Source organism: Malania oleifera, chromosome 11 (assembly GCF_029873635.1).
Source record: "Malania oleifera isolate guangnan ecotype guangnan chromosome 11, ASM2987363v1, whole genome shotgun sequence".
Classification (NCBI taxonomy): domain Eukaryota; kingdom Viridiplantae; phylum Streptophyta; class Magnoliopsida; order Santalales; family Ximeniaceae; genus Malania; species Malania oleifera.
Window position 1 is genome coordinate 20,700,956 of NC_080427.1, and position 72,089 is coordinate 20,773,044.

General features: G+C 34.2%; 1 protein-coding gene across 3 annotated transcripts; it reads left to right on the forward strand.

Moving 5' to 3' along the window:
- The first annotated feature begins 27,189 nt into the window (after positions 1–27,189).
- LOC131167918 (uncharacterized) lies at positions 27,190–58,027 on the forward strand. 3 transcript variants are annotated; one of them, XM_058126993.1, is made up of 8 exons: positions 27,190–27,316; positions 27,475–27,722; positions 29,191–29,287; positions 29,376–29,491; positions 37,225–37,269; positions 47,623–47,648; positions 55,238–55,373; positions 57,703–58,027. In XM_058126993.1, the coding sequence occupies exons 1-8, from the start codon at positions 27,246–27,248 to the stop codon at positions 57,813–57,815; spliced, it is 852 nt and encodes a 283-aa protein (XP_057982976.1). In that variant the 5' UTR covers positions 27,190–27,245; the 3' UTR covers positions 57,816–58,027. The 3 variants fall into 3 exon arrangements, with proteins under 3 accessions (XP_057982976.1, XP_057982977.1, XP_057982975.1); XM_058126994.1 differs by having other exon boundaries at positions 27,203–27,311; XM_058126992.1 differs by having other exon boundaries at positions 27,212–27,722.
- The last annotated feature ends 14,062 nt before the right edge of the window (positions 58,028–72,089 follow it).

Below are 72,089 nucleotides of genomic sequence, written 5' to 3' on the forward strand. Positions count from 1 at the left end.
TATAAATTAATACAAAATTAAAATTAAAGATTTTGCTAAAATATATTTTCCTGTGTTGATAACTGAATATGTGATGTAAAAAAAAAAAAATACATATTCATATCCAACTTATACATGCAAAGAAATTTTGGGTAAATTCAGATTTCATAATAGACCGCTTGTTCATATCTATTTGTACGTGTAGCACTTCTAAATTCAGTAGGGTCTAATGGGTTATTTCTTATATATTTGGTGAAAATAACAACAGTGAAAATAATTAAATCTCAGATATTATTATTATATTTATATATAAAAAAAATTTAAATTATTAATGCATTTGACAATTAATTATAAATCATTAATATGGGTACGTGTTTCTACAAACATAAATAACATATTTAAATTAGTTAACGTGTCTTCAATAATACTACTATTTTTCTTAGAGAATTTATAATTATTACCTGTCCTTGGGAGCCTTCACGTAAATCTCATTTCCTCCAATGCTACTATTTTTAGGATTCATTCTTAAATAATGATAAAATGTTATTTTAAAATCATAAATCTATTATTAACGTATAATAATAAACTAAAATAAATATTCTAAACTACCCAATCCTACCCAAATCATATTTTATACCTATGCTTTGATAAAATTTATATATTAGATTATACAGAACCTATATCCTATGCTTTGTTAAAATTATTTCTTTAAAGTCTACAGAACCTATAACCTATTGCTCTGATACCAAATGTAACACCCCGACCCCGAGAGGCCTGGGATATTAACTTTTTACTACTAATTTACAGCGGAAGCAAAATAAACTCAATTTTTATAAAACCAGAGCGCTAATTATCCATATTACAATCATTTATTTCAAAAGAAGAAAAATTACACAAACATAAATATCTAAAACCATACTAATATTTCTAATCAATCTTTATTTTTCTAATCCCCACCCGCATGCTTGCTAAGCTTGATTTCCGACATGTCCTTCAGAGTTATCTGAAATAAAATACGATTGGAGTGAGACGACGCTCAGTAAGTAAATAAGATTATTATTAGTGTGTGGCCAAAATGAGCTTTTAAAGAATTTCGTAAAATAATATTTAATACTATAACTTCAATACTGCTTTTAGAATAAATATAAATTTAAAAATTTCTGCATAAAACTTTTGTCATCAATTTCAACAGTAAATTTTTTTTAATCATATACTATAACTGCTAAATTAAACTTTTAACTTTAAAACTGTAAAAATGTTTTATGATAAATATACATATACTTTTCCTTAAATCGTCATTTAAGCACCAGAATGATCCTTTTCACGTAAACTTACACTTTTCCTTCAAATCATCAATAACTTTGTACACGTAATTAAATATGTATAAACATATATTATAAAAAAAATCACCCTTAGGCCTGTTTGCCGTAAGTCATGTTTACCCCCATGACTGGGTTGTGCGGTCCGAAGACTGGACTTAGCTGGCTAGCCGACCAAACTAAATCAACGTACGTAAACTTTAAGTGAGATTTTCCTTATTAAGTCCTGGTCCGGAACCAGGTGTGCACTCAGGAGAAATCCACTAACATAAATAACCACTCTGTAAACAGTGTGGGTGCACTCTGATCCGTATAAACTTTAAGTTGCGGTACCGAGCGTCTGTAACTTTGAACTTTCGTTGCCATAAGGGGTTTTAAAATCATCTTATTATAATTTATGCAATTTAAAATAATATCGTAAAAATCTCATCTTTTCTCATATTTACATAAAATTGTAATGTAGAAATAAACTCATGCTACACAATTTTTGTGTTAAAAATATATATAATTTTATTTTTAAATAGAAAGAAATGCTGAAAATTTACCCGAGGGGATTAGAACATTTCTTAACCCAAAAATAGATGCAAGTATATTAAAGATAGAACTGATATAATTAAATACGCATAAAAATAAATTCATGGAAATTTCGTGGAACTAATTAACATAATTGAAATTTACTTATAAAATAAACTCGGATATGAATTTTAAATAAAAAAAACTAACATAATCAAAATTTACTTACCTTATTCTTTTACCGCGTGCTACGAACACAATAACTATCTTTAAGAAATAAGATCGGAAGAGTGGGTGAGTGAGAACTTACTCAAAATTCTCTCTCGACCACAAATTCTTTCACTCGCTAATCATTCTCTTCCTTAGAAAATTATTGTGAAAAATGAAGGTTGAGAGCTCCCTATTTATAAGAAAATTTTGGGGAAGAAATGAAATTTATAAAAGTGTGGGGAGATTGGTGAAATTATAATTTTTAAAAATTAAAGAATGGGCAAGGGATGAGCAAGGTATGGGTTGAGTATGGGATGGGGATGGAGGCCATGTGGGAGTGCTTGCCACCATTCCCATTAAATAAATTTTTAATTAATCACTTACCTAATTAATTAATCAATTAGTTAATTAATCATTTTATTATTTTTATTAATCATTATTATCATTATTATTATCATTGTTATTAATTTTGAACCATTTTTAGTATTTATTTATTTTATTATTTATTTTTAAATAAGAATTAAATTTGAATTTTGAAAACTCATGTGGGCCCCACATGGTCTTGTGGGCCCCACACAACTTCGAGACCCGAATGGATCCTACGTAACTCGAATAACTCTTATACGATTTTATGCATCCTACATAGCTTTGAGACTTGTGTAAACCTCCATACGGCTTCGGGACTCATGTGGGCCCCACACAGTCTTGTGGGCCCCGCATAGGATACCTATATTATTATTATTTTATCATATATTTCTTCAAATTATATCAGTTAAAACATTATTTTATGTACTCATTTACGTATATAAACAGTGTCTTGTGGCTCCGGGACTCATGTGGACCCCACATAGTCTTGTGGGCCCCACATATGATACCTATATTATTATCATCTTATTATGTATTTCTACAAATTATGTCTGTCAAAACATTATTTTATGTATATATACTTATTTACGTGTACAAACAGTGTCTATCCTGTTTATCCTATGAAATTCCATTTTGACCAGGCCGACCTCTAGGGAGCGACTGAGCCGCAATGGTCTCTGAGCACTCGCTAAGACAAGGTCTTTCTTAGGCATCAAACATGAAATCAAGGATTCTACAGAAAAACACTTCTATATTGATATTAACTTAATGACTATTTTTATTATTTTATTATTATTGTACTTTAATCATATATATATATATATATATATATATATTTTTGGGTCATCACATAGCAAACCAATTTCAGGGATTTATAACAAAAGCAAATTCAATTTACCAATGAGTTCTTATTACACAATTAATTGTGTGCAATGTTATTCAAACTATACATGCAATACGAACAATTTAAATGTAGTGCTGAAAGTAAAGAGTAAAGGGAAGAGAGAAGACAAACTCGGTTTTTATGAGGTTCAGCCAACTCGGCCTACGTCCTCGCCTTGAGCAACCACTCAAGGATTTCACTAAAATCTTTGTTCCTTAAATTGGGACGGTGCTTCCCTTATAATCCGCTGCTTACAAGAGGTATAACTCCCTCCTACCCCGTTGCTTACAAGAGATACAGTTCTCTCCTTAACCCCGATTCACACACCGAACCGTGAATACAATAGATTCTGTAAAAATACTCAAAAATGCTTCCAAACAAAAGCTTGTGAGTACAATTCAAATTCCTAATACATTAACATATGATAAAATCTGAAGCTCAAAATGTATGAAACGATATAATTGTTTATGTATGATATGCTTTAACACACAAACCCTTTTTTATCAATTTTCCCAAAAATGTTTGTATAAAAACAATGCTTTGGAGATCTAAGGTTATTTCTTTGAATATGAAGATAACTTTGTAGATTACAAAGATGTTAAACACACTTTGTCAAACAAACAATATTTCTTTAAATATTTCAAACTCAATGTGATCTTGACAATATTGACTTAATGTATATATATATGTATCTCTAAGATGATAATGCCAAAGATCAACAAACTTAATATTTGATTTTCAGAAAATATCCTTCAATATGTATATAGATAGTTATGCACTTGTAAGGATATAAGTATATTCAAATAGTTTAGATGTATTCAAAAATATCAAGTTTAAACTAAGAATACACTTAAATAAAGAAACTTTAATCAATGGTCAAATACAAAACTTTTTCAAGTATTGAGTTTATCAAAAACTATTTTTATATGAATGTGAAAACTTAATATCAAGTTTCTCTAAAAATATCAAAACAGATGGTGATATGAGATTTTCTAACAAAACTAAATGTAATAACCAAACCTCAAACCAAGTTGAAGCACAAGATGTATAATAGAGATCCCTTTAGATTTTCTGAGGTGATTTGCCCAAAGATGATGTGTAGAAACTAGAGCGTAGGCAAACGTACAGCAATCTGCTTATGTATCTCAATTTCCTTTTCAACAAGATGTGGTCTTCGCTTTACGTTGATCTTCTTGTGTTTTTCTTTCATACTAGAGTTTAGATAATCAGTATTTATAGTCTCTTAATCAGAATTTTCTTCAACAACGAATAGTGACAATGTTAAAATAATTCCAGAAGATTAATTTTATAAAGCCTGAAACTTTATTTTAACCAATTAAGCAAGATTAGCTTCAGCTGTAGTATAAAAATCAGTATTCAACTTTGAACTTGTCAAACCAATCAATGATAACCAATATGTTCCTTCATTTCAAGTATGAAACAAAATCAATATTTCAGCAACTTCCAATTTGCAGCAAGTTCTAAACAAACATACATTCAAATAATAAACTTGCAATAAAGTAAAGATATTAAGGAAGAAGAGCTGAAGACTAGATTTTTTACGAGGTTCGGCTGAAAGCCTACGTCCTTACCCTAAGCAACACGCTGTGAGGATTTTCCTTTCCAACTTCATTACCAGGTGAAGTTACAATCTCTCTCCCTCAAAGGTGGAGTTCGCCTCTCTAACTAGTGTCTCCTCTCGTTAGGCAATGATCCAACAATCCTGAATCGTCAAGAAAACAAGAAACACGAACAAACTTAAAATAATATTTGTACAATTGAACTTGTAATAATATACTTCAACAATAATATACTTCAGAAGAGTGAAGCTTAGTAGAATATCACCAGGGTTTTGATTAGATTTGAAAATTTCAGTAGAAAAGATAAAAAACCGTGGGTTGTTTCAGCAAAAACACAGCAATACTTCAGAAAATATTTTAGCAAGAGAACTTTGAACTTGTAATTCATGTATGCTTGATTGCTTGTATGTAATTTGTGAAAATAATAAGTATTTATAGAGTAGTAAAGTTACTTTACATTTTCCCTAAGTTACTCGCAGTATTTCCCAAGTTTTCTCCAAATTTGAGAGTCAAGAAATCAAATTTGGAATCTTTTCAAATGTTGTTTAAAAATTAAAACACGAACTTCAGTCGACTATGCCCGAGGTCAATCGCCTGAGCCTTTTAAGTTCAACGTATTTTGAAAATATAGTGTTGGGCAGTCAACTATGACCTAAAGGTTAGTTGCCTATCTCGGTTTTGTTTGCTTAACTTCGTCAGCATAATAATGTTAGTCGCCTGATGCAATTCCATTAGTCGTATGTTACAACTTATATGATTTTCAAAACTTTGATTCCAAAACTTTAAAATTTTAATCTTCGAAAACTTAAATGAGACTTTTAAAATTATTATCCATGGTTTTCAAAAATAGGTCTCTAAGTCAATGATAATTCCTAAGAGCGTCAAACATCTATATTGAAATTGTATAAGGTACTTACATGAGACTTTTTATAAACTATAACTTTCTAAGCACTAAGTCTTCATGCATTTGCTTCCTTTCTTTGTCTATCTTGAGCTTCTTTATTCAATAATTTTTAGCTTCATCAGATCTTCTAGCTTTAAGTACACGCTTTTAATAAAACTCTTCAAGCACTTGATTTTGATCTTTATGAAAGCATTTAGGCCCTGAAACTTCACTAATTTAACATGTTAAGCACCCTTGATTTGTTATCATCAAAATAAGATTTTAAACCTTATTAGGCCAACAATTTGATTTAACTTGGTCGGCTAGCCAGTTAAATTCAGTCTTCAAACTGCACAACCTTGTCATAGGGTAAATATGACTTACAATTTATAGGCCTAAGGGAGCTTTATATGGTATAAGTAATATATATATAAATTAAATATCATAGTTACAATTTATAAGTTCAGTTTAAAGGTTATAGTATATGGTTATAAAATTTTACTGCTATAGTTGATGGTAAAAATTTTGTAGCAATTTTTAAATTTACTTTTATTTTAAATGCAGGCTTGAAGTTACAGTATTAAATGTTATTTTACGAAATTATAATATCATGAAAGCTCATCATAGCCACACACAAATAATAATCTTTCTCACTTATTGAGCGTTGTCTCACCCCAAATATTTTTTTACATTACGGTTGATTTTGGAGTATGTACCAAAAATCAAGCATTGCAAGTATGTGAGCAAGAATGGAAAAAGAAAATTTGATTAAAAATTAGTATAATACTAGTTGGTTATGTTTATATATTTTTATATTTTTAAGAATGATAATTTTAATATTCGAAATACGTTTGTAATGCAAATAATTAGAACTCTGGTAATAAAAATATTTGAAGTTTATTTACTTCCACTATAAATTATTTGTAGAAAATAACACTTCGGACCCTATCAGGTTCCAAGAGTTACATTAATCTTTATTCAACTACCCTGCCCTATAATTTCATTGTATGACTCATAAGTTTAATTCCACTATAGTTATTATAGTTTTGAATATCTCATTTATTTGTATACATAGGTATTAAATAGTTTTCTTCCATTTGTATAACAATTCAATTATCATCTAGACATTTACAAACTTTAGTTAGGATATTATTTGTTCCTATTGCTTTTCCATTTTACATTTTTTTAACTCAAACTTAACTTCGTTAACTCTAATTTTATGAATAAATCTCATATTTTTAACCTTTTCCTTTTTTGTCAATTATAAATTTAAGCATCTTGCCTTTTTTACTTGGGTTTCATTAAATAGCTCATTAAAGAAACTTTAACATTTTTCATTTATGTTTTCTTCTTCAACCAAGATAATATCAACTTCACTTTTTATATGTTTTGTATTATCAAAGTTATTGCTCTTTTTTTCTTTAGCTTTAACTAATTTAAATATATCTTTTTCTCCATCTTTTGCATCTAATCCAGCCATCAATTGTTATACGATCTATGTTTGACTTTACTAACAATCTTTTGTTGCATCTTTTGTTACCTCTTTACATTCTTCAAAGTTATCCATAATTCCATATTTTTGTCAAGTTTTATACTAAAACTTTTTTGTTTTTGCAACTTTTTGGACATTTTCATTTCATTGCCAACTTTCTTTACTATTTGAGAATATTTCTCTTGATTTACCCAAAATCTCTCTTGTTATAGTTTTAATAGAGATACCTATCTTACTCCAAAAAGTGTTTATGTCTACACCATCATCTATTGTCCAATCACCATCTGTGATCATTTTATCTTTAAATTTTATTATATTTTTTCTCTTTAGGGTTTCATCACTTAGTTCTTTTGCACTTATTGATATTATCCTTTTCCTTCTATTTTTCAATACATATATCTAACATTAAAACTTTGCTGTATAGTTAAGATTTCACTTGGACAACTTTACAATTGTGATACCACGTGAAAAAAAGGCTTGAAAAAGATTTGATGTTATTACCTATATCAACAAGGTATACCTTTTTTTTCGGGAACCTTCCCTTAAGAACTCCACGGTTAAGTGTGTTTGGTTTAGAGTAATCTTGGAATGGGTGACCTTCTGGAAAGTTATCTCAGGAAGTGTGTGAGTAAGGACAAAACACACTGAAAATGACACGTGTTGATATGTGGGGCTAGTCATTAATCCAATAGGGCTCGCCCCCCTATTGTCTGGTCTAGGTGGAAGAGGAGAGACGCAGTGCTCCCTGACAGACCCAGGTTGGAGCGTTACAACAATTCTTATATGATAACTTATTTATCCTCCTAATTAAGAAAAATTTCTATTTAACTTTTTTTTTTTTTTTTGTCTATTCTTGAAGGTTATTAAATATTCTTCTTTCTTCTTAAAATAAATATTCATTATAATAAAATCAGATAACGTGACGAAGTCTAAGATCATATCCCAAGACTTATTTTTATTTCCATATCCATGTCCTTTATGACCATTCTAGTAAGCTCTTATGAATATTTTCTCAGTTCCTAATATATTTTTATAATACTAGTTATATCTTCCTAAAATTGTCTCTTTAAGGTTTTCTATTAAACTTATTTTAGGTGTATAATAACTAATGACATTTATAATCACTTGGCTGAAAATTATCTTAATTTTTATGATTCTATACCTTACTATTTTGTTATCCGCAACTGTAACGACCCAAAAAAAATAAAAATAAAAAATTATTAATTCAAAAAATTATTATTATTAATTAATTAATCATTATTAAGAAAATTAATTAAATTAAGAAATTTAAGAATTTTAGATATATATATATATATATATATATATAAGTATATATAAGTAAGTATATATAAGTATATATTAAAGAATGGATAAAGGAGAAAGTTGGACAAAGGAAAGAAAAAAAAAGAAAAAGAAAAAGAAAAAGAAAAAGAAAACTTAATGTTAAGTTTTGTGCTGGAAGAAAACAGAAGGAAAGAAAGAGAAAAAAATTCACGCGCACAGAACAGAACAAGAAGGAAAGAAAGAAAGAGAAAGAAAAAATTAAATATATTCTCTCACTCTCCACTCCTCTTCTTTTTACGATTTCGCGGTCGATTCTCGTCCAATTGAAAATCCGAAAATACCACCGAACTCCATTCTTCGCCACTGACATATCTACCAAAGTGGATTTGTCGTAAGAGTAACGTGAGCATATCTCGTGGGGTAAGCCAAATTCTCATTCTTATCTCAATTTTTCCTAAATTTTAAGCCAAATAGGCGATCAGACACCACCATGAGAATCTAGGGATGATTCTCTACAAGTCTAGCGGAGTGAAATTCTCGTGGGGTTATTGTAGAAATAGTCCAAAATTAGGATAAATGTGTTATTTAGAAATTAATTATTATTTAATTATTATAAATTAGGAAATGTTAAAATAATATTTTATTCAGGTTGATTTGATTGAATCAGGGTTCGGGTGAGCGTCGCGGGTATTAGTTTGGGAGCCCTGCAAGTGTAATTCAGGGAATCAGGTAAGGGGGAATAAAATTATATCAGTATTTTATTAAAGTGAACCAATTATTTACTAGCATACGAAATTTATTATTTATTTATATGATTTTCAGAATAGTCTGATTACTGGAAAAAAAATGATTATTTGGTTTAAGGTTATATTTGGGATAATTGTTTATAATATAAAATTCGTGTGACATGGGAATAATTTTTTTCTAATAAATTGAATATGAATTACTGTAGTATTTGGGTTTGCATGTGGAGGTATTTGAAATGATTATGACATGATGAATGAGTTGTTATGTTTGACTCCTGTATGGAAATGTATTGATCTATGGGGATACTGTGTGGAAATGTATTGATCTGTTGAATTACTGTGTGAGAATGTATTAATCTGTTGGATTCCTATGTGGAAATGATTTAATGCGTCTGTGTGAACTAACTGGTGTGGTTATTCGTATGCATCTCAATATAACGTTGGCATGAGGAGGTTGTTATATTGCCTATATATAAATGATGATGTGACGTTGGCAGGTCGAGGAGCTCGTCATATTATTATTTATATGGGGTAGGACATTGGCAGGTCGAGGAGCTTGTTCTACTGATGTATGACGGGTAGGTCATGGAGATTGGATACTGGTGAATAATGGCACCTGTATGGGCCATGTTATATACCCTGTGTGGGTAGTGGTGCCTATGTGGGCCACGTTATATCCTGTGTGGATAATGGGGTCTGTGTGAGCCATATTATATACCCTGTGTGGGTAGTGGTGCCTGTGTGGGCCACGTTATATCCTGTGTGGATAATGGCGCCTGTGTGGGCCATGTTATGTACCCTGTGTGGTAAGTGGTACCTTTGTGGGCCACGTATTGACATGTACGCAGTTGCTCTGTGTGGGCCACATACTGAGTACATTGGAAGATGAAGTATGAGATGCATGATTCCTGTGTGGATGTGTTGTGTGCATGTGAATTTAATTATAGCATAAAAATAATGGTATAGCATATTGTGAATGCATGTGTGTGCATGCGGCTAGGTAAACATACCACTGAGGGCTTGCTGAGAAAGGCGAGTGCTTTGTTAGGTAGTTTCTTGGTATCGGTGCAAAGGAATGCTACTTGTATGGGCGGGTTGACATCCCGATCCTCGGAAACCTTCGCCTTTAAAATAATAATTATCTGTGGACTGGCGGCGAGGTAATACTTCACCTAAGGGCTTACTGAGTAAGGTGAGTGCTCTGGTAGGTAGTTTTTAGTACCAGAGCAGAGGGAAGCTACTTGTATGGGCGAGTAATCTTCCCTATCCTTGGGGACTTTCGCTTGCATAAAAATTATGTACTTGTGCATATTGAATGTGTGTGTGATATTGGATGTCGGGAATGTTATTAATGGTACATTTTCTCAGTTGTTATTGATGTTATATGAGAAGCAGTTTATTTTGAGATATAAATATTAAAACTCATTTGTCACATACTATTATAATTTATTCCACCCTTACTGAGAAGTGTCTCACCCTAGTGGATTAACAATTTTTCAGGTTCTTCTGGAGACCGGGTTTGAAGGCCTAGGCTGGGACTGTTTGTGATAGTTTCTTTTTGGGGTATTGTGAGATACTGATATATGTATAGATATATTTGTACGGAATTACGTTTTAAATGCTGGTTGTGGATACAGATATTTGGATGTTGTAGTGTTGGTTTTTGGTTGTTATATAGAACTCTGGTATTTATTTGAGGTTATTTATTCATGTGCCGCTGCGTGTATATTAATTATGGTATCAGATACAGGTGACTGGAACACGTGGCACTCGGGCCCTACTTGGCGGGTCAGGGCGTCACAGCAATACTATCTTTTAAGTGTTTGTTTACAATGATTTAAAGTTTGAATTCTTATTTTTCAATTTCTTTCATTTTTTCCCTTATCCACTTAGTTTTTTGAAGGCAAATCACATTAACTTTTCTTCTAGTTATTGTGCCCACTATCTCCATACTTTTACCTTTAAGTGTTTCTATATTTCAAGTTGCCAATTTAATCTCAATTTCTTGAATTAACTATTTTACTTGCCTACGTCAAAAATGATGCAGGAATCCTTATATATTTGACAGTGTACTTGGCGTTGATAGAGGATGTTGCGTCATGATATTTTGTAGAAAGTAAAGTTTTTTTTTTCTTCAAGTAAACTTAAAGTTGGGTAATGATTGACTAATAAATTTTTTATCAAAAAATTAAATTTCAATCATTTTGTGATTTTAGGTGTATTCCCAAGAGGGGGGTAAATTGGGTATTTAAAAAATTCTTCCTAGGTTACATATGTCCTATTTTTAAACTTCACAATTAGAAATTCACAACCTAGGGCCCTTTCTAATTAATTACAAATTTCATAGATATTCAAATATATGAATATTTAAAATCATGCACACCGGATCAAAGATAAACATAATTGCGAAAATGTATAGAGAGAGAGAGAGAGAGAGAGAGAGAGAGAGAGAGAGAGAGAGAGCGCAAACACCGAATTTTTAACGAGGTTCAGCAAAACCGCCTACATCCTTGTCTTGGCCAAAACACCCAAGGATTCAACTATTCCGCTCCTTAAAATCGGGCGGGACTTCCTGTTACAATCGCTCCTTATAAGACACACAACTTCCTCCTAATCCATTGCTTACAAAAGGTACAACTTCTTCCTAATCTGCTGCTCACGAGGCATAGCTACCTCACCCGAGTCACAACTCAAACCGTAAATTACAAAAGATATGGAATTTAATGTGTACAAGAAAATGCTTCTTAACCAAGTTGATTTGTACAAGTAAAAAACCTTAATGCACTCTAAAATGATTTTCAATTGAAGTTCGGTAGAGTACGATAAAACTTTTCAAAAAAATTTTGCAATTAATTGAGTGAGAGAATGGAAAAATGATTTTCACAATATGATTTACCTTATCAATTATGAGAAGCCTTCCAAGCAAGAAAATATGAGTGAAAAATATTGCTCAAGGCTCTCTTCAAAAATCCAAAGAATTTTTTTCCAAAAATATATTTTCTAATGAAAGGAGTAGGATAAATGATTTCTTTCAAGATTGACCTTTTAAGAAAAATAGCAAGAAGGCTTTTCAAGCAATATATATATATATATATATATATATATATATATATATATATATATGTAAGTGTAGAGACTCTAATAATTATAATAATTAAATAATAAGAGAAGGAGAGAGAAGGAAATTGAACTTGGGATATAAACAGGGTATCGTTGATGAACACAGCGCGTTCGTCGACGAAGTGGCTTATTGGAATTGTCGATGGAGACACGTGTCTTGTCGGCGAGAAGATACCAAGAGACTATTTTCAGCTCTGAATTTCATCAATGAGAAATTAGCGTTCGTCAACAAACTTCCTTTGTGGCCTCGTCGACGAAGTGACATGGCTCGTCGATGAGTGCACGTGTATGTATAGCCTAAACTTGAATTTTTCTACAGAATTACGGGCAGAAACCCTCCTCTTTCTCTCCTGTTCGCCCCTTCCCCCTTCTCTCTATGATTTCGGGCCGGATTCTCGTCAGTTCGACTATCCGAGGCCACCACGATACTCCTAGGAAAGTTCTTTTCAAGTCTGCTGAAGTGGATCGTTGGTGGGGTTAGCTTGGATTTTATCCCAAATTCAAGGTAAGACTTTTCATTCAATATTTTTCTTTCCCACAGTTGTAAGAAATGTAGTACTTGAAGAAATACTGAAGCTTTGTTCAAGGAGATATTATTTTTAGGGTGTTGAATGGGAAACCCAGCAGATGCAAGACTGGTTATTTTATGGGCTTTTCAGTAGTCAGGTAAGAAAGTAAACTAAAGTAGTAATTTTTCATGAAAATTATTATTATTATTTATTAGCAGATTTATGTTCAAAAAGCATGTATTATATATGAGTATTATTGAGAAATGGTATATTTGGGGAAATACTGCAGTTATACAGGAATGTATATTTTTAGTATGAAATGTCAGAAAATATGATTTCAGAATAGAATTTATGATTTTATTTAGTATTGTGTGGCATGAATATTATTTTACGCATTTTGTATTATGTAAAGACAATTTTATAGAAAAAGCATGTTTCAGTTATTTTCAGGAATAATATGATAAACAGGAAATTATGATTTCAGAATATATGATATATAATACATTTATTCAGTTCAGTATTTATGATATGTTCGGTGCAAGGCCGTGATTAATAGCAGGCACAAGGTCGTGGATTATGCATGTTTTCGGCACAAGGCCGCAATTATTTCTGTTATCACAGAAATTAGAAAATGATATCAATCTATTTACATTAAACAGTATATTATCATGTATTATATGTTATCAAAACTCGGATTATAGTTTAGATCAGTTTCAGAAGCACGATATCGTAGCTATACAACTCAGTTCAGTTCAAACTTGTGCTAACCGCCCCTGCTAGTAGAGGGGGTGGGAGATGGATAGTCGATGTGGTTTTCAGTGTAAAGTTGTAGACGTTCACCAAGCAGTCCGGATTAGGGTGTGGCGGGCCCATTGTACTTACAGACATTTTTGACTTAGTAGTGGTCGGCCAGCATTGTCAAGTCCCGCCTTCGAGTTGTACAACCTGTCATGGGAGGTAATACATGACATCAATTAGCTATACATCCTGGATAAATTTCAAAATTAATAGTTATATCAAATTATTTTTATGAACAGTTATATACAATATGATTTCGTAAAATTATGAAATTATATGCTTGCGCAGTTATGATATTAACAGTGTTTTCAAGCTTGTGACATGTACTGTATATTTATTATAGCACGTAAATATTCATGTTGCCACACAACTGTATTTAGTTTATTTCCCTTATTGAGAGGTATCTCACCCTAACTTAAACTATTTCAAGGAACCCAGAAAGACCGGCGGACCGAGGCCGCCGTTGAGATGGTTTTTACTACCCTGCTATGAGGGTAAGTTTCGAGTTAGGATCAGTACGTTTTTGATATTAGATCCTAGGTGTATCTTTTAATGATTGTGGGGATTGTATATAAGCACAGTATTATGATGGAAAGTAGGTAACTCAGGTATAATGTACTTTATAGTTTGGTGAATGAAATTTATGTTTACTGCTGCTTAGGTTTCTGCTGTGTAGGACAGGTATATCCCCGTTACCCACGGGTTCAAGTTGATTTTATTATGGTTTAAATTAATGATAATTAATATAGTTGATTATGTAGTAAATTAAGCAGGTCGTTACAATAAGTCTTGCTTGTAAACCCGAAAAATAATTTCCCCAAAAAGATTTTCAAGAAGAAGAGTAGGAGAAATAAGCTTTTGATCATCAAAAATGGAGTATAAAATATGTTTAGGAAAGAGAGAATATGCAAGAATGCTCCCAAGAGTTTTTTTTAACATTTTTCAAGTGGTTTAGGCTTGTATTTATAAGGAAAACCCATTACTATCCGTTTTATGGCCGTTAAGGAATTAAAATATAATATAATGTGAAAACTAGCCATTTTCGGTCGCTGGGGCACTTTCTGCACGAACACCCTTCAATTTTTCAGACATTACTTTTTTATACAACTCCAAATTGGACTTTTTTGGTATCAACAGAAAGTTAAGAGAAAATACCACAACTTTTTTGTTGAATACTTTTTAAGATAAGGAGTTTTCAATTGGAAAAATTGCTCATCAATGAGACATAAGAAACATGAAGGGAATTTTTCTACTGCGGACGCCCTTCAGTTTTTTTTGTATAACTTTTTCTATACAACTCCAAATTAAACATGCTTGGTATTAACAAATATCTAAGATAAAATATCACAACTTTCATATTGAACACCTTTTAAGATAAGGAGTTATTGATAGAGAAAAGTGTTCATCAATGTGACGGAAGAAACATAAAGGAGCTTTTCTTGAAAAAACCTATTTTAGAAAAATGTTTTCATGAAAAATTTTGGCCCCTAAGGTCAATCTAAGGTCTTGGTTGAGTTTCAATTTAGATCATATGATATGCATGCACATATTAAGCCTAAATAATTATTACAACTTAGGAAATAATAAATAAAGTCTTCAATTCTTCTGCTCCTCTGATTGTCCATGGAATATGCCTTAGAATATGATCGTTGATTTGCATTCAAGGCTTCCATTTCCCAATTGTTACCCCTACTTAGAAAAATGAATTTGTTTATACACTTAGCACACAAATGAGATATTATTGTTTGTCATAATCAAAACAAGGACCAGACTCAAAAATTTAACAATCTCCCCCTTTTTTATGATGACAAACACATTAGCAAATTTGGATATGCCTAACAAGGCTCACCCTCACAATATACATAATTCAAAAAATATTTAATATAATTCAATTCAAACATGAAGACTTCATTATGTTCCAAGTTATGCATTTAAGTACAGGTAGGTTCAATGTGCAGTATATGTATTGAAGCTAACTTAAAAGGATATTCAATTAAATCACATATATCATTTTCCATTTGAAAAACAAAAGTAGGAGAAAGTTGTTATTATGAAATTTTTCTTATTAACCTTCTCCCCCTTTTGTCATCAACAAAAGGGCTAAAAGTTACTTCTTAAATAAGAAGATCATTAAAAAACCAAAGTCCTTAGGGTTTTAAGAATAATTTCATGACAAATGAATTTTATAAACTTCGTACTGCATGTCATAAGTATCATTAAGCACACAAGCAAGAAACAAGATATATACTATATTAGTTCAATTCTTGCCAAAAAAAAAAATGTTAAAAAAATGTTGACCTTATAGGTCACACCTAGTTTTAATAATAACAAATACTCTTAGTATTTGATGACTTTCAAGTTTGTGTGCAGGTATATAATTAGACATGAAGACTCAAAGTCTAAAGACCCTGAAGACTTCTTTCATGTTGTAATTCATCTTAATTCAATAAGGGTTTGTAATAGTAATTAGGAGAAACAGTCTGTAATAATCTCTACATGTCATGCATGTAGGTAATTGTAAGCTCAAAATGACCGTAGTTTGACCATAGGGACTGAATGACCTTAGGGCGGTCGACCGACGCCAGATTTTTGGGACTATCTCAAAACGGCCTCAGTAAGACCCTAATATGACTTTAGGTCCCAACACTCATGCACATATATCATACTAAATTGAGGAGTGTTAAAAATGAGCTTAATTGAATATTTCTAAGCATTTTGAGAGAGTTCGGGCGACCGAACCCCTAGAGTTCAAAACTCCTCGGGTGCCCGAACTGTTGAGAAGTCAACAGTTGACTTAGGCTCTCGGGCGACTGAACTATTTTGTGCGTACCTGCCACGGACGCCCGAACCCTTTGAAAGGGACATTCCACCTACTCGGGCGACCAATCCATTCAGTTCAAATTGAGCCCCGGGCGACCGAACAGATGAGTTCGGGCAACCGACCCTATGATCGAGCACCCGAAGTTACGAACAAAGGCTACTGACTTTGTTTCGGGCCACCGAACATCAACACGGGTGACCGAACTTAATTTAAAAGTTTTTATTCCTGTGTTTGTTCGGGTGACCGAACCAAGGCTTAGCCACCCGAACCTTGTCGAGTTAAAATTAATTTAACTGAGGTAAAATCAGGTTAAGTTGGGTTAAATGTGCTGAAACATTTTTGAATTTTTCTAATAATACCCAATAGGACCTAATTCGTTATATTTTTGTCTTGGTCTATAAATATGGGTTCATTTGTGAGGATTAGTTAAGGATTAGCAAAAATCATTATCCAAAAATCCTCTCTATTTCAAATTCTCACTTTACTCAAATACCTTCAAATACTCATTCCTTTGATAAATCTTGGTATTGTAAGAGCTTAGTAAGTGTGCTTGTAATTCCTAGATAATGTTAAATACTCCCACTTGCTTGTGTGATTGAGATATTATTTTTGGGGAGTTTAGCTTAGGTTTATCCCACAGATTTCATTTAATAAATCTTGTGTTGGGAAAAACCTAGTAGCTTAAGGATCTTTGTATTGTCATTGCAAAGATTCCTATAACTTGATTTTGTTGTGCAAATATTTTTCAAACAAGTAAAACATTTTCAAACTAGTATTGTGCGTATTTCATTGAGGAAAATCTTCTTGAAACTAGTTTGATTATCTAATTCATATCTTTGGAATATTGATTTGCTGCTGAACTGGGAATTGCTTAGATTCCAAGATACTGCTTGTTTTGAACACTCTTGAGCATATCACTAATTATACCATATTGAGTGTTGATAGCACACTATTTGCATCACTGAGCTTACATGACCTACATTGTTGATGTGTATGTGATTACTTGTATTGGGTACATATCTACTTTACATGAAAGCATAAACATTGTACCAGTTTAATTAAGAAAATACTGTTGTATTTCCAGGCGTGGCCTAAGAGGGCGGTAATATAGCCTGGTAAGGATTGTGTAAAGGTTGGGGTTAGCCCTATGAATTTGACCTAGAGCCTTCTCCGCCCCGCAAGGAGAATTTGTCAAGGTTGAGGTGAGCCCTGTGCTAATTGACCTGATTGTATTAGGTGTCGCTCCACCCGTTAAGTGAGCTATTAGTGGAATCCTCAAGCTTATGAGTTAGAGGCGGGGACGTAGGCACAGTTGGCCGAACCCTGATAACATATCGTGCGTGTTCTTTATATTTCAGCAAATTTATTTTCTGCACTTTTGTTTTCAGCACATGTATGTTGTATGCTTGATTCATTATATGCAGTACATGTGTTGATTGGGTTTATAATTAAATAGAAAGACCTTAGGTTTGTGTAATGTTGTTGTTGAATTAGTTAAACCTAGGAATAAAGTTTTAATACCTAATTCACCCCTCTCTTGGGAATACACCAAAGCTAACAAAAAATTTCGCTCTTTCAATATTATCAATAAATATTGGGAATTATGCTTGCTAAAAAAGAAACTTTAACAGGAGATTTCAAGCAAGCTATATTTTTCTAATTTAACGCTCAAGCATAGAATATTTTGACAAATAACCAGAAAAATCAACCATATAGATCCTAAAGATATAACAATTTAAATACCAGATCATATGGCAAATTTTGAAAAATTGTGGCTACGCAATATATTTTACTTATGATATTCAAGAAAAGCATCATTCTTAAACACACAAGCCACACAAAACTTCTAATCTAAGCTAGAATATGGGTGAGTACAACAAGATATGAAAATTTAATTTCAAGAGCCCCCCCCCCCCTATAAATTTGAAAAGCGAGCTTAGATGAAGTTAACTGTTTATACTGATACCAAATGTGAAAAATTCGTTAACACAATATGAGTAATGAATATGAGTCTTTAAAAAAAAATTTACTAGATATTAATTAAGACTATTTTTATTCAGCTAGTAAAATCATTCTATAGAATACACATGCATTGGAAGATTAAAATTAAGTCCTATAGTGGTGTTCATATATCCAAGAATAATCCATCTCATAGTATAAATCCATAACAAACAGGACATGATGTTCATGGATTTCATAAAAACTTAGGACTCAAAAACAAAAATAGTGATGCATATGAATCCACAAGAATACTATAATAGAGCTCTATTTTATTTTTAATGATGGGGCATAACTCCCCTGTATATTTACATGCACACATGAATACATTTTAGTTCAAGGATGATGTTCATTTAGGAGCTCATTCATTCATCAAATGTTCATCCTTCAAATAGATTTTAGCATGTAGCAAGTATAGGCATTTAGTACATAAGCATGACATATTGCATTTCAAGTCAACACTCGATAACCAATCAAGACTATTTTTACAAATTATGCAATAGGGGTTCAATATAAAGATGACACAACTCAAAATACACAATGAGTGTGCAAAATGGAAAACTGCCCCTAAGTCATGCAATTTCCCTAGTCTATGGACCATCATCAATACATGTGACGTTTAATTATAAGGATGATGTTTTACCATTTAGGTCCCAGTTAAGTTCCAAATCCAAAGATTGGACCAAATGGTGTCCATGAACTAGATTTTCTTAGGTTTGTAAAATACTAGGAAAATTCAAGGATTATGAAGAAAGTACATGTTTTTTAGTTTAGCACATATCGCTTCAGATTCAACATGTAAGTTCTATTCAAATATTTTGCATGCACTACAAAGATTTTCTTAAAGTTCAACCAACATGCTATAGTCTGAGTGACCACTTAAGAATAAAATGTTGAATTTGAACATGATCACTACATTGGAACTACATAAGACTGGTGAAAGAATCTATTTATTTATTTAAAAAAAACAATAAGTCTTATGGAGTCATGATTTCAACCAACTAGCTAGCATGTATAGTCGTATATGATCATTCAAAACAGCATGCAAGATCCTAGTTAACTATCAGCATGCAATTCACAAGGATTTGTATTAGTCATGCATATGACATTCAAGTCAAGCAAGCAGATCAGTATAATTCAAAATAAATATAAACTATCTGTAAAATATTATAACATTTACCAAGCAATGGATAGTGGCATTTAGTTCTTACAAAATATCCAATATAAATGAAGCTATAAAATATTTCTGAATTATGCACAATGCAATTAAGAGCTTATAGGATGAATTTAACACTATGTTGCTCCCCCTTAATTATGTAGCCTAAGTATTAGGTTTCCATCTTTTATATTTCAACTCTTTAGCCAAACATTCTAAATTTTAAATGAATTTACTTTGGCTTTGAAATGGTATTTCATTCTTAGTTTTAAGCCAATATTTTCTACAAAAGGGGATGAGCTCATGAATTCCTTAAATTTAATTTAATATTTGAAAATGATTAATCATTTAAGCCCAATGATGAGTTTAGGATTACATTTTACATGGCATAAGATAAATTTCTTAAAAGCTCAATATTATGTGATGGACAAATTTTGCTATACTTGAACAATCTATAGCCAATATTTTCACATTTTAACCAATCAGAATGGTATATATGCAATAAGTTCATATTGGAGATATTACTTGAATTTTCATATTGGCTTGCTCCACAACTGATTCTTAGTGTGACAAAATAGTGTATAGTGAATGCATACACTAAGATTTTCAATTTTAAGCACACATCACTTGCCAAGCCTATAGTCATCACTACCCCCTATAACTCTACCTAAGTTCTAAGGAAGAATTAAATAGTCATGTGATTCCAATAGAAGCCCATTCTACCTTTGGTTCTTGGGGGTTTGCTTCCCTAATTACCCATATTATTTTCTTGTCTTTGCTTCGGACACCATTAGATGGATAATTATATCGGGTATGCCCTTTCATTTTATCAAATAAGCAAGTTTTGTATATTTCTGAAAAATTATGCTTATTTCTTCTCTTCTTGCTTGATGAGGCATGACTATAGGAATATTTTTGAGATAGATCAGAACCCTTTTTGAATTATTTCTTTTGACTCCAAGGTTTTTTCACGATTAATATTTTCACTTCTAGAATGATCTCCCATATATTCCTCCAAGCAAATAATTTTCAAAATTTTCTCAATCTTTTTCCTCTTAAGAAGAGAAGCATGATAATCTTTTAATTTTTCTAATTGCTTTTCCAATTTATTATTTTTGTTTTTCAAAAATATTTGCTGCTTAGACATCCTAACTAGACACTTATGCATATTAAATATAGTGCTTTCTAGTTCTTTATGCCGTGGCATACTTCCATCAATAAATTTATCACAAGATTCAATACAAAATTTATCATTAAATTGTCATACAAATCATTGCATGAATTATTAATAGTATTATCACTAAATTCAAGAGATGATTCAACACTAAATTTATCACAAGGTTCAACACAAGAATCATCACATGAATCAATGCACACATCAGTAGATGAGGTAGATTTAGAAATGTGTACCTCCTCCTCGACCAGAGCTATTGAGCCACAATTTTCTACCTTTTCCTTGTTTGAACTTGATGCATTCGGAGTGCCGGTTTCCTTTTCCTTGGTTCCTCCATATTTCTTCTCGAACTCTTCCCATATCTTCTTTGCATTTTGACATGCCATGATATTATGAAAAATATTAGAATCTAACGCACGATATTGCATATCCATGGTATTAGAATTTGCATGCATTAAACTGGTATCATTTTCATTTGTAGACATACAAATTCTTTTAACTATTGTTTGCTAGGCCTTCTAGTCCATTAATTTTATAAAAATACTCATTTTTAGTTTCCAAATCGAAAAATTTTCACTGCAAAATATTGGAGGACTAGAATAAGATCGTCCCTCACCAAATGGGGATACACCAACATGAGTCATCATGATCTTTTTACAAAAATGGTTATGTCAATTTAACGAGGCTTTGATACCAAATGTGATTTTAGGTGTATTCCGAAGGGAGAGTGAATTAGGTATTTAAAAAATTCTTCTTAGGTTATGTATGTCCTATTTTTAAACCTCACAATCAGAAATTCACAACCCAGGGCCCTTTCTAATTGATTACAAATTTCACAGATATTCAAATATATGAATAATTAAAAACATGCATAACGGATCAAATATAAACGTAATTGCAGAAATGTAAAGAGAGAGAGAGAGAGAGAGAGAGAGAGAGAGAGAGAGAGAGAGAGAGCAAACATCGAATTTTTAACGGGGTTCAGTAAAACCACCTACATCCTCGCCTTGGAAAAAACACTCAAGGATTCCACTATTCCGCTCCTTAAAATCAGGCGAAGCTTTTCGTTAGAATCCGTTATTTACAAGAGACACAACTTCCTCTTAATCTGCTACTTACAAGAGGCACAACTTCCTCCTAATCCGCTACTCACGAGGCGTAGCTACCTTACCCAGTTCACAACCTGAACCATAAATTACATAAGATATGGAATTTAATGCATACAATAAAATACTTCTTAACCAAGTTGATTTGTACAAGTAAAAACCTTAATGCACTCTCAAATGATTTTTAATTGAAGCTCGATGGAGTATGATAAAACTTTTCAAAAATATTTTGCAATTAATTGAGTAAGAGAATGGAAAAATGGTTTTCACAATATGATTGACCTTATCAATTATGAGAAGCCTTTCAAGCAAGAAAATATGAGTGAAAAATATTGCTCAAGGTTCTCTTAAAAAATCTAAAGAATTTTTCTCCAAAATATATTTTCTAATTAAAGGAGTAGTAGAAATGATTTCTTTCAAGATTGACCTTTTAAGAAAAATAGCAAGAATATATATATATATATATGCTCAATCTCAAGTCTTGCCTATAAACCCCAAAAATAATTTCCCCAAAAAGATTTTCAAGAAGAAGAGTAGGAGAAATAAGCTTTTGATCTTCAAACATGGAGTATAAAATACGTTAGGGAAAGAGATAATATGCAAGAATGCTCCCAAGAGTTTTTTAAAACATTTTTCAAGTGGTTTAGGCTTGTATTTATAGGAAAAACCCATTACTAGCCGTTTTATGGCCATTGAGGTGTTAAAATATAATTTAATTTAAAAATTAGCCATTTTTCGACCGTTGGGGGGCTTTCTACACAGACACCCTTCGGTTTTTTAGACATAACTTTTCCTATACAACTCCAAATTGGACGTTCTTAGTATTTAAAAAAAACTAAGAGAAACTGCCACAACTTTTATGTTGAACGTTTTTTAAGATAAATAGTTTTCGATTGAGAAAATTACTCATCAATGAGACGAAAGAAACATGAAAGGAATTTTTCTACTACGGGTATTTTTTAGTATTTTGAGCATAACTTTTTCTATATAATTCCACATTTAAACAAGCTTGGTATCAGTAGAAAGCTAAGAGAAAATACCACAACTTTCATGTTGAACACTTTTTATGATAAGGAGTTATTGATGGAGAAAAGTGTTCATTAATGCGACGGAAAAAACATGAAGGGGCTTTTTTTGAAAAAAACTTGTTTTAGAAAAATATTTTCATGAAAAGTTTAGCCCCTAAGGTCATTCTAAGGTCTTGATTGAGCTTCAGTTTAAATCATATGATATGCATGCACACATTAAACCTAAATAATTATTACAACCTAGAAAATAATAAATAAAGTCTTCAATTCTTTTGCTCCTCTGATTGTCCATGGAATACGCCTTGGAATATGATCGTTGATGTGCATTCAAGGCTTCCATTTCTCATTTATTACCTATGTTTAGAAAAATGAATCTGTTCATACACTTAGCATACAAATGAGATACTGCTATTTGTCATAAACAAAATAGGGATCGGACTCAAAAAGTCAACACATTTTTTTTTTGATAAATTTAAGGACTGTTGTTATATTTGGGAGCATAGATTTTGAATTTTTGTTTTGTATTTAGATGAATTTGAATAAATTTCAATATAATTTTATACTATAATTTATTTAAATTCAATACAAAACCAAATTCAAAGAATCTCAAAACATAAGAGTTTGTGTTAGTATCATTATTATTTTATATTTCTTATTTCTGTAAAATAAATTATCAAAACACGTTTGTTTCTATTGTTTTTTTTGGATAGTCTGAAAACTCCAATCACCATCGTGCCACTTTGGACACTATGGTGTGACACCAAACTTGGGGGACTATTGTTAGTTTTTTGTTTCTGTTGCTGGTTTTTGACTATTTGCTAAAAAAATAAAAATCTAATTTTATGGTTTTCAGTTATTTTGGTAACTTCTTGTTAAAAATTTCAATATCCAAAAATAGTTTATTTAGATTAAATTATTCATTTCATACACTTTTAAATTAAAATCAAAATTAAATGATCATATGAATTTAAATATAATTAAAATAAAAATATACATAATTTTTTAAAAAATAATAATAATAGCAATTACAAAATAATTTTACTAATTTTCAATTGTTATGTCCAATAAAATTTTTATTGTTAGTAAATTTTGAAAGTAGAACAATTAAGCAAAATAATTAAAATACATTTTATTATTATTATATTAATTTTTTAATATGCATTATTTTTAATTTTATCATTTTAATAATATTTTGATTGAAAATGAAAATTTATATTTTTAAATTACGTTTTTTAATTTACATTAATTTTATAAATGTTAATGCGAGGGTTTCTGCATCATTCTAAACGTGGGTATTTAAAGACATTCATGAAATTAGGATTAGATTGACAACTTGGAATATAGGGACACTTATGGGTAAGAATATGAAAATTATAGATACAATGATTAGAAGAATAATTAATATAATTTGCTTTCAAGAAATTAAGTGGGTGGGGAAGAAACCTAGAGAAATTGATAAATCAGGATTTAAACTTTGACACATTGGAAAAGAAAAATATAAGAATGAAGTACGCATTATTATAAACAAAAAACTTAAAAATAGCGTTGTCAATGTAATTACAGTAGGAGATAAAATTATAAAAATCAAGATGATATTAGGACAAAAGATAATAAATATCACTAGTACTTATGTTCCTCAAGTCGATTCAACAGAAAATTTTAAGAGACAATTTTGGAAAGACATGGATAATATTATACAAGTCATACTGGGGATTGAGAAAATATTTATAGGAGGAAATCTAAATGGATACTTTGGAAGAGATAATAAAAATTATGAGTGGATACATAAAGGATATGGATATGGAGACAAAAATAAGTCTGAGGAGATGATCTTAGACTTCCCAATGTCATATGATTTTAGTATAATGAATATTTGCTTCAAGAAGAGAGAAAAACACTTAACAACCTTTAAAAGTTAACAAAATAGAAGTCAAATAGATTTTTTTTTTTTAACTAGGAGGGTAGGTCATTAATCATACAAGGATTGTAAAGTTATTCTAGGTGAAAGTCTAACCACACAACATAAAGTCTTAGTGTTAGATATATGTACTAAAAAATGGAACAAAAAAGATAAAATATCAGTGTAAAAAAATTAGATGGTAGAACATAAAAGAAGAAAATATAATAAAATGATCAAAGATGGAGATTGTATCATAGAGGATGGGATGGATACAAATATTATTTTGAATAGATTAGCTAACTCTATTAAAAAGATAGCAAAAGAGATTTTAGGTGAATAAAGGGAAAAATTCTCGAATGGTAAAGAAAGTTGGTGGTAAGATAAATATGTACAAAAAGTCATAAAGACAAAAAAAAATAAATAATATAAAACGTGGCAAAAATGTAGAAACATGGATAACTTTGAAAAGTATAAGGAGGCGAGAAAAGATACAGAAAAGGCTGTTAATGAAGCTAAATACATATCATTTAATAGTTTTTATGATAGATTAGATGCAAAAGAAGAGGAAAAAGATATATTTAAACTTACTAAAGTTAGAGAAAGGAAGAGTAAGGACTTAGAAAATATAAAATGCATTAAAAGTGAGAATGATATTGTCTTGGTTAAGAACGAAGACATTAAAAAGAGATGACAAAATTATTTTAATAAGTTGTTTAATGAAAACCAAATAGAAGACTTAAACTTAGAATTGTTAAATAAGGAAAAAATTAAAAATATGAGATTTATTTGCAAAATTAGAATTAACGAAGTTAAGTTTGCACTAAAAAAGATGAAAAATGAGAAAACTATAGGACTAGATAACATCCCAATTGAAGTTTGGAAATGCTTAAGTGATAACGAAATAATATAGTTAACTAATTTATTTAATACACTTGTAAAAATTAAGAAAATGTCTGATGAATTGAAGAAAAACACTTTAATACCTATATACAAAAATAAATGAGATATTCAAAATTGTAATAACTATCGTAGAATTAAACTTAAGAATCATATGATGAAACTATGAGAAATGGTAGTTGAATTAAAATTAAGGTTAAAAACGAAGGTCTTAAAAAATCAATTTGGTTTTATGTCTGAGACATCTACCACAAAAGTTATTTATCTTTTAAGGAGATTAATGGAAAAGTATAGGAAAAAGAAGAAGGATTTGCATATGATATTTATTGACCTTGAGAAAACATATAATAGGATACCCAGGGAAATTCTATGGTGGGTTTTAGAAAAAAAAGGTATATGTTGTAGGTAAACCGATGTCATTAAGGATATGTACAATAGAATAATGACTAGTGTAATGATTATAGATGGAGAAACTAGAGAATTTCCACACCATAGGTGTACATCAAGGATCTGCTTTAATGTCCTTATCTTTCTTGCTTTAGTGGTGGGCCAATTAACTAATAATATTCAAAATGAGGTTCCATGGTGTATGTTGTTTGTGGATGATATTGTATTAATTAACGAAACTATGGATGAAATAGAGGTAGAGTTAGAATTATGGAAAGAAACTTTGGAATTTTGAGGCTTAAGGATAAATAGAAATAAGACAGAATATACAAAATGTAATTTTAGTAATGATAGGATAAATATTGAAGACAAAGTTAAATTTGATGATGAAGAAATAAATAGCACTTATAGATTTCAATATCTTGGATCTATTATGCAAGCCGAAAGGAGAAATTGAAGATGATGTAATGAATATAGTTAAAGTAGGTTGGGTAAAATGGAGAAGTGCTTTAAGTGTGCTCTGTGATCGTAGAATATCCTTAAAATTGAAAGAAAAATTGTATAGGATAGTTATAAGACCAATTATGTTATATGAATCGGAATGTTGAGTGACAAAGAAATATAACCAAAAAGTAAAAGTTGTCGAGATGAGAATGTTTATATAGATGAGTGATATAACATTGAAAGATAAATTAAAGAATAGACATATTCGTGGTAAGTTAAGTGCAACTTTTATAGAAGATAAGATGAGAGAGAGATGATTGAGATGATATGGACACTTACAACGTAGGCCACATAGTGCACTTGTGAGAAAGAGTGATTTATTTACTGTAGGGAGCAGTAGAAGGGGTAGAGGTAGATTTAAAATAACTTGAGGGGAGATAATAAGTAAATTTAATCTATCATAAGAAATGATCAATGATCGCATAAATTAGTGAAAAAAATTCATATACTCGACCCCACCTAGTAAGAATAAGATTTAGTTTTGTTATTGTTGTTTTTGTTATTTTCTTTATCTAATTTTTGATAGTGTACAAGGACCCTAAAGGGAAAAGTGTCGGCCGGATTTTATTTTATTTCAATCTTTTTATTTGAAATGCTGGCGTGCGGAAATGATTCACGGCGGATTCCTGGTCAGATCCGGCTCCACGCATCAACGACGGTAAGGTGAGAGCAGAGCAGCGCGACAATAGAATGAAGTCGGTGTTTCGAAACGCCTGCTTCACATTCTCTCGTTCCTTAAACCCTAGCTCTGTCGTCCTTTCTGTTCACTTCACCGTCCTCAAAATCTCTCCACATTCCACTTACTTCAGTCCTCTCATCAGGTACCAGGCGTTCCGCACATTCTTCGCAACTCCTCTTGCCTCTTCAATGCCGGGAGAAGGCGAGATCCACTCCCCGTCCGCTTCTTTCCCTTCTTCTGTTGAGAAACAGTTCGAGGACTTCCATCATCAGCTGGAAGAGTCCGGAGGCTTACGCGAACGCATTCGAGCGGTGGCTACTGAGATCGAGTCGGCCACTAGGCTAATGCATGCCAGCCTTCTTCTTGTTCATCAGTCTCGGCCCATCCCTGGTATTTAAACGAATGTTAGTGATTTCATTTTTTGTTTAAGTGTTGTTTGTCCTTTAATTTTTGAGGCCGTGCTTATCATCCTGGCTGTTGGCATAGAAAAACCGGAGAAAAGGAAATGCTTGAATATGGGTTTATTTTTAAGCATATAATTCTATTTTGTTGGGCCAATACGGCTTGTCTTGTTTTGGTTTCTTGAAAAAGACGGATTAACTAATGCTCCTTTTGATTATTGGGAAGAATTGACGACAAGGGAATAAAAACGTTAGGGATGGGTTCTTTTCTCTAGATTTTTTCGGTATTTACTATTCCATTTTTTTTTTTCTCATTTTCTTCAAGAACTATGAAACGGCAAGCCAAATGAATGTCTCCCTTTGGGGTACTTATAATCATGTAATATCTTAGATTCAGAAGCTCGATTCACAATTTAAAAGAAGGTTGGTGGCAGCCGGGTGGAGGATTTTTTTTGGGGGGGGGGGGGGGAAGGAATTATAGTAGTGGGGGAAGGAATTACAGAAGCGTAAAGTATCCAAAAATTGATTAATTGGCCATTTTAAGAATTTGAGGACGATTTGGGGCCCAACTATATATTGTTCTGAATTACAGTGAATTACAAGGTTGGGATTGTATTCTTCACAAAGCTTGAAGGGCCCCCAATTCTTAAAAAGAAAATTCCTAATCTTAATGTACTATAGGGCTTGTGATGGGTTTTCTCAAAGCTTGGGGGTGCTGCGCTCTCTGAGTGTGCTTATTACCCACTTCTTCCTTACCATGACAAGTCTTAGTGAAATAACTCACAATCAATATAGATAGCATTTGGTTGTTTAGTTTCCCAATGAACTGTTCTATCCAAGGTCTTACATTTTGAATTCAAAATTTCAAGGCTTCAGAAGCGCAAATAATTTTGATGTCATTGTCACTTTCAAATTCAATTTTATAAAATGATGGGAATTAACAGCAAAGCGTGAAGCATGGAGTTCTTTTATGGAGCTTTAGAAACTATTAATGGATAAAAGAATGCAAGATTTAGAACTGAATATTATAATTACAATTGGGCAGGACAGAAAAAAACAGAAGATAAATTAAAAGGGAAATTTCATTTTGGGTTTTGAATCTCAAATTTAAATTTCTAGGAAATTCCTTTCTACTTAAAATTTTGGACAATTTTGCTTAAGTTTAGAGATTTTGAGACTTTCAGGTGATTCATGAAAATTTTGACAGAAATTCCATAAAACAGGAATTTACTACGACTTTGGCTTTGAGGGTGATAAAAGTGGAAATTTTAAATGGAAATTTCAAGAATTTCATAGAAACTTAAGACCATAATTCTATCACATTTGCCTTTCTCTTTTGTTCTTTTTAACATGTAGAGATTTTAGAGGAGGCTTTCATAAATGACTTAAGTTTGTTTATAGAGGAACAATTGCTTTGAAGGGTAAATTAATTTTCTTTTTATTTTCTATAAAATTAGAGGTTTTGGAGAATGCCAAGGCTCAAATTGGCGTGTTGAAGGAGCTTTATAGCCGACTTGCTAATATTCATCATGAATGTGCTGGGCAGTATTATAGGTGTGTGAAACGTCTTGAAAGTTAATTATGTAGTTTTTTTTTTTTGCTCTTTATGTTTAGCGATTGTTTTGGTTGTGGTTGTGTACAGGTATCATGGTGACTGGAGGAGCGAGACACAGACTGTTGTCTCACTGCTTGCTTTTATGCACTGGTTAGAAACAGGAAGCCTTCTTATTCATGCTGAAGCCGAGGAAAAACTTGGGTGTATGTTCAACTCTATTTGTTCTTCACTCCCTGTAACTAGTTAGAGTGATGTTAACCATTTTTCTTCCTTCTCTTTGCGTGCAATTCTCGTTGGAAGTATTCACTCCTTTTATTTTTTATTTTTCTTGAGTTGAATATTTTTTCATCATTCAGCCCACAAAATGAGGATTACAGTAATCCAAAGGATGTATCTTATTCAGAGCATGAAATATATATATATATATATATATATGTATATATATATATTTATGTATATGTATATCTATACTATTAACTAAGGGAAGAGTATGCAGTTTTCGACCTGCATCTTTTACCCTCAATGTTCTCAAAATGCCATTTTCTTATTTTAGAATTTAAAAAAATTATCAACTAATGGTTATTTATCCTATGTTTGGGAGTATGGATTTCGAAGCTTGCATTTGGATTTGTATTGATTTGGATAAAACATAGTACAAAAATTGTATTGACTTTTTTTCAAATCTACACAAATCCAAATCCAACTCCTAGAACTAATACTCCCAAACACTACCTTGGTAAATTTATGTTCTTTGAGAAACTAAGTTCCCCATTATCTCTAGCTTTCCCATTATCTCCCTTAAATTTAGGGTTGAGGAGCACAAACATAGTGTGTGCCCACGGCTAGTGTGTGTATGTGCATATATAAAATATTTTTCATATGCTAGTTTGTGCTATTTTGTAGGTTCTTTTAGGGTGTGAGATTTTAATTCTCTTCTATTGTTTATTTAATCAAGTTCATATGAAATTGTAACCTGGTCCATTTTTCGTATTGGAGGAAGATTGGGACAATATGCTTTTGTTTGTAAAAGCGGGTTTCAAACATGGAAATTTCTACGACCTTTTCTGCTATCCCAGCCGGTTAATTTTTATGGAACTTTATTTGTTTGTTTCATACTATTGAACATAGTGTATAGTTTTAGTCCCACATCGGAATGTTAGGATAACCTCACTCTCTTATATAGCTATATATACATCTCGAAGTTGTAAGCTAAGTATACCTAGTGATATTCACTTCCTCTTGTATAGTTCTCTCTCTTTTACTTTCTTCTTGGTATCAGAGCAATTTTGGGTTCCTTGTTTAAGGTCCGGGTTCTCAATTGAGCCGTATGCTCTGCACTTGCCACGTATGTGGAGCTTGTGCATTCGAAAGCTTTATTGGTAGTAGGTTGAGTTGTATGCCCTCTACTTGCCACCTTTAGTGGATCTTGTACATCAAAAAACTCTGTCTACTATTTTCCCAGTACCTTCCGATGGTTTTTCCAGTGACTTCGATAATTTTTCTGGCAACTTTCCGGCGGGTCCGACTACCTTTTCCGGCGACTTTCGACGAATTCCTGGCAACTCCGACGACTTTTCCAATGGCTTTCTAGTGACTTTTCGGCAACTTTTTCGATGCATTTCTCTACCATTCCGGCGACTTCCATGTCCTTTTTCGTCAACTTTCAGTGGCTTTTCTGACGACCCCTGCGTCTTGCAGCGTCCTTTTCTTGGCGGTTTTTTCTAGTGATTTGCTTTGCTTTGCTGCGTTGATACTTTTGCAGCCTATTTCTATTGTTGGGTATAGTTGTAGTAATATATTGTACTAATTACATGTCTAAGGGAAATTCTGTCTAGGAAAGTGGGACTTAAGTGGTCCATTGTGACCCCCACTTCCTTGGGAAATTACCTGGTGTAATTTAGTTTAATCATTCACTTTCTATTTTTTCTGATCACTCTTTCGGCGACTTGCTTTGCTGTGTTGATACTTTTGTAGCCTATTCCTCTTCTTTACAATGGCTACCAAGGACAGTACATCCACCTCTTCTCCTCTGAACCTTCGATGCTCTGACTTATCTTTGGCTCAGATTGCTCTTGTTCAGAAGGTCACCAGCATTCTTCTGAATGGCGGCAACATTTATGCCTGGTCGCAGTTCCTTCGCTTATATCTTGGGGGTCGTGGCAAGTTTAAGTGGTTGTCAGGATTGGAGTCTCGCCCTGCTAATACTAATCCAGCTCACCGACAGTGGTCCATTGACAACTGTGTCATCTTGGGTTGGATATTTGCTTCTATGGAAGACCGCCTTTACAAGATGTTTATGTTTCACGATGCTGTTCATAGTCTTTGGTCTGCCTTAACCAAAATGTTCGCCCACACAAGGTGTGAGGCTCGGATTTTTGAGCTTTATCGGGAGCTCCACCAGGTGACCCAGGCTTCTTTGTGTTTATCCGTGACTAACTTCTTCAGCTATCTCCAGTCTTGGTGGGAGGAGCTCGCCTAGTATGAGCCTCTTTCTGAATTTTCTATCGAGGCAGCAGCTATTGAGGCCAAGTGCCAGGATCATTGGCATACCTATCAGTTCTTGATGGGTTTAAAACTTGGGTTCGAATCACTCCGGACTCAGATTTTAAACTCATCTCCAGTGCCCTCTTTGTACAGGGCATTTGCAATGATTGATGGTGATGATCGGAGATGATGTCTTCTCCCTGGATTTGCTTCTTCTAGTGTGCTCGAGCAGGTTGCCCTTGCAGCCCCTAGGCCCCCTACTGGTGCTAGGTCTGTTGACCGCAAGACTCGATTCTGCCAGCACTACCAGCGGAATAATCACACCATTGAGCGTTGCTTCATTCTCCACTCTGAGTTGCAGGAGCGTTACTCCAAACAGGCCTCTCATGGTCGTGGTCGTGGCAAAGGTCAAGGACCTTCTAACATTGGAGCTGTTGCAAAATCTCTTCTTGCATCTCTGGCTTCTCTTACTCCTGCACCCATTGCTGCTCCAGATTTCTCTCAGTTCCAGGCTCAGCTTACTCAACTTTAGTCTCAGATTAGGCTTCTTGCCTCTGTTGCACCAACCGCATCGTCCTCTATAGTCACCTCTGCTGTAGGTAACCCTACTGCCCTTTTAAGTAAGTCTCGTCCGTTTGGATACTAGACTCAGGGGCGAACAACCATTTGACTGGTGAGGCATCTTCCATTACATCCCCTGTCCCTTCGTTGGTTCGTACTATCTGCATTGCCGATGGTACCTCTCATTCCATTTATACCCAAGGCACTGCTTGTTTATCCTCGATTCTATCTTTATTCCCTTGTTATTACGTTCCTTAATTTTCTTATAACTTGTTATCTGTGAGCCGTATTGCCAAACAATATAACCGTGCTGTGGTTTTCTTACCCAACTCTTGTTGCTTGTAGGACCCAAGTTCGAGGAAGATTTTTGGCAGGGGCTTTGAAAGGGACGGGCTCTACTACTTTGGCAATCCGCTTTCCTCTCCTGGATCCTATTTTGGTTTTCAGGCATCTGTTTTGCCCTTTGACGTTTCCTTTGTTTTTTTTTCTGAAAAACCTTGGATTTGTGGCATGCCCGTTTGGGACATGCAAATTTTAAATATTTGTGTTGGTTGTTTCTAGAATTTAATAAAGCTTGCAAGAATATTAATTTTTTGTGTGCTACTTGCGAATTATCTAAACATGTTCGTTCATCTTATCCGTCTTGTTTGCATTGCTCTCTTGTAGCTTTTGATATTGTTCATAGTGATGTTTGGGGTCCTTCCTTTGTCTCCTCACTCACTCAGCATCGATATTATGTCACCTTTATTGACGATTACTCCCGTTGTACCTGGGTCTACTTCATGAAAAATAGATCCGAAGTTTTACAATTACTCCTGTTGTACCTGGGTCTACTTCATGAAAAATAAATTCGAAGTTTTTACTCATTTTAAGGCTTTCCTGCGAATGGTTAAGACTCAATACAATACCGTGGTTTGTATCTTGAGGTCTGACAATGGCCGTGAGTACCTCAGTAATGAGTTTGGTGCTGAGTTGTGTCAACAGGGCATTCTCCAATAGTTGACTTGTCCCTACACTCTTGAACATAATGGTGTGGCTGAACGCAAAAATCACCACATCATGTCTATTGTCCGTTGTTTTCTTTGGGGAATGCAAGTCCCCAAGTCTTATTGGCCTCACGTCGTTCTCACTACAACCTATCTTTTCAATCGTACCCCAAGTTGCGCATTGCATAATTCTGCTTCACTACATCTTCTGCATCTTGATAGGACCTTTTTCTCCCTTCTTCCTAAAGTGTTTGGATGCACTTGCTTTGTTCATGGCCGGAGTCCTCCTCGGACCAAGCTTGATGATAAGGCCATCCAGTGCATTTTTCTAGGGTATTCCTCTATGTCTAAGGGATATCGCTGTTATGATCCTGTTGGTCGGCACACTTATCACTCTTTCGATGTCACGTTTCATCAGTCTACCCCCTTCTATACTAACTCCTCTCATTCCATATCTTTTTTTTCGGTGCCATCTCCACTTCCTCGACCTGAGCTTATCTTTCTCCCATCTGTACCAGTGTCTTCTTCTCTGGTGTCATCTTCATCCTTTGAGCCTCCGACCTTTGCCCCCTTAGGCAGGACCATATCTCTCTCATTCCACAGGTTTACATTCGCCAACCGCGCCGCCTTTGCCAGCATCTTCACCTAGCTTAGGTATGTCTCCTATAGTACCTAATCCCCTTGCTCCCTCCTCATGGTATGCTTCTTGAACCCATCGAGCTCCTGATAGACTTTCTTTAGCGTGTTCTACTGACCACCCTATCTCCAAATATCTCTCTTATTAGGATATTTCCTCAAGTTATCAAGCCTTTTTGGGATAGGTTGATGCTATTATCATACCTCGCTGAGTTCCTGAGGCCCTCCAGGACCCCAAATGGGTTGCAGCCATGTGTATTGAGATGGAAGCTCTACATCAGCAGCATACTATCTTGTTCCCCTTCCTTTAGGTGCACGCACGGTGGGCTGTAAATGGGTGTTCACAATTAAGCACCTTGCAGATGGTACCGTTGATAGGTATAAAGCCCGCTTTGTGGCCAAGGGTTTTATGCAGATTCCAAGTTAGGATTTTCATGCTACATTTGCTCCTGTGGCGAAGCTTACTACTGTTCGTCTTCTAATCTCTTTGGCAGCTTCTTTCACTTGGCCTTTATATCAGCTTGATGTTAAGAATGCCTTCTTGAATGGTGATCTTACTGATACTATTTACATGGATCCCCTTCTTGGGTTTTCTACTCAGGGGGAGTATTCTGGAAAGGTGTGTAAATTGCGCAAGTTCTTATATGGGCTTAAGCAATCACCTCCTGCATGGTTCAGAAGATTCAGTGATGTGGTTCCTCCATGAGATTTATTCAGTATCGGTCAGACCACACTTGCTTTATTAGGTGTTTCTCCCATGGTCCTTGCACCATTATTTCTGTTTATGTGGATGATATTATTGTTATAGGTAATGACTTGTCTAGAATTGCTTAGATTAGAAAGGACTTGGGGGACACCTTTGACATCAAGGATTTGTGACCCCTCAAGTATTTCTTGGGCATTGAGATAGCACGCTCTCGCAAGGGCATTTCCCTTTCTTAGCGGAAGTATGCCCTAGATCTCCTTATGGACACTAGTATGTTGGGATGTTGGCCTGCTTCTACGCCCTTGGATCCAAATATCTCCCTTTCTGCAGAGTTTGGTGATCTATTGACATACCCTTCGATGTATTAGAGTCGCCTCATCTATTTGACCAACACTCGACGTGATTTGGCATATGCAATGAGCCTAGTAATTCAGTTCATGCATTCTCCCCAGACTTCACATCTTGATGTCGACTATCACATCTTATGGTATGTGAAGACCTCACCTGGATTGGGATTGTTCTATTCATCTGGAATACAACAGGTTTTTCCGTATTTACTGAAGCTGACTATGCTGGGTCCAAGACTGACTGACGATCTACCTCAGGTATTTGTACTTTCAAGGCTGATCATCTTCTTTCTTGGAAGAGTAAAAAGCAGGCAATGGTTTCACGTTCTTCTGCTGAGGTTGAGTATCGTGCTATGGCACATGGTACCTATGAGATCCTGTGGCTACGCTCTCTCCTATTTGAGATTGGCTTTTTTGTGACACTCTTCTTTGTTGTTTTGTGACAACAAGTCTGCTATATCTCTCTCTCTTCTGATTCAGTTCTGCATGAAACGACCAAGCATATTGAGGTGGATATTCACTCATCAGGGAAAAAGTTCATTTTGGGATTATCTCTCCTCACTTTATCTCCTCCAAAGGCCAGGTTGTTGATGTCTTCACCAAGTCTGTTTGCCCAAGTTTATTACAGACTGCTATCTCCAAGCTTCGACTTGTCAACATCTTCGTTTCAGCTTGAGGGGGAGTATTGAACATAGTGTATAGTTTTAGTCCCACATCGGAATGTAAAGGTAACCTCACTCTCTTGTATAGGCTATATATACATCTCAAAGTTGTAAGCTAAGTACACCAAGTGATATTCACTTCCTCTTGTATAGTTCTCTCTTTTACTTTCTTCTCATACATTAGCAAATTATGGAGATCACAAATTGAAAAAAGAGCATACAATCAAGAATACCAGTTCTGCAATACCGAAGAAGAGAAAGAAATAAACCACCCGATTTACAATTTCATCAACGACCAAGACCAGGTTGATCTGCTTTATGTGACTGTGCATTCTTAATGCTTTTGAGGACATTTAGGGCATTCAATAGAAATGTAAGTTGTAAATTTTATCATGACCAAGTTATTAATTTAAAGGGGATTGTTGTTTTTAACATATCTGAGCAACTTTGTGAACAGGACCAAGGGTGTTGTTACCCCAAGTCTCCAACCTTGAAACAGTCTGCAGCTTATTAGCATCACTAGATGGCTCTACACCCTCAAACCGTTTTTCCCAAGACAATATTTCTTGGCTTTCTGAGCATTTTCCCACAAAGATGCATATGAATTCTTGATTCTTTTATTTTTATTTTTTTATTTTATGAGCAACTGTTTTCTTGGTAGCGAATCTTGTAGATGAAAAGAAAATTGTTTAGCAACTTAGAAATACAAATTTGTTGGTGATTTTTAATCTTTGTGAATTACTAAATTCTCACTCTCAATGTGATGAAATGGGGATTCAAAATTCTCAAGTCAGCATGATTGCTTATCATCAATGGTCCGAAGGGCATTGAAGATTGGCTCTGGAGGGGTGCATATGATTCCCATTAAATCCTTTTGTGATTCTCTTTATTGCTGTCAAAAGATTTAAGAGTTTAATATGCCCCCTCCTTAAAACTCCAACTAGATGAAAAGACCTAAGGTTCTATGAATAATATGGGCATAGAGATAGAAGCTGTGAAAAAGTGGCCCTTATCTGTGTTCCTCTCTTTTCATTGAAACTCATTATATGACTTGGAGTTTCTTTACTCAAAGTTTGAGACATGTTGAGTACATTTTATTTTTCCATAAAGATGTTATGGATGAATGGAGTTTAAATTAGCTTTATCGCACACTGCATGTAGGGTATATGTGGACTGTAGACCTGTGGAGGCTTAATTATTCAAGCAGCTTAAGAGACTGTTAACTCTTGATGATCATTTTTTCAACTTACGTGTCTTATTTTCTAGTCTGTTACACACATATGGTGGTTGTTATATGAGTTGATTGGGATGGTATTGTAGCTATATGTTCATTCATTATATGGATAACAAAGATTTGCAATAAGATGCTTATTGTTACATTTTCTATTTCCTTTGCTCCCATTTTGCTCTTTTTTATGTTCAATCTTTAACATAATTCTTGATTTACTTCATATTCTGTATGTAACCAATCTTAATTGATTTATTTAACATTAAGCTGAAGTTACTTGGATAACGTTTTTCATTTTCATTCTTGTTTGGTAATTTATTATGTAGTGAATACATCAGGATTTGGGCTGGACATAGAAGACTATCTTATTGGTGAGTGACCTAAAGGTCAATTCAAGAGATTGCTTGGATTCATTATATGAGGTCCTGTCTTTTCAATACATCGGCTACATAGTAGGTCCATATCCATATTATTTTGTCTCTTATGTACTCTTGTTTGTCTCAAATAGCATGATGATTCTCTTATTTACTAGCATCCATGGGATCAACTATGTTTTACTAACTGAATGCCACAATCACGATAGATATGAACTGTTATAGGCATTTTATTCTTCCGTAGTTAGTTACTAGTTATCCATTTGATATAGTCAACATGACTTTTTTTCAAGATAGTTGGTAGGTTATTCGAGAGGATTTGTTGGAACTCTTCCGTGAGTTTCTTAGAATGGGGTGATGGGGGAAGAGTGCTAACTCCACTTTTATTGTTTGTCCCTAAGAAGGAGCGATCAAACAAGCTGAGAGGGTTCCACTTGATTGGTTACTTACCTTTACGAAATGCTTTCCGAGGTCTCATCAAAGAGGCTCTGGGATGTGCTTGAGAGGACAATTACACTTGAACATCCTTGATGCTGTCTTGGTACCTAGTGAAGTGGCTGAGGATGTGAGGTGGGGTGTGAGGGGAGTCTTGTTCAAATTAGATTTCGAAGAAGCCTATGACACGGTTGGCTGGAACTTTTAGATCAGGTTTTGGATACAAAGGGTTTTGGAGGGGTGTGGAGAAAGTGGATGAAAGGTTGTTTGATCACAGCGACTTTTGGTTTTGGTGAATGGCCAACCTAGGGAGTGGTTTAAAACCTCATGGGAATCAAGGCAAGTGGATTCCCTTGTCCCTTTTGTCTTTTATGCTTATTGTGGAGGTGCTGACTGGGATGATGAACCATGCCTGGGGTTTATTGTTGTCAGGGGCCTTAAGGTAGGTAAGGATGGCGTCGTAGTGTTCCATCTTTAGTTTTCCAATGACACTCTTCTCTGTCTTGAAGATAGTATCAAAAAATTTCAAAAGATTCTTACCTTGTTATAAATCTTTGAGAATAGTCTTTTACACTCATTGTGGAGGTGCTGAGTAGGATGATGAACCATGCCTAGGATTTAATGTCGTATAGGGCCTTCAGGTAGGTAAGGATGATGTTGTAGTGTTCCATCTTTAGTTTGCCAATGACAACTGTTCTCTGTCTTGAAGATAGTATCAAAAAATTTCGAAAGATTCTTACCCTATTAAAAATCTTTGAGAATAGTTTGGACCTCAAGATCAACTTGTCTAAGAGGGATGTTGGGCATTAACCTTGATAAGTATCGAGTCTAAGGGTCTGGCTAACATAGCATGGTGTTCCATTTTGGAATGGCCTTTGGCATACTTGGTCTCCCTCTTGGTGGCAACCCGAATTCTTCCTCTTTCTTGGAGCCAGTGATAGAGAGAGTGGACAACAGGTTGGGGGATTGGAAAAGGGTTTACTCATCTTTGGGAGGACACATCACCCTTATTAGCTCTGCTATTTCCAACATTACAATTTATTATCTATATATTTTTCAAATTCCAAGTGGGTTGGCAGAGGCTTTGGAAAGGATTATGAGAAATGTCTTGTGGTTAGGGGTCAGGGTGGGGAAGAGAGACCACCTACTCAGCTAGGTTAGGTTAGAAGACCTAGATCTGAAGGGGACTTGGGCCTCGGGAATGTGGTGTCTAAAACACTCTTTAGTTGGAAAATGGCTTTGGAGATTCCTCTTGGAGGTTGACCCCCTTTGGCACATGATAATTAGACAAGATATGCACTAGGATGGATGGGATATATTAGAGGAAGCGGCAGTGCTTCTCTCATCACTAGCCCTTGGAAATTCATTTCTCAGGTAGCCCACTTATTCTATCCTCTCCCTCGTTTCTAAGTTGGTAATGGTAACCTCATTCGGTTTTGGGAAGACATTTGGGTGGTAGAGGTCCCATTGGAGTCTTTGGTTCTTCATCTCTTTAGGCTTTCCAGTTTGCAGAATTCTCTGATTAATGCTTTCTACTCTTTGGAGGGTGACTCTCTTTCTTGGTATTTCCATTTTTAAGAAATATCAACGAGAGAAAGAGTCTGATGAACTGAATTCTTTGCAGAGAATGCTGGATTATTTTTCTCCCTGTATGAGAGAGGAGTCAAGGATTTGAATGGGGGATACCTCTGGTTTTTTTTCACAAAATCTCTCCTCTCTCAACTCATGAAATCCTCAAGTCCTTACCCTCTCCTCTGAAATATTTTCATCTAGACAGCAAAGGTTCCTCTTAAAATCAGAGCTTGCATGTGGACTTTGGCCCTTTATGGGCTAAATATCAATAATTATTACAGACGAGGAGATCTTTTGAGGCCATTAGTCCAGATATCTGTTTCATTGGGTTGAACAGAATCATTGACAACTTGTTTCTCCATTATTGGGTAGCTAAGCAGTTTTGGGTTCTTCTTTTTTCAGTTTTGATGAGTCCATGGTGCTTCCTCAGACTATTGATGTGTTCTCGATGAGTCCATGGTGCTCTCTGATTTCAGCTTAAGCTCCACAAGTTTTACAAGTAGAATCTGATACTCTACCCAAAGAGAGCAGTTTTTAAGGGTAGTCAGTCGATTCAAGACTTCAAGCCAAGCAATAAAGGAGTGCTTTGGAATATTAAGCTTGAACCAAAGTACCAAACTGAAGAGTTCCTGGGAACTATATTCTTCTTAGCTCTGATGTGATTCCATGCTGAATTAGAAGAGAAAACACCAGAAGACGTGAGCTGTCAAATTACTTGATTATCAGAATCTCCATCAGGGTGAACAGTGATGCTAGCCTTAAGCTGTCTAACATTTGGAGTAAATTTTCTAGGCCAATTCCAAGAGGAAATATCTGATTGCTGCCATGACTACTTCACAAAGTGGGTGGAAGCAAATGCATTGGTGCATACATCAAACAATGCTTGTAGAAACCTAGTGCGGAGGTCTGTAGTATGCAGATTTGGCATCTTACATGGCATACTCATTGACAATGGGGAATAGTTTTTGATGGTGCCTGATTCTTTTTCTTATGTGTAGGAGAATTATTCTTACGGGTAACAAAATTTTCAAATAATAATGCCATTGGTCAAATGCGCAATTAAAAAAATAATAAGTCATATATCCAACTAAATGAACAGATGCAAAAAAAATAAAAATAAAAAAGGAAAATTGTGTTACTATTACCTTCGTCTAAGTGTTGACAAAAAGGCATGTACCTATAAGTCGAATCTTTAATTTCAAAAATCATATTTAAAAACTTTTGCATCAACCGAAAGCCCCAGCTCAATGGGAAAATGAGAACCAAATGAATCAAGAAAGGAGCCTAAAGGGAGCCAGTTGTCATAGAAAGTAGAAGTTCCTCTCCCATTACCAATTTTTACTTTGAAACAGGGGCAAGCCAAGTGTGACGTGTGTATATTAAGAACTTTCCTCCATGCCCATTCACTGCTCAGGGAGGGCTTCACTACTCAAATGCTTCTACCTTATAGTTTGTAAGCGGGAATCCAAACTATCCATAAGGAGTTTGTGGAGGCACATATATGCTAGAGCATTTCTAAAGCTTTTGCTTCTCATCATTCGGAAACAAGCTTCAAGTCTAGACCCAAGGTCTTAAATTTCGATTTCGACTCAAATTTCGAAGCTCCAAAAGCACAAAAATTTCAACGGAAATATCGATTTTGACGTCAATTTTGATTTTGATTTGAAAAAGTAACGGAAATTAGTAGTAAAGCATGGAATTCTTTGTTAAACTTTAGAAATGGTTAAAAAACATAATAATATAAGTTTTAGGACTAATATATTACAAACTAAATACATCTATGTTTTGTATGAGGTGGAAAAGTTGTAAAATAGTATGTGTATCAAACATATTTGTAAGATAATGTACGTTACACATATTTAGTTAATACAAATGAAATTCATAAATCATTTAAATATTATTTATTATACAAATAATGATAATTTAGACATGAATGGTTAAATAAAATGTTACTGTGAGTTTTTTTTTTTTCATATAATTTCAAAAGCACTTGTAATAATCTTTTGTTTCGATAAAATAAATAAAATAAATTAAGATAGAAATTTCACTTCACTCCTAAATTTCTCATTTGAATTTTGACGAAATTTCATCGTATAGTCAAAATTTCGATAAGTTTCACTAAAATTTTAGGATTTCGATAAATTTTGGATGATTCATTGAGATTTCAAATTATGCAAGATGGAAATCAACTGCCATTTCGATTTTTAGGGTGACGGAAATCGGAAATTTCGACAGACATATTGCAAATTTCGTGGAAATTTAAGACCCTGTCTAGACCCTCCTATTTATTTAATTCTTACAGACATGTAGCCGTTCTACCTGTAGCACAGAGTGATCCAGTCTTTCCTCTCCAAAGGAAAGCTTTGAATTTTTTTTTCTCAAACTCCTTTAGAACAGAATAAGGGAGGAACAAGAGACCAATACCCTTAAAATGCTTAGAAGGATAGAGCTTATCAGGTGCAATCTACCGGCATAAGGCAGGAATTTAGGGATTGCTTTGAACCACTTACAAAAAAGTGCTGAATTTTATGTGCTGATAGTAAGTGCTGAAAGCCATGAGTGTTGTTTGTTGTGTTTGAAAAAAAGTGCTGAATATAAGTGCTGATTAAATAAGTGGTGTTTGAATATTCACTTTTATTAAGTGTTGTATCTTGTATGAATCTTATTATTATCATATGAATAATATTATTGTATTTCAACATAGAATTAGCTTATGATCCATAATAATTTGATTATTAAATTATGTTAATAATATTATTAAATAAATTAACATTTTCTCTGTAATATTCTTAATTAACGTTTTATATATTTTCTAATTAAAATTTAATTGGTATTTATATTAATTAACATCTTTAATATTTATATCAAATAAAATAATTTACGATATATATATTTTTTCTAATTGACAATAATATTATTATTACTTTTTGTTTAACAGTTCCTACTTCCTACCAACATTATCGATCATTTTATTTTATTTTAAAAAATCAGACTCTACTTAAACATCACCCCATCATCATCATCCTCCTTGCAATTCATGTTTTCAACCAAACACACCGTCCAAAATTAAGAATTGGAAAAAGGTCATCAAACAACTTCATCCTTTCTTCTACACTTCCCAATGCCCAATGCCACCAGCAATCACCAATGTTTGGATCGTTGATGAGATGGACCCTCCACCGGACACCAGCAGTGTCTTTCCTATCATCATCAGTGTCTTGTTGACAGACAACAATGGTGTTGTCAACAACAACAATGTCCTGCACCTCCCCAGCTTTAGCGGCTGCATTGGTGCAAATGGAGGCAGATCTCAGCAGAGCCCATGCAGGATGAGCATCAAAAAGCGCGGGAGGTGCACAGGCAAGGGAGGGAGGAGAGGAGAGAGGGCATGAAAATTTTAAAAATTACAGGATGGCCACCACTTCTCCACAGTGGCACTTATAAGTGCCCAAAAAGCTATCCTAAATAGCTTCTCCCCTTGAGAAGTGGCACTTTTTCAGCACCTGAAAAAGGCACTTGTTTGGGAATATGTCAAACACCACTTATTTGCTATGATTGCTTGTACAGCAAGTGCTGCCAAAGGGGGCTTAGGGATTCAAGTCTGAATTCAAGCACAATTATTTTAACCAAAAAACTTTCCTTTCCTGTGCATACAATTTGAACCTTACAAAGATGTGATCCAACTGATAGTCAAATTCACTTTGAAACTCAGTGAAGTATGCTGTGAGCTCTTAACAGCAAGGGGATTTGGATAAAAAGAGAGTAAAAGTTGTGAAATACACCTCCAAGGACTCTGAAAGGAACATTTTATCCCCACAACTGCATCCCACCCATTCCTGGTTGTGGACTTTATAAAAGGAAATTCCATGCTCTGTGTCTCACGAGATATGGGGCATTCTAGTCGAATCCCAAATTTGCTTTTAATAGCTTCGTACTGAAGGGAATATTTCTCTAGAGGAAACCGCCATAACCAACAAGAGAGTGAAGTCTTTAGACACCAGATTGCTGAGACCCAAACCCCTTCTTCCTTAGACCTATGCATGACCTTCCAAGTAACCAAATCGTCCTTCCTCTTTCCAACCTTAGAAGAAAGGAAATCTCTCAAAATTCTCTCAATTTCTCCTAGCAACATCTACTGGGATTCTAAAAGTGGACAAGAAGTATAGAGGATGCTAGAGAGACGAGCTTGAATGAGCATAATATGATCATCTAGAGAAAAAGGGGGCACCCTGACGATTCTAAAAGTGGACAAGAAGCATAGAGGATGTTAGAGAGACAAGCTTGAATGAGCGTAATATGATCATCTAGAGGAAAAAAGGGCACCCTGACCCATCAAGCTGCTTCAACACCTCCACCACTGGAGTCCAAAACTCAACAGACCTAGGATTACCTCCCAAAGGAACCCCCTCTTAATGAGTAAAATACCAGAACCAGTGAAGAGGCAAAATCTGACGATCTAGGATCACTCAAGTTAATACCAGCTATACCACTCTTCAAATTTATTTTCAAGCCAGAAACCATGTGAAAAAATTGTAAGAGTGTTTACACATTTGGATTACACTCCTCTTGATCATCTAAGAAACATTCATGTCATCAGCAAACTGAAGATGAGATACCATCACTCCCTCAGTCCCAGAGAACACATTTTAAAAAGCCTCCCCTTGATCATCTAAGAAAAAATTTGTGTCATCAACAAACTGAAGATGGGATACCACTATTCCTTTAGTCCTCACTTCTAACCCTCTTACAGAAACTCCAGCCAGCACCCTATTTATCAACCTGCTCAAAATATCAACCACCAAACTAAAAGAGACAGCAGATCTCCTTGTCCAACACCCCTAAACATAGAATCTACCATCTTAGTTCTTACAGACTTAGTAACATACCCTTCTTCCTTGCCTCCATGGATTTTGTTATGAGTTTCAGGCTTTTTACCTTCAAGGCTTCAACTCTCCTGAATTTCATCAAGAGTATTTTTCACTCATTTCTTTTTAATTTTACAATCTTTCGCTACATGACCAAAGTTGGAACTATTTGTACACTTGTTCGGTTTCCTAGCATATTCCAACTCAATAGTAATAAGCTCATCTGAGCAAGGCTTAATATTACAAAGTCTAGTAATTGCTTATTTTTGTTAATCTCAATACAGATTCTAGCACTTGTCAAAATTTTCATGTGCCTTGTAAGGGAATCTATATATGAAAAAGCATCCCCAATTGAACTAGCTATGTAAGTCAGTTCCACTGAAGTCAAGTAAACAGATGGTATGTTGTGCAATTTGACCCAAATTGGAAGTTTATCCATTTGAACACTCTTTCAATTGAAGGATCCCATCGAGAGAAATGGACTATTTCCTATGAACCATATGCCATTTTCCAAAATCCAGACCTTATCCTCTTAACAAATTTAAAGATAAAAGCACCTGATGACATGGAGTACATTTCCCCCTCACCTACCTTTTTCCATAATTTCTTAAGTATATATATAACATGTGAAAAGGAGGGTACTTACCAAGAGACTGCCATATCGGAGTATATCCGTGCTTGTCAGAGTCGACTTGAAAATCTCCTTTGGTGGATCCATAGTGTTTAGAATCTTACAATTATAGTACTACGATTTGTATCAATTCCACACCAAATCAATTGAATCTTACTAGAAAATTGATAAACAGCCAAACTGTTGTTGAATCTATCAATTCACCCCCTGAATCTGAAGAATTCAATTTGCACCATTGATTCACATGATTCTGAATCTATCATATATTGTCGGACACAAAAGCCCAAAAAAATTCCTTTATTTTAGTGGTGTAGGAGAAGATACATTTTCCAGCTTCTCTGTGGTGCACAGGTAATGGTAATGTCAAGGGGATATGCTTCTCAGATATTCAGCTGGATTGGCTTTCTCTGTTAACTTCTTAGGCTGTGCTGATTTCCTTGGCTGCTTTTTTACTTTTTGGTTTTCTTATTTTGTTTTCCCTGGGGTTTCCCAGACTTTGTTAAGGAGATGTCTCTTCTCCTGATTATACATTCTTGCTCTATCCAATGAATTTCTTTTGCTATAAAAGAAAAAAAAATTGGCGTTAAATCTTGAAGGTCAATTCCATTGTATTTCTTTATTTTTCTCATAGAAGCACCAAGAGTATACTCCATATACTCCTTGAACTAAATCAAATTTGTTACCACAAAGAAACGGAAACAAGAAAGAAACAATTCTCTATTCAAATCCAGAATCAACTCTGAAATTGCAATCAGGCAAAAAGATTTGATCTTTCTGCACAAGTTAGTTCAAGAACACTAACTTGTGCTGAGAGAAACAACAAACTTTAAAATGGTTCAGATCTTACTGCTAGACTAATATATTTACTGTACCACACTGAAAAGTATTAGTGAACATTTATGTGAAGATATGCTATCTATTACAGTGTTTTAAAAGGCTCAATTGAGGTTCGCCTCAAGGCAAGGCATGCTTAAAATGCCTTGAGGCCCAATCTAAAATACCAAATTCCAAAAAGGCTAACGCATTACATGCTGAGGCTTATGCATTTTTGCAAAAAGCACGCCTTTTGCACCTTTTTAGTTGAGGCTTACGCATTTTGGGTGTGTGATTCTCGAGTTAGAATTGGTTAGAAAATTTTAACTACATGTTTGTACAAAAGGAATATCATAATATGAATTTATTTCTAAAACTCTTGAACCTCATCCTTTCCAAAATAGCTGGACTTGTATATTAAGTCATGAAAATAGTTTGAACTTTGTAATGGTATAGCTATCTTTTGTCATGTAATCAAGTTAACAATTTTTGAATGGCCAACAAGTATTTTGCGAAGTACATCTAGTTTTTCTTTTTTACATTGTATTTGTGATTTTCTTAATTTTTACTTTATTTTAACTATATATAATTTATTTAACAAATTTTTATCTTAAAAAACAAATTCTCAAAAGGCTTATGCGCCAACGCCTTGAGGCTTACGCCTCGCCTTTTGAGGGTTAGAACGCCTCGCCTTACGCCTACGCCTTTTAAAACATTGATCGATTAAAATTAAACGATTTACCCACGTTTGGCTCGTGGAATGTCTATTTTTAGGAATAGATTAGTTATACTAGGTTGGTTACAATTAGCTATGCAAAAAATTACATTGATAGCATGCAAGGAATAACTATTCCCAAATTTCATCATGAGAATGTATATTCCTTTCTTTTACATGTTGAATGAAATAATAAGGAACATGCAAGGAATAACTATTGCCTACATTCCCAAAATGTTGACTATATTTCATCTTATTCTAAGTAATAGCTATTCCGTGAACCAAATGAGCTGTATGATATTAAAATATTATTATATGCATTCTCTGAAGGGGCTCTCAATCTTACACTTTCCTAAGATTTGCGCCTACTCTGCGTCCAGTCCTGCTTAGTAAATCAGTCACCAGCATGTAGATCCTTTTGTTTGGTCACACATGTTTAATGGAAATGTTTTTGGTATTTATTGCTCTACTTAAAGTAAAATATGTCAGGTTACCAGGTGGAAATGTGCAAAGTTGAATATCAAGAGCGGCCATTTAGTATAAATTTTCAAAAGACTAGGATCATACCTATTTTGACCTCCCTCCTTGACAGCACTAAAATTGGGTGGTTTTCTTTGGCTTGTATGATATTTTTTTTGATAATCAAGAATGGGTAAAGAAAACTAGGAAAGACTCCTGAGGGTTTTGCTTGTATTATATTATTCAGATGCTTGCAACTTATTTCACAGAAACAAAATTAATAAAAATATATTCAACTTTCCCCTTTAGGTGCATGTGTACAATGCAATGGGGTTATTGGGCATCCTGCCCCATTGACCCTGCCTAACTGGTAGGTTTGGGATTTGTAATATTTCGGTTGATCAAGTTTTTCTTGCATTCCAAACCCAACCGATATAGAGGCTGTTCTGGTTTAACCTCTTCCTGTTAATTCCTTTTTACAACATTCATTTTCTGTGCATAATTGCATAATACATGTAAGTAAACATGTGTATGGTCAGTTTTGGTTATGTTTGGGTGTTATTGTGTTTGTTGGGTGCTGTGTTGTCTCATACTTGCCTCGATCACATCCCTAATTTCCCCCACCTTTTGGTCCATAACTACCATCTATTACTGGTTCTTAGGTGGGAGCATCAATTCTGAAATTGGAACACATATAATTGGACTAATGTTTTTGTGTGGGATTTTGTTACTTCATTGGAATTTCTTTCTTTGTTTCTACTTTTGAAGAAAAAATGTTGTTATTTTGTCTGATTGTTAGCATTGGTTTTTTTTTTTCTCCATTAACATATACCAATCTGGAATATTTTATTAAAATGCAGGGATCTGTTTCATGTCCAATGAATTGGTAAGCGCTGCCCCCCAAACTTCTAACTGCATAATAATTTTTCCAGACTGCCCGATTCTCAATTCGTTTCAACTTGCTAGCCTCCTGATTCATTGACCATGAGTCATATGATTCTTGGTTCAAGTTACGGTTCACAATTTAAATAGTACAATACATGATTCAGCAAGCAATTAAGTCAGAATTAGATCCAACAAATTCAATAGTTCTTTGATCCCAAACATTTATAAACACATAATTCACCATTTTTGATAAAATGTCTAAAATATTTTTTAACCATTTATAAACACATAATTCACCATTTTTGATAAAATGTCTAAAATATTTTTTGTATGGCCTCTAGGATTACAATAAGTAAAATCCTCTTACCGTTATCTCTTTTGAATAATTTAAAAATTTTAGGGTTCTTAAAATTTTTCCAAAGATTTTGAAAATTCCATGAGGCATTCATTTGTTTGATTCTCCCAATATGGTTTGTTTGGGGGTTAGGAGTGTTTGAATATGAAGAAATTTTATATCTCAATTGCAATTTTTTGGCATTTTAACTGTCTAACTGATAAAGTACTTTTCATGTGTCCATGGATATGCATGCAAGTATGTTAGGACATGTGAAACATTTAATGCTTATCAATTTAATTCCTTTCTTAATGTATTTTGTTGGTTTTATGTCTGTAGCTTAGTGGGTCACTAAGTGGCCCTGCCCTGGGGCAGTTCCTGGGTCATTAAAAAAGAGTCTATAGCTTAGAACTAATTTATAACTGTTGAATCTTACAATTTGATTTGATTCTATTCTCAATTCTCTGTTTGCAATCAATTTCAATTTGCAATTCAAATACCAAATTAACAGCTATAAATACTAGTGCAGCCAGTGTAGAGAAGATTTTAAGAAATCATATCTAATATTTCTGTAAGTGTATTTTTCAGACGGGTCATATCTTTAAGATTCGAGGGTATTATTATTCAGGAAATTAGTATTTAGTTGTCTAAATATACTTCTTTTATCCTCCAAACACTCTAGGTTTATAAATAGCTCCTCTGTATTAGTTTTTCATGATTGAGTTAAGAATTAAAGTTGTTGGACATTGGTCTACGTCAAGTGTATATGAGCAAACTCTAATTGGAAAAGGCCCCTACATATTAGTTTTTCATGATTGAGTCGAGAATTAAAGTTGTCAGACATTGTTCTGTGTCCAAGTTTATCAGAGTGAACTCTGAGCAAACTCTAAGCCGATATGGTTGTTATTGTTCGTGACATGGCTGTCTATGAGTTTCAACTCAAACTAAAAGGGTTCACGATTTTAATCACTGACCACCCAAACTCTTCTCTATGTCTCTCCATTGGACCCTTTTTCATTTACAACAACTTAAATATGAATGTATGTGTGTGTGTAGTTGCTGCCATGTTGCAACCAAAGCATACCCTAATCTAAGTAAGTTCACTCATAGACTCCAATTGAAGTATGAATGTGCTTGACACCACCTTCAAAATTGAAGAAGACAAGCTTCGACTTCTCCATATTTGAACCACACCCCTTGCCGACTTCATTCTTGCTGCCAATGTGAGGTCAAGCATAGAGTGGCATTCAACTTGTTTTGGGGAAGAAGATAAAATTGCAAGTTTTGACATTCGACCCTGCACGAAGGAGCATGGACTGGGGACTAGTGGTCAACTTTTACCATCGCCACCACTGATGATTGCTGATTGTTTGCCAAATCTTGTTATCATTCGTCATTCACCATTGCTTCATCACTGACTGTCTTCTCTACACGAGTTAGATCATGATCTCATTGCATCATTGCCATTCAAAGCCGTTGGAGTTGCTAGGGCACAATACAGTTGCTTTTGCTATTAATGGTTGTTTGTGGCAACATGCTGTTGAAGCTGCAAAGGTTGGGATAGTAAGAAGTACCAAAGAGATCCTAACAACCTTTATTTTGTCAAAAGAGAAATTTCAAAATAGGTTCAACTTAGTCGGTTTGAACTGAACCAATTCAATTTAACCAGATCCAGACTGGGTACCAATCCATAAAGAGAGCAAAAAAAAAAAAAAAGGGAAGATAAAGAAGAAGAAGACAAAGTGCGAGTTTGATCCTACCATGTACAAAGTAGCTTAAATGCATGAATGGAATGAGTGGATGAAAAAATGCAAATCTATAGCTCGTGTCTCAGGCAGATTGTCTAATACTCAGGTTGCTACTTATCACAATCAAAGTCTCTAATTTAAGCATAAGTTTGATCTTCTTGAGCCCAATTTTTCTACTCATGTCCGTTGTTGATCTGGACCCAACACAAAAAGGAGTGTTAACTCAATAGTAGCTTGAATTTTGTTAGTCCCAATCACATGGAACCTACTTTGATACAAGCTTTAGCAAGCAGGATTGTGGAATCAGGGTCGCTTTGCCTCTGCCCACTAGTAAAGGAGATTTGAAGACATTATTTGATCAACAAAAAAACTAAGCCTTAAATTCCACTAGGTGGGGTCAACTACATGAATATTTTTCCTTCAATTTATGCAATCATGGATAATTTCTTTCGACAAATTCAGGGCTACTAAATCTTTACTCACTATCTCATTCCAAGTTATTTTAGGTCTACTCCTACCCCTTTTACTACCCTTCACAATAACTAACTCACTCTTCCTCACTGGCGCACTATATGACCTACATTGCAATTGTCCAAACCATTTGAATCGTCCCTCCCTTATCTTCAATAGGAGCAATGCCAAGATACGAATATGTTCATTTTTTAAATTTATTTTTAAATGTTATACCATTCATCCATCTAAGCATTCTTATCTTGGCAATTTTCACTTTTTGGATATGTTGTTTCTTAGTTCCCCAACATTCTGATCCGTAGCATGGTTGGTCTTATAGCCGTATTATAAATCTTTCCTTTTAATTTTAAGGGTATTCTACGATCACAAAGCACACTTGAAGCACTTCTCCATTTTACCCAACCTACTTTAACTCTGCATTACATCCTGTTCAATTTCTCCTTTAGCTTGCATAGTAGATCAAAGGTATTGAAATCTACAAGTACTATTTATTTCTACATCATCAAGTTTAATTTAGTCTCCAATATTCCTCCATACTATTATTGAAATTACATTTCATATATTCTGTCTTATTTCTACTCATCCTAAAGCTTCTAGATTCTAAAGCTTCTCTCCACAATTTTAACTTAACCTCTACTCCACCCCTAATTTCATCAATCAGTACAATATCATCAGCCAACAACATACACCATGTAATCTCATTTTGAATACTCACAGTCAGTTGATCCATCACTAAAGCAAAAAGATAAGGACTCAAAGCAGATCCTTGATGTACACCTATTGTGATTGGAAATTCTCTAGTCTCTCCACCTATAGTCCTTACACTTGTCATCACTCTATCGTACATATCCTGAATGACATCAATATATCTACTATATGCACATATTTTTTTACTAAAACCCATAGTAGAACTTCCCTATGTATCTTGTCATACGCTTTCTCTAAATCAATAAATACCATATGCAAATCCCTCTTATTTTTCCTAATTTTTTCCATTAATCTTCTTAAAAGATATATAACTTCCATAGTAGATCTCTCGGGCATAAAACCAAATTGATTTTTTGAAACCTCTGTTTCTAGTTTTAACCTTTGTTCAGTTACCTTTTCTCATAGTTCCATCGTATAACTCGTAAATATAATTCCAAAATAGTTATAACAATTTTGAATATCTCCTTTATTTTTGTATATAGGTATTAAAGTGTTTTTTCTCCATTCATCTGACATTTTCTTAGTTTTTATAATTGTGTTAAAAATAATTAATTAACCATATAATTCCATTATCACCTAAGCATTTCCAAACTTCAATTGGAATGTTATCCGGTCCTATAACTTTTCCATTTTTCATTTTTTTATTGCAAACTTAACTTTGTTAACTCTAATCTTATGAATAAATCTCATATTTTTAGTCTTTTCCTCATTTGTCAATTTTAAGTTTAAGCCTTCTATTTGGTTTTCATTAAATAGCTTACTAAAGTAACTTTACCATCTTTCTTTTATGTCTTCTTCTTTTACCAAGATAATATCATCCTCACTTTTTATACATCTTACATTACCCAAGTCCCTACTTTTCCTTTCTCTAGTTCTAGCAAGTTTAAATATATCTTTTTCCCCTTATTTTGTATTTAATCTATCATACAAATTATTAAATGATTTATGTTTAGCTTCACTAATAGCCTTTTTTGCATCTTTTCTCGCCTCTTTATACTTTTCAAAGTTATCCATTTTTCTACATTTTTGCCATGGTTTATATCAAATTCTTTTTGTCTTTGCTGCCTTTTGAACATCTTGATCCCACCATCGACTTTCTTCTTCCTCTTGACCCACCTAAAATCTCTTTTACTATTTTTTTAATAGAGCTAGTTATCCTACTCTAAAGAGTGTTTGTGTTTACACCATCCTCTATAATCCAATCACCATCTTTGATCATTTTATATTTAAATGTTATTATATTTTCACCATTTAGGTTCCACCATCTAGTTCTTTTACACTGATTTATTTTATCATTTCTCTTCTATTTTTTAATACATGTATCTAACACAAACTCTATGTTGTGTGGTTAAGCTTTCACCTAAGATAACTTTACAATTTTTACATGATAAACGATCTACCCTCATAGTTAATAAAAAATCTATTTGACTTTTATTTTGTCCACTTTTGAATGTTATTAAGTGTTCTATCTTCTTAAAGCAACTATTCATTATAATCAAATTGTACTACATAGCAAAGTCTAAAGATCATCTCTCCAGGATCATTTTTTTCTCCATATCCATATCCTCCATGTATCCTCTCATAACCTTTATTATCCCTTCCAATGTGTCTATTCAGGTATGCTCCTATGAATATTTTCTTAGTCCCTGATATAACTTGTATAATAACATCCATATTTTCCTAAAATTGTCTCTTAAGATTTTCTAATAAGCCAAGTATAAACACTAATGATATTTATGATCTCTGGGCCTACGACCATCTTGATTTTTATCATGTCCCCTACTTTATTTACATCTACAACACTATCTTTCAAGGTTTTGCCTACAATAATTCCTACCCCAATTCTTATGTTTTTTTTTTTTTCCAGTGTACCAAAATTTTAATCCTAATTTATCAATTTCACTAGATTTCTCCCTCACCCACTTAGTTTTTTGAAGGAAAATTATATTAATTTTTCTTTTAATCATTGTGTCAACATTTTTCATGTTTTACCCTTAAGTGTCTCTATATTCCAAGTTGCTAATCTAATCCTAATTTCCTGAATTAATTTCTTTACCCGCCCACATCCAGAATGATGCCGGAACCCTTGCATATTTGACAATGTACCCGGACACCGACATGTCGTGTTGCTTTGGGGTGACAACCTAGCCCACCTTCGCCCACTTTTCGCTACACTGAGGTGGTATAAGTGCAATGTGTTGCTTGTAGGGTACGCCGTAGCAAATATTTGGTAAGGATTCATATCATAGTCATCTGAAAACTTTTACATTAGCTGTCAGCTACCTAACGCAACCCTCCTCCTTTACCCAGGCTTGGGACCGGTTGTGTGTAAAAAGATTAGGACATTAAGTGCATCACATGCAGAATTGAAGACATTATTCGATTAGTTCAACCAAATTGTGGTATCTTTTTCCCATTGTGGTGTCCATGAAGATAAGGTTGGCCTCTCTATTATTTTTCTTGAGGGCCCCACATTTACCAGGTGGCATCATCTTGCTCATCAGCGCTGGCTTTAGAGGCAAACCCTCATTATTTAATTGGAATCTTATACAGTGTATGGGGGGAAAATTCATTCCAATCAATTATGAGGAAGAGATGTTCTTTAAAGTTGGAGTTTTGATCCAATGCGATGAAGATTCTGATGCGTATGCTTGAATTTCGCGGAGGAATTGCTCAATGCTCTTTTGATGAAGATGGACAATGATGCATTATCTGGGGGGACTTAGTATTGGGTTATGCATCAAGCTACAATCCTACGGCCTCCTTTATCAAACTGCTGCCTTGACCACTAAGCAAGGACACTCATAGCAATTATGTCATAAAGTCTCCGGTTGCCATACTAGAGACTGCCGAAGATTTGAAAAGTGAGCCTACCTAGCAAGTGCTCCTATGATGATCAGATTGTGAATGCGCTAGAGTATTTTGGGGAGATAGAAGCTACCATCATGGAGAAGATTTTATATTTTAATTCTATTTTTTAATGTTTTGTTTATGCAGGTATATATTATTGGGATCATATCTTCAAGATTCTAGGATATTATAATTTAGGAAATTAATATATTAGTTTATCAAGTTTTCTTAATATAGATCCCTCATCTTCCAAGCATTGTAAGCCTATAAATGGCCCCAATGTGGTAGTTTTATTTAAACTTGAATTGAGAATTTAATTTCCATGGATACCCCATGAATATTGGAAGGCACCATTGTGTTAGACATAGGATTTTTAATTACTAATTTATTATTTTCAATGGTCCATGAATGAAAATGAGAGCTGTGATCAAGATTAGACTTGCATGTTGGCCAGGCCTTGGGCTTAATTTTATTTAAAAATTATTGGGCTTTAGGCGAGCCTTATAAAAATTGAACAATTCTTATGCCCAAACCCAGCCTATGTCCAGGTTTAATCAAGATGGTTGATACAGTACTAATCTTATGATAATGGTTACCACCCATTTTAGCATCCTGATTCATGCTAATTGGTCTATGGAATATAATGATTTGTCAAATCAACATTTAAATCATGAATCCAAATCTTAATTCAGTCAATTGAGAATTGAATCAAATCATAAGATTGAACACAAATTCTAAAAATAAGCTGCAAGGTTTTGTGCATATATAAAACAAAAAATTGCATTAGAAAGTGAAATATTTTGATGAACATTGAATCATCACGTAGCATGGTGTACGTACATACATTTCTTCATACATGCTTACATGGATATATCTATGCATATATCAAAGTATATTATTTGTTGAAGAGTCTTTTAAAAGGCAAAAAGAATCCACCTTTAAAATATGAAAGCTTTAAAAAATCTTCTACTTAACACTTATATCTATTGAATGAACTATTCTTGATGACATTCAGACAAATGATAACTTTAAATAATCTTCAAAAACTATTTAAAAAGGCTGAAGAATTTGACTTTTTTGAACAATTCAAGAGAGAGAGTTGATGGGTTTTGATTATTTTTGTTCTGAGACCCTTGGAAAAGGGGTTTAAGGCCTTCCATTCAAAAATAGTTTGGTTCAACTAGAATCCAATTGATTTGTTGGATATGGGTTGGATCTGACTTCTTGGTGAATTGATTATGTGATTCACAATGAAAATCACTCAATCTTTGTCTATGATTCAGCTACTAGATTCTTATCAGTGGTCTAATGAATTGAGTTGCATGAGTTTTAGAACGGTTATAATATATCCTCTGTGGTGATTTGATTTACAAGGCAAAATTTTTCCTAAAATTTAATTGTGTGCTGAGTCCAATACTGACATTATTTAATATAGACAATTAGCACTTGACATGGTACATATTTTAACTGGTTTTTCAGCCCAGGTACGTTGTTAACCAAGTGACTTCTGGGGATTACGATTGCCCGAGAAAAGTGTTGAAGTTTTTAACAGATCTTCATGCTGCCTTTCGTATGCTGAATCTCCGGAATGATTTTCTGCGTAAGAAGTTTGATGGTAAGTTACATTGTGCATCTAGTTTTTTTTTTTTTTTTTCCCTCGTGCTCAATAGGATTGCCATGTGCAAGAATTTAAAAAGTAAGGTGTACTCCCAAGAGGGGGGTGAGGTGAATTAGGATTTTAAAAATTATTTTTACCCTCTTTAATTAATTCTTTCTTAACTCTTGTTGGTTTAAGCAAAAACACATACAAAGTTGGTTTACAATCACAAGTTCAACGGAAAATTAATTTAGTTATAAACCTTTATGAATGAGGATTCCAATTTGAGTACTTCTTCGGCAATTTAATTTAATCAACCAAGATAATCAAGATAAGATTCACAATAAAGAATAATTCCAGCAATGTTTCCAAGATTCAGCAATTTAGTAAGTCAAAGTAGAGTTTAAGTATGTAGCTGATAAATGCCCTGTATTAATAGACTTGATTTCTCAATATGAAGCACAATAGAAATTTCCAATTACTTTTCCAAAACTCAAAATTTAAACAAACTTTCAATTAATTAATGGGTCTTGGGTATTAATCAATCAACGTACTTCCTTACGGTTTCCGCAATTAGTATTGATCAATCCAAGTATTCCCTTTCGGTTTTCGCAATCCCAAAGTCAAATTAATTTTCAGTTTATTTAATATCCAATCCACGTAGTTTATATGAGCAGAAAATTAAATATCCAACAAGCAATTTATATGAGTAGGAAATTAAATGACAGTAGGGAAGAGAGTGACACCGTGAGTTTTACGAGGTTTGGCTATCCCCACTTACGTACTCGCCTTAGGCAACACATTTAAGGATTCCACTATACTACTCCTTTACCGGTAGGAGCAACTTTTTACAATCCCTCCATCAATAGGCTAGAGTTTTCCTCTCCAAATGATATCCCACGCTTGGTCCAACAATGATTCAAAACTTGAACTGTTTGGTGTACAAAGACACTCTCTACAAGAGCTGATTAGTACAACAATAAAGTACAATTCTATATACTTCAAATCAAAATAACAATAGAAAGGATTTGAAACTTTAGAAGTATATCACCGCGAACTTCTTTCTTGATGGAAAGAATTCAGAATATACTCAGAAATTTGAGAGAGTTTCACAGCAAAATCCAGTAGAGAATTTCATAACATATGTGAGCAAGAGAGCTTTTGAGAGTATTGTAAGCAAGTATGCTTTGATTGCTATGTATTGCTTTTGTGTATTGAATCCTTTATCTCGGGGAGTATTTATAGATATTTAGAAAAGAGTATTTTGTGTTCCCCAAGTGACTTGAAGTGTTTCTCAAGTTTTCATAACGTTTAGAATTCAAAAACTCAATTTTGGAAACTTATCGTTATTTTTAAAATTTGAATTTTCGAAGAGTCAGTCGACTGGGTACGAAGAGTCAGTCGCCTAGGTCCTCTTAGGTTCTCTCAAATTCCTTTTGTTTATTTGTCAGTCGTGTGGGCCATCTTAGTAAAGCGCCTGGAAAGACAAAAAAAAACTGATTTTTCATTTTGTTTTCAAAAATTTTTTGCTCTTTTTTTTTCCCCAAAGTAATTTAAAACTTTTGAAAAATATTTTCTGGAGTTTTGCAAAATGTGGTCTCTAAGTCAATGGTTTTCTAATAAGCTTCAAATCCAATCATATCATCATTTGAATGAAGTACTTGCATAGAGACTCTCTTAAGACTTTAAACATATTCTAAGCTTGGAGTATTCATGCCTATGATTGGCTGAATCCATCTTGTCTTTAAGCTTCAATTCTCTAAGCTTTCATCAAGTCATCTTTGGAATTTATGTTTTCATGTCTTTTAAGCTTTCATTTCCTTTTCACGTAATCTTACAATGAGTTTCATGATTACTTGAACTTGAGTTTAAAAAAACTTGATTCCTGAAGTATCATCACTTTCAACAAAACATGTTAAATTACCTTAGTTTTGTTATCATCAAAATAAGATTAGTAAGTCATGTTAGGCCAACAGAATTGATTCAGAAGTTTATATATATATATATATATATATATATATATATATTTTAAATTTTCTGTTCGATGTGATTACAACTGATCCTGAATTAGGAAAGAAATATATTGGAGAAGAGGTTTTACAAATCCATCTAGGAGTTGGAATAAGAGGGAAAAAAATGAGGATCTTGTGATCTGATCAACAAAAGGCAAACATGTAGTGACTTTTACTGATAACCAGCAGAATTCCAATGCTTAGGTTCCACTTCCACTCCCCTCCTCTCTTGGTAGGGCCTGTGCGTGCTGCCACTATTTATTTTAGTTTGCAAGTATGGTTGTTCTCTTCTTGATTTTATCCATCTTCTTTGAGATTTTTCTTATTTGTGGCAGGAATGAAGTATGACCTGAGAAGAGTGGAAGAAGTCTACTATGATGTTAAGATCCGAGGCTTGGCAGCTAGTGCGGATTCATCAGGACAAAAAATTCAAGGACAGTCAGATTAGAAATGCATGCTTCTCTTCTCTGTCTTTCTTTCTTTCTTATTTTTATTTTATTTTATTTTAATGATGTATGACTTATCATTAGTTTTTAAGGGGGCTCAAATGGCAGAAGAGAAACTGTGTTTCTGATTCAAAACAGATGGAAAAGGCTTGAAGTTTGCTTGCTATTGTGAAAGGAAATTTATTTATTTTTTATTTGAAAAAATATTACTCTCTCTCTCTCTCTCTCTCTCTCTCTCTCTCTCTCTCTCTCATGCAGAAATTCATTGTTAATGCTATTGTCAAGGTATTGGTGTTAGGATATTTCAAGCTAGTTTTGTGACTTGACTGGTGGACTCAGCAATGAACCAGTAGTTGTGTTTGATGGTTGGAATCCTTTTATTAGCATCGTTTGATAGGTAACTAATAGCGGGGTGCAAGCTTTGAATCTTTACCAATAAGGTGAGGAAAAAGAAGGGAAAGTTGAATCCAAACTGTCACTGATTTGTGGCATTTTTTAGGGGAATGTTGAAAGAAATGCAGTATTAAGTAAATTGTATTTTGTTGAAATTCAAACAAATTTAAATTCAATATTTGAATTCTATTCTTTTAAAGGTAGGGTTAATTTATATTTGATTATAAAATTATTGCTTATTTGTTTTGCACTAATAATTAATATGGTTTTACTATTAAATTGTAAAAAATAATAAGTATTCGAAGGAAAGATGATTGACTAAAAAAGATTTGCCTAGTTATATACAGATGATTGACTAAATCAGATTTGCCTAGTTATATATATAGAGAGAGAGAGAGAGAGAGAGAGAGCCGATTTTTGTCTTCCTTTTTTTTTTTTTTTTTAAATTTTTTGCTCAGCATTGAGAGATATATTATGAAAAGTAAGCTCATTACAAAAATGATTCCAATCCATGAAAACTTATCCAGGATTTTATGAGAAATATTTGAGTGCGAACTGGACTCTCTAACCACAGTCCAAGCTCTCTTTCCATGAGAGCATGTCAAAGCATCAGCATCCATCATTGAATTAAACCATATAATTGAGGCCCTGTTTGGTTTATTATTGGAATTAAAATCGACCCAAATGTACTGAAATTGGAAACGGAATGATATTCTAATTTCATATTACTTTCAATATGAAATTGGAGTTAGAATCGGAATCAAATTGTTCCTGTTTGGAATACTTCATGAATCGAAATCAATTTATTTTTTTAAATTTACCCCTATATGAAAAGAAAAAAAAAAAACCCATTATTTTGAGATCAATTTTCACACATTAATATCTATTTAATTTTTAGTAAAATTTTGAAAAAATAAACAATCATAAAGAAATCAAAATAGAGGTCCTCTCTCTTAAATGAATACTTCCATAAAAAAGGTTGCTCACCTGCAATGCAATTAAATTAAGAAATACTAAATATTATAAAACAGTATAACTTTACCATTAAAATAAGAAAATAAAGCATATCATATCAAGGGAGCAAAAGTAACAAGTTTAAAAAATATCATATTCATCAAAAATTGATTATCTAGAAAAGCATCCTATAGTGGTCCCAACAATTTGAAATTTAAGCAAATACAATTAATCTTAAATTTTTTTATTTGTAGGTTAACATGTTTTAACATTTATCTAAGTTATATGATTAAAAATCTTACCACATTACTATCACGGTCCTCTTCAATTGTCAATAGAGTAGATCCATGTTTAGAGTTATTTGTCTATTTAAGAATTGCATCACCACAAGCGACAATAATTAGGCTTAATAACCCCCAAGGTGTGATTCAGGTGGTAGTGCGGGCTGCGGGAGTGTCTCTCATGAGATCAGGTGTTCAAACCCTCTCGGGTTCGTTTTCGCCCCTGAATTCCTGAAATTTACCTCCCTTTGGAGTTGTGGAGTCGGCTTCAAGGAGCGCGGGATTAGTCACATGGACCGTAAAACGGACACGTGAAAACCCAGTGCGTAATCCAAAAAAATAATAATTAGGCTTAATCGATACAAACATGTGATAGAAAAAATATTAAGAAACAAAAATTTCTTTACCTAAATAATAAAATTTAATAATTTCATAACAAAGTGGTTCAACCACAATAAAATAAAAATATTAAATATAAAATAATGTAAACAACATCATTGCCTCCATAAATCCAAACATAAGACACTCGAAAGATCGCAACTACAACGATAATAATAATAATAATAATAATAATAATAATGATGTTGATGATGATGATGATGATGATGATGATGATTATCATAATGATAATGATTAGCCCACCATAAATTACCCTAGTTCATACATCCTAATGATTGCCTTTATTTCTGCCAATTTTATGATCTATCAGTCTAATAATATATTGTCGCTTAGGGTGAGTGGGAAGCTAGAAAACCTTTGAAACTCTACTTCGTTCAAAAGCAAATATACTAGCTGCTGTAATGATTTTTTCTATGGTTAATCCTTCTAATTTCAACAATTCTTTTACCACCTTGTTGCTTCTATTAGACATTTCATTTTTATGCATCATTGTTGTGTTAGTGATGTAGGTGGAGTGTGTAGGATGTGAGGAGGCTAGAAAAAAGGGTTGTAGTCGTGCAAGATAGCTGTAGCAACTATTGTGAGACAAGGCTGCTATGTTCAGGTAAGCGAGGGTAAAAGGAGCGGCTAGGTTTTCCAAGGAAACCCTAGCTGTGCTTGTAAGTTTGGAGGTAGTTGGGTCTAGGTTTAAGGTAAAATGAGGGCTTGAGGGGGTGCTAATAGCAACAGCAACCATGTGCATCAACTATCTTTCCACAAAGGGGATTCGACCATTGGTTGGAGGTCCTTTGTTCTATTTGGATAATTGAAAAACATCATCATTTGTTAATCTTTTATCTCTTTGTGATGAATTTTTATTGCATTTTTTTATGGCAATCCTTTAACTTGAGTTGCTTGCTTGTTATTTTGTTTTGTTACTTGTCCAATTAGATGATCTTTTAGCCTTCTATGAAAACATGAAAGGAAGCTACTTGTCTAGCAAAGAAGTTGACCCATTGAAGAAACCCTTCTCTTGATAACCTTGGTACAACTTGGTTTATATTGAAGTACAATGATTTATGCTTGGTTTTTCCTATTGAAGCCTCTTTATTTATGTTTGACATCTTGATTGAAGGTACTATTATTAAACTAAAGTTAGAGTTGAATGTGTCTTAAATACTTCTTGATGATGATTTGCATGGCTTAAGTATGATTCGTATATTCGTGCTAATGAAGATTGGTAGTTTCATTTGGTTTATACTCTTGGTTGACTCATTTTATCATCTCTACTTGCCTCGCCAAAAATCTCAACCCAGTTAATGATAGGATTGCAAAGGAGATCTCACCGCATGGTGACCTCTTCCTTCTTAACCCTAAGCAGGGACAAGTGCTCTCCCTTAAGGTCGTATGGGTGAATGGGAGCTTGTGCTTGTACCACTAGACCAAGATCCAGAGGGAAAATCAGGGATTCCTATTTTCAAAATACTCTTTTTCAAAAGATTATTCAAATTTTTTTCTTTTAATAACCAATGATGAGTTTAGAAAGTTCTCAAAAACCTTTTTTTTTTTTTTGGTCAAGTATTTCTCCTAAAAAAGGAATCATTCTTCTTCTTCTTCTTCTTTTCTTTCAAAGTAAAATCTCTCTTTTATAAATATTGATTGCCCTATTCAAAGAGACTCAATCCACCAATTAAAACCCTAACTTTCAATCAGGGATTTTCAAATCTTCAATCAGAGGGCTATGTTGGGGATGTGGCTCATATTTTGGGTAGAAGCGCATGCACTAGGGAAAGCTACGTGAAGCGAGGAGTAAGAGCATGAGAGGAGTCTATAGGCAATGGGATAATTGTCGACGGTTTCAGGAAGAATGCAGAGGTGTTTCTTTCTGCTCCAAATCGTCAACGGTTTTAGTCAGCGCAACTTACGTATTTTCAAACCGGGGCCAACAGACTAGGCTAATCGGAGGGATTTGCTTCGGGGATTGCTACAGAGATTGTTTAGATAGGATCTAAGGTTCCTGTATTTAGGGTTCACATATAATCATTGATTTGTAACCCTATTATAAGATTTGACATTGTTCATAGTGAAAACGAAGTTGCTGCTTCCGTGGACGTAGGCAAATTGTCAAACCACATAAATCTTGTGTCTTCTAGTTGTGTTTCCATTCTTCTTATTATTGATTGTTTGCTTCTTGAGTATATTTCATCATTGAGTGATTGCATTAGTGGTTGTCGATTCGTTCGTGTGTGATTGTGTGCTTCTATTGCATATCTGTGACGAAGAACAAGGTATCACAGTAATTCGTTTAACAATGGCTAGGGTCTCTTCAATGAAGTTCTATGTAAATAAGTTCGATGGAACTAGTAATTTTGGGCTTTGACAATGGAGAGTGAAATATTTACAAGTGCAGCAAGGGATAGTGAAGGCTTTGTACGAAAAGAAGTCAAACGACATGAACGACGCAAGTTGGAAAGAACTTGAAGCAAAGGTGGTGTCCACTATCCAGCATTGTCTGGTGGATGACGTCATGGATAAGGAATTGCCGGCTGCAATTTGGTTGAAGCTTGAAAGTCGGTACATGTCTAAGTTGCTTACAAACAAGTTATATCTTAAGAAAAATATTTATTGGCTTAAGATGGCGAAGGGTTCGTGTAGCACCACGAACCCGGTAGGGCCCAAAGTGCTACTTTTCTATACATAAATCCCTATGATAATCTTTGATACCACAATTGTGACAAAAAATTTCTCATATCATAATAACAATAATACACATAATCCCTGATATCATAACCATAATGACCCAAACCCGAAGTGGGGCACCGAGTATACCTGTCCATAATTCAATAAATCAATAGCGGAAATACTTCATACCACAAAAACTAAACCAGAGTACTAAACCTTCTCATAATTACCCATGTATCTCCAAACATCCACAATACATCCCAAATAGACAAAACATATCTATATACACATATATACATGTCAGTGCCTCATATGCACTTACTTTAAACAACAATATCTAGTCCCGCTCCAGAGCTCTCTAGGCTTGGTTCCTTATATTCCCTGAAATGTTGAGATTATTGGAGTGAGACACTTCTCAGTAAGACGGAATAGATTATCATTAGTGTTTGACAAATTGAGTTTTAGTGTAGTAAAACCATATCCATTAAATAATTAACCTTAACTGAGAAATCATGTAAAACTGTACTCACACCTATACATATGAAAATACATACTTTCTTTTCAAAAACATGCTTTGTCAGAATAAATTTCTTTGTGTACGTAAATCGTCATATATACATAAAAGAATTTCCCTAAATGGACGATCGTATATCATCATGTAATAACCCCACATGATTGGGTTGTGTGGTTCGAAGACTAGACTTAGCCATGGCTAGCCCACTACCAGGCTAAGTCAAACATATTCGTCTGTAAGTACGATTGGCCTACCTAGTCTAGTCCGGACTCCAGGGCAGTACTCTACTCTTCTCAAGTGCAATTGACTATCCGTCCACTAACACACTTAAAATAGTGTGGTTGCAATGACATATCATACTAGCTACGGTATCGTGCTCTTAACATAATTGGTCCATCAGGGTTTTTATACCATATAGTACCATTTATAGCATTAAACAATAACATGATCTCATTTCACAATTGAGTATAAAACATGCCATATTCACAAGTCCGTATAAATCCTATCATAACCGTCATTTCATGTCTTAGTATAAAATTGTCATATCATAATCGGTATCACACCGTCATATCATAATTCCACAATATTCATAACATTTCCTGTGTTCAGTATAAAATCATACTTTGTTGAATATCATCATAAAATATTCTAACATGCTTATTTAGGCAATAACATAGTTATTCTCATGCCATACAATTTGAGTGATAAATCATAACATAATTAACTACTCAGGAAAAATATATTTTTGCTGAAAACAAAAGTATGATCATCTCTATAACTTTATATAACTCAAATGACATGTTTTATAAGAAAAGTGAGATGGTTACCCTACTCACTTAAGTTTTCCCCAAAACATACATATAATAATTCAAAATCACCATTTCCATATGCCTGAATATTCAAAAAATCTTACATAATATTCCTGCATTCACATACTTCATTTTAATTGGTTAAATTTTCAAAAAATTAATTGACATAATCTATTCCCCTTACCTTATCCCTAGAGTGATGCCTAGGATGCCCAAACGATGAGTCCGTTTCGGTTAAAACACTGAGAATAGGAGCGAGGACCTTGTAATGGTGTTTATTTTTCAATTTGGTTGAGAATTTGAAGAGAGAGAGTGAAAAGTAAAGTGTACTCCCAAGAAGGGGGGTGAATTGGGATTTAAAACTTTCTTTGAACTCTTTTATTAATTCTTTCTCAACTCTTCACACATATATGGTTTGAATTTTAATCACAAATTCAGCCAAGCATCAATTTAATTTAAGTCTTTATGGATAAGTACATCAATTTGAATGCTTTCCAAGTTTCTCAACACTTCTTTCAGAAAATTAAACCAAAACTCAATAAGTCAATTCAATCAATCAAGATAAGCTTCACAATATGAAATACTATAACAATTCTAGTAAGCTTTCAAGATTCAATCTTTTGATATTGAGTTGTAGCTAATGAATGACCAATATAATGAACATACTCCCTTAGAAGGTTTCCGAAAGATTCAATCAACGTACTCCCTTTATTTAAGGTTTCCGCAATTCCCAATCACAAATTAATTTCCAACAATTTAAAATAGAATAGGGAAGAGAGTGACACCGAGATTTTTACAAAGTTCGGCTATACCCGCCTACATCCTCGCCTTAGGTACACAACCCAAGGATTTAACTATACCACTCCTTTAACCGAGCGGAGCAAACCGTTTACACACTTCTTCAAGTAGGATGGAGCTCTCCTTTCCAACCGATACCCCATGCTTGGTAATCCGACGATTCAACAATCTTGAACCATCAAAAAAACAAACAACAACAACAATTCTTATGTACAAAGATCACTCTCAAAATAGAGCTAATTAGTACAGGTTGAAGCACAACTAATATACTTCAATTTAAAATATCACTAAAGAATTGAATTGAAGCTTAGAAAATTTATCATCTGGATCTTCTTTATTTGATTGAAAAACTCAGTATATGTGCGCAAAGATCTGTGAGAATTGATTAGCAAGACTCAGAAAAATCTCAGCAAAGAGTGTGAGCAAGAAAGCTTTTGAAGAGTATTGGCAATAAGGCTTGATTGCTGAATGTAATTCTTGATTGTATGTAGTTGTATAAAATCTTTTGGTTTTCCATGTATTTACAGAGTTAAAAAGGTTCTATTTCATGTTCCTTAAGTTTTTTTGAGTTTACAAAGATTGGGGTCCAAGAACTCTAATTTGGAAACTTTTCTTCACTGTTTAAAAATAGCCATTACGAAGTTCAGTTGACTGGACTTATCGGGGTCAGTCGCCTGGGCTTTGAATTTTAATGAAATATCAAAGTCAGAATGGGGTTAGTCACCTAGACTCACTGGGGTCAGTCGCCTAGACTCATAGGGGTCAGTTGACTGGGCCTATTCTATCTTCCCAAATTAATTCAGCATAAATTTCAGTCACCCGACCAGAATGAGTCAGTTGCCTGAACAGGCAACAGTTCATGCTTTTTATATTATTTGTTTTCAAAAACTATTGTGAGCTTTTACTTGCCAAATTACTTTGAGTCTTTTGAAGATATTTTCCTGGGTTTTTCAAAATTTGGTCTCTAAGTCAATAATTAATCCTAATGAGCTTCAAAGCATCCATATTGACTTTTAATTGAAGTACTTACATAAGACTTTAAGACTTAAAAACAATCTAAATGTGAAGTCTTCATGTATGTCTTTCTTTGAGTCCATCTTGACAAGAATGTAGAGACCCAGAAAATTAAATTAATAAAAGTAATAAAAGAGAGAGAGAGAGAGAGAGAGAGAGAGAGAGAGAGAGAGAGAGAGAGAGAGAGAGAGAGAGAGAGAGAAGAATAAGAAAATGAAGGAAATTTAAAAGAGGAGAATAGCAGGGCTTCGTCGATGAACCTAGGGTCTTCGTTGACAGATGTCTCGTAAATTTTGGCGACAAGGTACACGTGTCCCATCGAAGAGAAGATACCTAGAGTTTTGGGAGTTTTAGGAAAATTTTAGGTTCGTTGACAAAATAACCTCCTCGTCAATGAAGTGTCTTCATGGGTTCGTCGACAAATTACTTGAACTCGTCGACGAACGCCAGCCTATAAATAGTGGAAACCCTTATTTCAGTGGCGTTTTCTTTCTCCCCTCACTCTCTTTCTCTATAAATTCAGAACCCTCACCTTCTCTCTTCGTTTCCAGTTTCATTACAGCCCGGTTTGACGATCGAAATCCACTACGAGGTTCTTGAAAAGATTCTCTGCAACTTAGGCGGAGTAGATTTTTAGTTTGGGATTCCAGGGCACCACTCCAAAATGGAGGTAAGGGTGTTAAATGTTAGTTCTAATTGTAAATTTGGAATATATAGGGCCTAGGGAATATTAATTGTTAATACTGTGGAGATTGAGTTGAATAATGTTGGGGTAAATGTGAATTTCATGATTTTGGGTTGTGACCGCCGAGGAGTGTATGATTTAGGGTGTTAGAGGACCTCTCAGTAAGTCAGGTAAGGGGAATAAATTATAGCAGTCTTTTCTGAAATTATGTATCAAGAAATATGAGAAATGGTTATGGTGTTTTACAGAAAATTTATTATGATATGAATATCAGATGAAAATTTGTGTGACATATGATTTATACTGATATATATTTGAAATTGGGTTAAATGATTTACCTTGAAAATTATGAGATCGTGAAATGAGTATTGAAATATGGGGTATGAAATGTGGAAAACGATGAAAGTGATATGTACTAAAAAATATATCTTTTGAAAAATGACGAAACATGAAATATGAAATGTATTATTGAGAAATATTGATTTACGTGAAATGAGATATGTATATGTATTAATTAGATGAAATGAGTTTTCAAATTGATGAAATATCATTGAAATGAAGAAATGAGTTGTGAATACTGAAAATGTGAACATTGCAATGTTAATGCTACAATGAGAATTATCATATGTGAATACTGGTATGCGAATACGAAAATGAGAATATGAGAATGTAAATATTGCAATGTAAAATTCTATTATATGAATATTGAATTGTGAGAATTAAAATGTGAAATTGTGAAATGTGTATATTGAAATACAAATATTGAAAAGAGATATATGAAATGACAATACCTCATAATGATTGCGGGTATGTGGTAATGATACCCCTGATGAATGATTATGGAAACCCTAATGATGGGTTGTGATTTTGAGCACAGTACCGTTGCTAGTGGTGATAGTGCAACCACACGGACTCTTAGAGCGTGTGGCATGGTAGTCGACTAAGCTGTATAGCAGAGTTTTTGTGTCCCTTGAGTCCGGATTAGGGCTATTGGCCGGCCAGTCGTGCTATAGACGTGGGATATATGATATGATATTTTGATCTAACCGAGTAGGCTAGCCGCGGCTAGGTCCAGCCTTCGGGCCGCACAACCTCGATCATGGGGGGAAGCATGGTGTAAAGTATTGAGAGTGACCTCGACCATAGGGTGAAGCATTGTGTAGAAAAAATCCTCAGGGCAGCTATAAGTCAAAGACGTAGATGTTACTGAGGATTTTCCAGGACTACCTCCTGATCATGAGATAGAGTTTGTTATTGATCTGTTTCAAGGGACAACTCCGATTTCGAAAGCGCCATACAGAATGGCTCTAGTGAAATTAAAAGAATTGAAGGAACATTTGTAGGAACTGTTATACAAGGGATTTATTCAGCCTAGTGTCTCACCCTAAGGAGCGCCAATATTATTTGTGAAAAAGAAATATGGGTCGATGAGAATGTGCATCAACTACCGATAAATTAACAAAGTGACTATCAAGAATAAATACCCGCTTCCTCGCATTGATGATTTATTTGGGCAGTTATAGGGGACACAAGTTTTCTCGAAGATAGATCTATGGTCTGGGTATCATCAAGTAAAGGTCAGAGCAGGAGATGTTTCAAAGACGACATTCAGGACTCAGTATGGCCGCTATGAATTCTTGGTTATGCCGTTTGATTTGACAAATACTCCTGCAGTGTTTATGGATTTGATGAACAGGGTGTTCCACCAGTATTTGGACCAGTTTGTGGTAGTATTCATTGATGATATACAAGTGTATTCAAAGAGTCCAGAGGAGCACGAGGAACATCTAAGGATAGTGCTGCAGGTGCTGAAAGAAAGAAGATTGTATGCAAAATTTAAGAAGTGCGAGTTCTAGCTGGAATAGGTTACCTTCCTTGGACACGTAATATCCAGGGATGGTGTTTTAGTGGATCCAAGCAAGATTGAGGTAGTAGTAGATTGGGAATGACGAAAGAATGTGTAGGAAATCAAAAGTTTCCCGGGATTGGTTGGGTACTACAACAGGTTTGTTGATGGTTTTTCTAAATTGTTGGGTCCTTTGACTAAATTGACTAGGAAAGATGTGAAGTTTGAGTGGACCAATGAATGTGAGTGGAGTTTCCAGGAGTTGAAGTAGTGGCTCATCACTGCACCAGTGTTGACAATTCCTTTAGGTGAAGAGGGTTTCATGATTTACAGTGATGTGTCATGTAAAGGACTCGATTGTGTTCTGATACAGTAGAAGAAAGTAATAGCGTATGCCTCTAGACAGTTGAAATAATATGAGAAGAATTACCCTACCCATGATCTGGAGTTAGCAGCGGTGGTTTACGCACTGAAAAATTTGGAGACATTATCTTTACAAGGGTAGGTGTGAAATTTTCACTGATTATGAGAGTTTAAAGTACTTTTTCACGTAGAAAGAATTGAACCTGAGGCAGAGGATATGGTTAGAGTTAATTAAAGACTATGATTGCACCATCAGTTATCACCTGGGAAAGGCTAATATGGTGGTTGATGCCTTAAGCTGAAAATCAGTGGGTGCATTAGTGTCTGCAATGGCAATTCAGCATCCGGTCTAAATGGATTTGGAGAGACTTGGGATAGAACTCGTAAAGGGTGATCATCAGGCATTTATTGCCAATCTGGTGTTGTAGCTGACTCTACAGGAACATATTAAAGCGGTTCAGAGGAGTGATGCAGAGTTAGTAGAGCTTATAGAGAAAATGCCGGATGGTCTGGAGGAAGATTTTAGTATCTCAGATGATGGAGTCTTGAGGTTCCATACCAGGCTATGTGTACCTGTTAATCCTAAGATTAAGAAAGTGATTCTGAAGGAAGTGCACCGATATTTGTATATGGTACATCCTGGTAGTATTAAAATGTATAGGGATCTTCGAGAGTCTTTTTGGTGGAGTGGAATGAAAAGAGAGATTGTCGAGTTTGTAGCACAGTGTTTGACATGCTAGCAAGTAAAAGCTGAGCATCAGAGATTGGCAGGATCATTGTAGCTGTTATACATTCATGGTGGAAGTGGGAACATATAGCAATTGATTTTGTCACAGGATTACCGCCGGCACTACATGGATAGGACGCCATATGGGTAGTTGTAGATTGACTTACGAAGACTGCCCATTTTTTGCCAATCAAAGTTAATTATTCCTTAAACAAACTGACAAAGTTGTATATACAGGAGATAGTCAGAATGCATGGTGTGCCTGTGTCCATAGTTTTAGACCGAGACCCACGGTTCACATCCCATTTCTGAAGAAGTTTACAATAAGCCATGGGTTCTCAATTTTCATTTCGTACAACATTTCATCCTCAGACAGATGGACATACGGAGATGATGATACAGGTATTGGAGGATATGGCGTGTATGTGTGCTGGACTTTGAAGGCAGTTGGATATGGTATATACCACTAGTCAAGAACAACACAGAGTCGACAGAAAAGTTATGTAAATACTCACCAAAAAGTTATACAAATACTCGCCGACGAGAGTTAGAATTTGATGTTGGGGATCACATATTTCTGAAGGTGGCACCATTGAAAGGAGTTATGAGGTTTGGGAGGAAGGGTAAACTGAGCCCTAGGTATATTAGACTATTCCAAATTCTTGAAAGAGTGGGTCCAGTTGCCTACAAGTTGGCGTTACCGCTGGATTTGTCTAGAATTCATGACATATTTCATGTTTCCATGTTGAGGAAATACATCTCAGATCCCTCCCATGTGATTAGATACAAATCACTGGAGCTTAGTGATTTCTTGTCTTATGAAGAAGTGTTAGTGCGGATTTTGGATCGAAAAGAGTAAAAGCTGCATACGAAAAGCCTACCACTAGTAAAAGTTATGTGGCATAACCATGCAGTAGATAAAACTTCTTTGGAATTAGAGGATCAGATGCGCCAGAGATACCCACATCTGTTCAGTGGGAACCAGGATTAAAGGTATGTATTTAGATTTGTATAGTATAGGATAGGTAGTAATTTTATGGTTTTGGGGAGAATTTTTCTTTCAATAGTTGTAATCTCCCAGAACCCTCCTTTGTATTCACGATATTCCTCCGCCATAAGTGAGTGTAATTAATGGTGTTTTTCTTTAAGATTGGAAATATGATGTTGAAAAATTTCAGGGACGAAATTTTATAAGGAGGGAAGAATGTAAAGACCCAAAAAATTAAATTTATAAAAGTAATAAAAGAGAGAGAGAGAGAGAGAGAGAGAGAGAGAGAGAGAGAGAGAGAGAGAGAGAGAGAGAGAGAGAAGAATAAGAAAAGGAAGGAAATTTAAAAGGGGAGAATAGCAGGGCTTCGTCGACGAACCCAGGGTCTTTGTCGACGAATGCACCGTAAATTTTGGCGATGAGGTACATGTGTCCCGTCGACGAGAAGATACCTAGAGTTTTGAGAGTTCTAGGGAAATTTCAGGTTCGTCAACGAAATAGCCTCCTCTTTGATGAAGTGCCTTCATGGGTTTGTCGACGAATTACTTGAACAAGTCAATGAACGCTGGCCTATAAATAGTGGAAACCCTTATTTCAGGGCCGTTTTCTTTCTCCTCTCTCTCTCTAGAAATTCAGAACCCTCACCTTCTCTCTTCATTTCCGGCTTCATTACAGCCCGATTTGACGATCGAAAACCGCCACAAGGTTCCTAGGAAGATTCTCTGCAGCTTAGGCTGAGTAGATTTTCAGTTTGGGATTCGAGGGCACCACTCCAAAATGGAGGTAAGGGTGTTAAATGTTAGTTTTAATTGTAAATTTGGAATATATAGGGCCTATGGAATATTAAATGTTAATACTGTGGAGATTGAGTTGAATAATGTGGGGTAAATGTGAATTTCATGATTTTGGGGTGTGAACACCGAGGAGTGTATGATTTAAGGTGTTAGAGGACCTCTCAGTAAGTCAGGAAGGGGAATAAATTATAGCAGTTTTTTTCTGAAATCATGGGTCGAGAAATATGAGAAATGGTTATGGTATTTTACCGAAAATTTATTATGATATGAATATCAGATGAAAATTTGTGTGGCATATGAGTTATACTGATAAATGTTTGCAACTGGGTTAAATGATTTACCTTGAAAGTTATGAGATCGTGAAATGAGTATTGAAATATGGGGTATGAAATGTGGAAAATGATCAAAGTGATATCTACTGAAAAATATATCTTCTGAGAAATGATGAAACATAGAATATGGAAATGTATTATTAAGAAATATTGAATTACGTGAAATGAGATATGTATATGTATTTATGAGATGAAATGAGTTTTGAAATTGATGAAATCTCATTGAAATGAAAAAATGAGTTGTGAATACTGAAAATGTGAACATTGCAATGTTAATGCTGCAATGAGAAAGATTATATGTGAATACTGGTCTGCGAATACGAAAATGAGAATATGAGAATGTAAATATTGCAATGTAAAATTCTGTAATATGAATATTGAATTGTGAGAATTAAAATGTGAAATTCTAAAATGTGAATATTGAAATATGAATATTGAAATGAGATTGATGAAATGCCAATACGGCATAATGATTGCGGGAATGTGGTAATGATAACCCTGATGGGTGATTATGGAAACCCTAATGATGGGTTATGATATTGAGCACGGTACCATTGCTAGTGGTGATAGTGCAACCACACGGACTTTTGGAGCGTGTGGCATGGCAGTCGACTGAGCTGTATAGTAGAATTGTTATGCCCCCTGAGTCCGGATCAGGGCTATTATCTAGTCAGTCGTACTACAGATATGGGATATATGATATGATATTTTGATTTAA

Coding starts and splice junctions, on each gene's coding strand:
- LOC131167918 (XM_058126992.1), top strand. CDS start 27,344: ATGAAGTCGGTGTTTCGAAACGCCTGCTTCACATTCTCTCGTTCCTTA. Junction 37,270..47,622: donor CATAGAAGACTATCTTATTG/GTGAGTGACCTA, acceptor ATTAAAATGCAG/GGATCTGTTTCATGTCCAAT. Junction 55,374..57,702: donor TCTGCGTAAGAAGTTTGATG/GTAAGTTACATT, acceptor TATTTGTGGCAG/GAATGAAGTATGACCTGAGA.